General features: G+C 41.3%; 2 protein-coding genes and 1 long non-coding RNA gene across 3 annotated transcripts; all 3 read left to right on the plus strand.

The window, feature by feature from the left end:
* Positions 1-2,724: 2,724 nt before the first annotated feature.
* LOC121873895 lies at positions 2,725-8,863 on the plus strand. Its single transcript, XR_006090322.1, has 3 exons — positions 2,725-2,771; positions 8,321-8,408; positions 8,745-8,863. It is a non-coding gene; the product is annotated as an uncharacterized LOC121873895 (long non-coding RNA).
* Positions 8,864-8,966: 103 nt separating this feature from the next.
* Positions 8,967-22,012, plus strand: LOC121873948 (glutamate receptor-like; the record flags this gene model as incomplete). Its single annotated transcript, XM_042377827.1, has 7 exons — positions 8,967-9,080; positions 9,434-9,657; positions 9,799-9,927; positions 10,536-10,694; positions 11,352-11,442; positions 18,654-18,975; positions 21,891-22,012. Coding segments are annotated over 7 exons (1,161 nt in total), but the record flags the coding sequence as incomplete, so codon positions are not given.
* A 184-nt stretch (positions 22,013-22,196) lies between these two features.
* LOC121873949 lies at positions 22,197-52,299 on the plus strand. Its single transcript, XM_042377828.1, has 6 exons — positions 22,197-22,284; positions 24,133-24,353; positions 30,941-31,121; positions 48,681-48,780; positions 51,012-51,141; positions 51,982-52,299. Exons 1-6 carry the CDS (start codon positions 22,197-22,199, stop codon positions 52,066-52,068), a joined length of 807 nt encoding a protein of 268 aa, XP_042233762.1. The 3' UTR covers positions 52,069-52,299.
* Positions 52,300-72,089: the final 19,790 nt, after the last annotated feature.

Genomic DNA, 72,089 nt, shown 5'->3' on the forward strand with positions numbered 1-72,089 from the left:
AAATCTAAAACGTGATATTCCTGAGTCCACTGTAATTCCTCCCTTGCAACTGCACCAGCATTGCATCATGTATACTAAATCAATCATTTCAGTGAAGGTGCAGTCCCAAAAATAATAAGAGTTAGAATGATGACTCTCTTGTTACTAAAAGTTGTTCAGTAGACGTGTCTCCGTGTCCACAAAATTATATGGTAACACAAAAATCTGTAAAAGCTTCATCATACCGAGGCTCACCGTGTAGTGGCTTTACTTCTTTGATTAAACAAGATAAGGATCGACGAAAAGAAAGAGCTTATAAAATTGGCGACTTAACAAATCATGTCCAGTAAGGTCAAAAGCATGAGACCAATATATATATATACATATATATATATATATATATATATATATATATATATATATATATATATATATATATATATATATATATATATATATATATATATATATATATATATATATATATATATATGTGTGTGTGTGTGTATTTGATCCTTTTTTATCATGGTGTCTGTATAATGATGAGTCGACATAAGTTCAGTGTTCTTGTGATGGTAAAGTTGCTGTATCAGTAAACATAATAAAGTAATGTTTAAAAATTAACTGTATTTTGTGATAAATATATTCCACTCTAAACTGATTCTTTGTATTGTTTGTCCAGAATATATCTCTAAATCGACCATGTTCATACAAACACTAAAATGTAATAATCATTTATGGCTTTCACACGTGCACAGAATATTATATCTTCATAAAATCAGGACTAGAACCCTCGACCTTATAAGTGTTACCAGGGAACGCTACCAACCCTGCCACAAGGACACTAAAACAATCCTTGACTTTGTTATAATTCACACAAAGCCTGTTCATCGAGCTGATGGCGCCGTGAACCTCCCAATGGGGATTGCCCGTGCCACTTGTGTAGCACGGCAATATATATATATATATATATACAAGTGATCGTGGGCACTTCGTGCCCGGTGGCGAGTCCGGTGGTACAGTTTACCAAAGCGCTAAATTTCGAATGCTCGTGCTTGGCTAGCACGCAACCGCCGGAAGGCTGGCAGCGTACAGTGACATCGTTTTCCAGCGTAAATAAAATGGGTAATTAATGCCTTCCTAAAGAAACCTTCGACATGGGACCAGGTTTGTTCCACTCTACGAATGTTTTGCGATTTTTCCACCAAGTTTGATGAAAAACGATTGTGCCGTTTCGGCTGCCCAGAACAAACACACACACACAGACACATGGATATTCCTATAGTATATGAGATAATCATGGTCGTGGTTGTTATAATCATGGTCGTTGGTGTTATAATCATAGTCGTGGTTGTTATAATCATGGTCGTGGTAGCTATAATCATAGTCGTGGTTGCTATAATCGTAGTCGTGGTTGTTATAATCATGGTTGTGGTTGTTATAATCATGGCTTTATGTGAAATATAGCATAGTCTACTGTAGAACTGCTTTTAGTGTCTTTGTGGCATGGTCAGTAGCGTTCCCTGGTCCCACACAGTAGGTCTAGGGTTAGAGTCCTGGCTGGTGAGGTCGTTGATTATATGTTCAAAGTCTGCGTGTTACATGGACTAAGAATGAAGTATATATATATATATATATATATATATATATATATATATATATATATATATATATATATATATATATATATATATATGCAATTAAATCACTGTAGGTGCGCGTGATCCGGGTATATGCTGATAACCACAAGGAAAAAGAAAACACGAAGTTCCTAAGCGCTTTCGTGTAATTCATATCTTCTGGGGTGAGTATAGACTAAGGAGAAATACATAACAAGGCAAATATATATCCAGTAGAGGAAGGTGAGATCAAGTCCACAATAGTCAGGTTAATAGGTAGTGACCCTACTAATCTTCAAAAAGCACCGCAGCAGTCGGTAATCAGGTCAGAGGGTAAGATGACTCAACCTTCTCACTTGGTTACAAATCTTCTTATTTACAAAATTATCCAGTTTGTACATACCATTACTCAAATTCATGTTGACGGATTCGGTATGTTTAATGAGACTGGATTCTATAATGTTCCTACTGTCATATGAATTACAAGGTAATGCAATGCAATGCTTATTATCCCTCAAATGAACAAACAAAGCATTGGATTCCTAGCCTGTCCTGACACTATATTTATGTTGTTTAAGTCTAGTTACAAGATCTTTACCTGTCTGGTCTACGTAAAACATATTACAATCCTTGCAAGGAACCTTATAAATGCAGCCACCTGAGTTGTTGAGGGAGTTCTTGATTAACATTTGTTTAACAGTGCATGGGTTCTTAAATGCCACATTGACGTTCCAGGTTTTTAGTTGTAAAGGAATTTGAGAGAAATTTTTGTGAAATGGTAATACTAAGAGATTCTTATGGTCATGGATGGGCTTGGGATCGGTTCTATAAAAAGATTTCTTAGTAATGTTCAGGCATTTGTCTATGAAAGATCTAGGGTATTTAAGGTTCATGCCAATATCATAGATATATATTCCTCATCAATGAATTCCGGGCTGCAAATTCTCAAAGCACGTAAAAACATTGATAAAAATATTGACTGTTTGACTCCATTATGGTGGGCAGAATAATTTTGAATGTATGAACACACAATAGTAGGTTTTCTATACATACTGAAATTAAAGGTGTTACCTGATCCACAGGTGCGCGTGATCCAGGTATATGCTGATAACCACAAGGAAACAAGAAAACACGAAGTTCCCAAGCACTATCGTGTAATTCACATCTTCAGGGGTGAGTACAGACTAAGGAGAAATACTTGACAAGGCTAATATATACAGTAGAGGAGAGCGAGATCAAGTCCCTAGGAGATCGTAGGTGTCCACAATGGTCCGGTCATTAGGCAGTTACCCTACTATTTAGTAGGGTTACTGCCTAATGAAATATATATGCACTTAATGCACAAAGGCAGAACATACCATACAAAAAACTCAGAAAAAAATACAATGACCCTAAATGGATAAATAATTATTTAAAGAACAAGGTCAAAGGAAGGTTATAGGTAGGAGGATAAATCGTGGCGAAATTTACCTCCGGCATTATTATAAGGCATTGGCCGGTAGGGTTAAGACTGAGATAAGGAAAGCAAAAAGGAATAATGAGCTGAGAATAGCATGGGAGGCGAAGACAAACCCCAAGGGATTCTATCAAATGTATGAAACTAAAACACAAGAAAAGATTGGGCCAATACAGTCAGATACTGGAGAGCTAACTGATAATGACGGAGAAATGAGCAATAATCTGAATAAATATTTTTCAACAGTTTTCACCACCGAAAATTTAAATATGATACCCGAGGCACCGACTCTATTCAGAGATAGTGAAGAAAACAAATTAAGCGAGATAGTAGTGACTAGTAACGATGTTAGTAAGCAAATAGACAAACTAAAGTCTAATAAGTCACTTGGTCCAGATGAGATATTTGCCAGAGTATTAAAGGAATGTATGGAAGAGCTTAGTTTGCCCTTAGCAAAGTTGCTTAACATATCCTTAAAAACAGGTGTAGTACCAGAATCCTGGAGGCTAGCAAATGTAATACCGATTTTCAAGAAGTGGAATAGATCACTATCCTCTAACTACCGTCCAATCAGTCTAACATCTAACTTGGACCATTATTATTTATTATATACATAAACGACATAGATATCGGCATAGACAGCAGCATAAGTAAATTTGCTGATGACACTAAAATAGGACGTGTAATTAAATCTGACGAGGACTCCGCAAAACTACAGGAAGATCTAAAAAAAAATTTCGAATGGCCTGAAAAATGGCAGATGAAATTCAATGTGGACAAATGTAAAGTACTCAGTATAGGAGATGTAAACAGGGAAACCAGTTACCAGATGAACAACGATGCCATTGTGAAATCCTACTGCGAGAGAGATTTAGGAGTAATGATAAGTAGGAATTTTAAGCCAAGTTCAGTTCTGGTCACAGTATTACCGAATGGATATAGAATCCTTGGAAAAAATCCAGAGGAGAATGACAAGACTAATAAGAACATATGATAATAAGGAGTCTCCAATAGGCCGGTTGGCCTGTGCATGGCAGCTCCTGTCGAAAATTTCTACCACTCTCTATCATCCATGAATCTATCCAGCCTCCTTTTGAAACTTTCCAGCATTCCAGCTCTTACTACAAAGTTGCTAAGCTTGTTCCACCTGTACACCACCCTATTTGTGAGCCAGTTCCTTCCTATCTCCCTCCTAAGCCTAAACTTATCCAACTTAAATCCGTTGCTCCGAGTCCTATCCTGCTCGGATATTATAACAACTTTATCCATATCCCCTTTATTGATTCCTTTCACCCACTTAAATACTTCTATCATATCTCGCCGCACTCTTCGTCTTTCTAGGGAATGCAAGTTTAGTTTCTTTAAACTATCCTGACATGGAATCATTCTTCGCTGCACCGACTCCAGTGAATTGATATCCATTCTACAATAAGGGCACCAGAACTGAACCGCATAATCGAGGTGCAGCCTGACTAGCGCAATATATAGTTGCAATAAGACCTCTGCACTCTTATTACTTACACTTCTAGACATAAAACCCAAGACTATTTGCCTTATTTCGAATATTAACGCACTGTTTTCTAGGCCTTAGGTCCGGGCTTACAAGTCCCCCTAGGTCTCTTTCACAAGTCGACTTCTCAAGGTTGATGTTGTTAAGGCTGTATACATTAACATTATTTGTTCTTCCAATAATAAGTATGCTGCACTTACTGGTGTTGAATTTCATTTGCCATTTTTCAGACCACCCCTGCAGTTTATTTAGATCCTCCTGTAGTGCATTTGCATCCTACCCTGAATTAATCTGCCGTCCTATTTTGGTGTCATCCACAAACTTGCTTATGTTACTGCTGATCCTAGTATCTAGATCGTTTATGTAGATTATGAACAAGAGTGGGCCTAGTACTGACCCCTGGGGAACCCCACTGATTACACAGCCCCATTCAGATTTAACACCATCTACGTTGACCCTCTGCGTTCTATCTGTGAGTTATGATTTTATCCAATTTAAAACTTTCTCCTCGATACCATGCGCCTTATCTTTCTCAGAAGCCTCTTATGCGGTACTCTGTCAAATGCTTTGCTAAAGTCTAAGTAAATAACATCGTAATTTTCGTTATTATCTACTACCTCGAAGACTTTCCTAAAAAACGTCAGCAGATTTGTTAGACAAGATTTTCCCTTTGTAAACCCATGTTGAGAGTCGTAGATTAATTTGCTTTTCTCTAAATGTGATCTGATGCTATCTGCTATAATTGATTCAAAAAATTTCCCCACTATTGACGTCAAACTGATCGGCCGGTAATTTGACGCTGATGCTCTGTCTCCCTTTTTGAATATGGTACTACATTTGTCTGTTTCCACAAGTCTGGCGCAACTCCAGTGTCTAATGATTTTGTAAATAAATTTGCAAGGGGTCCGCTAATCTGTTTCCTACACTCTTTCAAGACTCGAGGGAAAATTTCATCCGGCCCTGGGGATTTTGTCTTCTTTAGTTTATTTATCCTCTTAAGAACATCCTCTTTTCTGATAGTGATATTCTTTAATTTCTCTTCTTCCTTTCCCCTAAATATCAGTTCCACCTCTGGAATTTCCTCGCGAATTTCTTCTGTGAAAACTGAGAAGAAGTAGCTGTTCAATGCTTTGCTTATTTCCTCACTGCCATTTATCACTTCTCCCTCCCTGACTTTAAAGGCCCAAATTTGTCCTTGACCTTTGTTCTATATACCTGGAAAAATCCCTTGGGAATCGCCTTGGCTTCTCTTGCTATTCTAATTTCATAGTCTCTCTTTGCTTTCCTTACATTTTTCTTAACATTCCTAGATAGTTCATTGTACCTATTTCTGAGCTGCTCCTCACCTCCCTTTAAATTCTTATAAATTCCTGTCTTTATTCCTATGTCATGTTTAAGTTTTTTGGTCATCCACCTTGGCTCATTCTTATTTGACTGGGGACTGGGGACTGACGTGACTGTTCCCAGGTGACCTCACCTAGGTACCTTCTTAACCCCTGATAATCCGCCAACCGAAAGTTTGGGACACTGACCATATTGTCATTGTTTTTTGTTTCCCAATTTAGGGTGAACCTGATGCACAGGTTGTTATATTTTGCTGTCCTACTCATTTCCTGCTATATGGGCAGAGCTGCTTCTTTCCCAAGACTTGGGGGCCTGTAAATCACTCCCATAATTAGTTTTTCTCTTCCTTCCGTGATCTCTACCCATACAGATTCGGTTCCTATTTCACCCTATATTGAATTATTAATACAACATTTTAATGTATCCTTGACGAAGAGTGCGACCCCTCCCTCCTTCCTACCTTCCCTTTCCTTGTGAAAAAGTTTATACCCTTCTATGTGGTACTCTGATAAAAAAATTTTGCTCGCCATATTCATCCAAGTTTCGGTGATTGCTATGACGTCTACATTCTCAGTACATACAACCGCTCTCAGCAAGTCTATTTTATTTCTAGCGCTCCTACTGTTTGTATAGTATACATTTAAACCTACCCTTCCCTGGTCCTGTTTTACCCCTTGTCCTGAGTAACCAATTTTACTTCCCAGGACCTGCTTGTTTTTTTACTCCGACTTTCCCCGACCTGTCTCTACTGGCGAAATCCCCCCCTCCCCCCCTTGGGGTGACAATTTCATGCTCCAAGGATGTAGACAACGTCTTTACCCCTGCACGAGACAAGTGTACTCCGTCACGACTGTACAGGTAGTCGTTGCCATAGAATCGTTGCCAGCTATCATTGAATGCCCAACCATTGTTTGCACAATGTTTTTCCAGTCGGAAATTTATAGCAATTGCCTTGGACAGCCATTGACGACCAACCCCTCTTCTAGGCAAGACACCACATACTATCGGGATCCCTCCCCTGTCTCTAATCTTACACACCACCTCCCTATACCTCCTGAAAAGTTCCTCACTCCTAACCTTTCCTATGTCGTTTCCTGCCACACTAAGACACACTACTGGATTGGTACCCTCCCCTGACAAAACTCTACCTATCCTCTCAGCTACATGCCCTATCCTAGCTCCAGGAATACACACCCTAGTCCTACGTTTCCTATCTCTTGCACAAAAAGTCCTATCTAAGAACCTCACCTGGCTGTCCTCAACTACCACGACCCAAGTTAATGATTTCCACTATTTTGTTGGTATTGGAAGTAATAATTTTGTTTTGTAAGTTAGAATCTTCCAATTTGGCCATTGTACATAATATACTCTCCATAAGGATTTGCAGACTAGGGTTTGAGTAGCTGTTCAACTGCAGGTGTCAGCTTCCCCACTTTAGTATTTACACACATATGCATGTAACATGGTTAGGTATATGTATAGGGTTTTTACTGCGAGATTAGTTTATTCCTTGCAGAGTTTGGAAGGTGTGACCGAGCGATGTATTAGCCCCTGCTTTTTAGGCCGAAGTATTTATATAAATGGGTTAATTACATTAGACTTATATCATCCCCTGTAACTTTCCACTAGCTATGAGGTAGAATGTTCAGAGCACGTGATAAGGTGCACCCATGGGAATTCGCTTCACTTGGTCCTTAGTTAAGCATTACGTAGCCGGCTCTTTGGCCATCTATTGCGGGCAGTAGTTTGATTTCACTCACTAGAGGAAGACGTTATTGAGAGCCATCGTGGATGGTTCCGTCCTCCCTCGAAGGAGGACGTCAAATATATTTTTGCTCTCCCATCGACGGGTTCCTACTCATTCTCACTCAACCCTTCACACCAACAGGACGTATTTTAAAAGTGCTATTTAACAAAGCCTCCGTCCCCATTTAACACTCATAGCTACAGTGATTAAGTTACGGTGATATACACTTGGAACTGTAAATAATATATTATCTTAATAAATACAGAAAAGACAGTTGGGTTTTGCATGTTCCAAGAATCAACGGTTAAAGGGCCAGTTCAGGATCGCCCTGTTGAGATGCTTGAACAAATACTAGCTGCTCTGGTGCCCAGATCATTCAGCGAATCCACAACACTGGTCCCCGAGCCTCCAGTATTCTCTGGCCTAATTGGAACGAAATATCTTTTATAGCTCAGGGTCCTGCGTTTTCCCTCCTTATTTCCCCTTGAGCTTACCACCATCCCAGCGATGGCACTATGATATGAGTTACTATATGGTGATATCACTTTATGCATGTATCCTCATGTTACACACTCATGCTTGATCAACATTACCTTCATGGATTCATTACACAAATATATTATCTATAAAGTTGCACATATCTTCTAATCTTGATATATTTACAGGAAGTGATGGTGGCCGCTGTATTACGAGTGTTGTTTCACCTGGTTGTCGCTGTCATCTTGGTTGTTGCTCAACACCCTCCAAATGCTTGTGAGAAAACAATCTTGTTATTTATCAATCAATATTTATGAGACTTTGTTCTCTGAAATATAACCCAAACACCCCATTCACTCACAATCTCATCAACGTCAAGTGATAAAATCTCTATATTCGTAAGTGTGTACAATATAGGGAGCATAACTGTGCAGAATGTTTTGCCTCTCCTGTGGCACTGCTTAATGACACTAGCACTAAGACATTGTTAAAACACTAATTTAACTTAAACTGTAATGTATCAATGGTGAAAATTTATCTCAATGTTGGTGCGAGTACATGAAATTTTGCTCAATTATTTTCGCTAACAATAATATCGTTTACCTTTGGCAGACAAAAACGACATATTATCTTTAGCAACTGGGGCGATCGACTCTGTGTTGGCAACAGGGATAAGCCGCAAGTGTTCTATTTTCCTTTTGACAGACGGCAGGACCTCAACAAACACCATCTTCAAGGCGAGTTTAAGACGGCAAAAGTCACTTGCATTAAATCATTTTTATACAAATTATAATTTATGGCTCTCGCATTTTGTCTCAAAATTTTTCATAGTTCATAGATGATCTGGTGGCTCCCTGGAGTGTGGGGGTGTTCGAGGTGGCAGTGGACGACCAGGACGCTAACGTGACGCAGACGCAGCTCTCCAGGGTGGTCGACGAGGCTCGGCGGGTAGGTCACTCTCACATTACTACTGAGGTGGGTAGGTCACTCTCACATTACAGCTGAGACGGATGGGTCACTCTCAAATTATGACTGAGACAGGTAGGTCACTCTCACATTACACATGAGGCGGGTAGGTCACTCTCACATTACATCTGAGACGGATGGGTCACTCTCAAATTATGACTGAGACAGGTAGGTCACTCTCACATTACACTTGAGGCGGGTAGGTCACTCTCACATTACTACTGAGGCGGGTAGGTCACTCTCACATTACTACTGAGGCGGGTAGGTCCCTCTGAAATTACTACTAAGGCAGGCAGGTTTCTCTCACTTAACTTCTACCGTGTTGACTTCAACAGCTGCGGCAGGTGTCATGGTGCGTGACGGTTATGGTGGTGAGCGACGACTCGGTCTTCCTCGCAGCCTTCGCAGAGTGGTCCCTGAAGGGCCGCCTCCTGGAGTGGTCGACGAGGCTCCTCATCGTCACCCGCCTGCCCCTCCAGGAGCTTCACCATCTATACAAGTTACTCTCCATGACCAACTCCATGTTACTGATCGTGGAGAGCGCTTGCGAAAACCATAAGTACTAGGCAACACATAATGACTTATTTTACAAATCAATATACACAACATGATTTTTTGTGTCTAGTTTGCAATGAAGGAACTTGAAAAACTGTAATGGAAAACCAAAATATAGTTAAAATAATAATGGCTGCTATTACAGATGCAGCTTGTACCTCCGCCTGCCCTATACATCCCTGGAAGCCCGGGGTCTGAGAGTTGCATCCTGGACTCCCCACCGAGGCTTGGTCCTCACAACCCAACTCCCGCTCTTCCCTCATAAGTTCACAAGGTGAGATAAGGCAATTTTATTAATACTTATCTTCTTCACCTTCCCAGCCTTTTCCGCTTAATGTAGCGACGAATGGGCAAGAGGAAAGACACATATTTTCGTTTCATTCAATGTCAGGTACTGAACCTCTTCACGGCTCGTTGACGTTGACTTAAAATGTTATTAATGCGTTTCAAGAACTAAGGTGTTTAAACGCATGGCAAAGTTAGTATTTACATTATACCACCAACAATTAAAAATTATGAAAGACAGAACTCAAATCATAGCTCAGTGAACTGGGGCAGAACCAGGCGCGGAACACCTACCTTTAAAACGAGGGATCTGCGCTGTATCCTCCTGACTTGAAATTAAAATGGGATTACCGTAGTGAAACACGTATGATTACGATGCTCACCTTTGAGATAAAGGACTGGAAGCAAAAACAAAAAGTTACTACATTTATTTACTGGGAAGTGTTTATCTGACTATGTAATGCTGCTTTATGATTTATGGGGAAAACCTAAAACCGTAACCACCTTCCCTTGTCTTCTTTTCAAGCCTTTTTCTCGTTTGCACACGTTTTCGTCAAGCCTTCGTAAATTAATGCACTTTTATATCCTCCTTGGTAGATTTCTTCAGCGGCCAGACCTTGTGGTGGCGTCCGAGAAAAGTCCTATGAATTTCGTAACTACTATAGATGCTCACGAGGACTGCGGAAGCCAGAGGTTTATCATTACAGGACCTGTGAATACGTTGGTCGACTACCTTGCCAAGGCCCTCAACTTCTCGTGAGTTAACATTTTCATTCAGAGTAAATTTTGGAAGAGAACTTCTTTATTATTCGTCTGCCCTGATCCCTAAAACTTAAATTGACCTACAACACAAAAAAGTAATGTTTTATAAATTAATGTATAATCATCGGTGTGACGTGTCTGGCGATGGCGATCTTGGCCTGGCACTCGGGTCTGTCTCTTGCTGTTTGGATCAGCTTTCTAGCTATCCCTCCACTTCCGGGATCCTCCAGGATTCCGTCCAGGGTCTTCCGACGTTAACTCGTTCCTCCTTTAGCCACCTAGATATTTCTTGTTATGCTTAAATTTACCAATTAATGTCTTGTTCTAATTCCAATTTGTCTATTTGTTAAAAAAAAAATATTAAAGATTTTCTTTGGTTCTTTAAATCAACACTCTTCATCAAACATGCTGGTTTATTATTTTGTAGTACAATGGTGCTTAAACCTTTATTCATCTACAACCTGTGATTTTAGAATGGTCTGGCACATAGCAGCAAGGTGTTCCTAAGGCCATTCAATAATATAATTAATCCAATTTTACTTGCCACACAGCCATTGTTTGACAATCTTTACGCTAGAAAAGACCATGACGTTCAACTCTGAATGTCCTAAAATTCCTATAGTGGCTTGTCTAATGGGTCTCCTCCACCAGGTATACATATGTGCGGCCTCCTGATGGGTCTTGGGGTAAAAGGTACAAGAACGGGTCATGGTCCGGCATGGTGGGAATGGTGGTCAGGAAGGTGAGTGTAGCGAGGCACGAGTAATGGTTTTATGTACCTATTAATATATAATATAGGAGTGCAGATTATAGGAGTTTCCTTCAAGTTAGCAATACACAGTAATGTACTTAAAGCCAGTCTTACTTATCCATATTTGCCGCTGAAGAAACGCTGATGACGCTACATTTCTTAAATGTAATACTATATGTACAAAATGTTCTTGATCAAAGGAAACACGAATAACATCAAACAAAACTAAGATACATGGCTTCAGTTTTGCTCAGAGCTGTGCTGGTGGACACCCACAATGTACAGTCCCAGTCAAAAGTCCTGTGCCCGGCAGGTCAGGGTAACCCGGTTATGTGGCAACCGTTTCCTGTTTATATAGCTGTGTTGCAGGGCTGTCAAGAAGAAACTAATGGATACCAACGATATCTATTTCATAGAGCTAAAGCAAATGTTAACAATTATTTCGACCTAAATTGAATGACGAGAATCAATGTATTTTGCAAGCACAAGCGAAATGCCTCCCCCCCCCCCCCTGCACACACACACACACGCCGCGCTACACCCTTTGCTAAACACCTCGATCAGGGGAACAATCCATTTTATGGCGTGACTATGTGCACATCCTTTTTGAATTTCACCATTTATCGATAATTTGAGTTGTAATATTTCAGTGCCATGGGGACAGGTTTAAAAAAAATGCTAAAAGAGATACTAAATTTGAAATCATAGAGGGGAGGGTTCCTGAAAGGAGAGAGGTAGTGGCTCCAGACATCAGGGCGGCAGGAGGGAGGTGCCCCTCAGAGAAAATCCCTAACCAGCACAAACACAATTAAATAAAAATATTCTCCGTGACCGTGGAAAGCAATCACCTGTGATTGGGGTTAATGAGACGCACTGTATAAGATGACACTTCTATTCCTCCCAGCACTACAAACACAATCAATAATGGTACACCAACACAAGAGTACTTCTTAGCGTTGCTTAAAAACACTACAATGGGGAACAAAAGATATACATGGTATCAAAAATTAGTAAAAAATATTAAATGCATCTGGAGAGGAACACTAAATGCAACAATACTGCCTACACCAGAACAGACACCAGAATGAGGAACTCATCTGAAAACAATTCCTTCGTTATCTTACATCACTTAGTGGTACATAAGACATTAAAAAAATATTACTTGCACCAATGAACATGCCTTAAGGGCATCCGGCAAAATAATAGCAATCACTGAGAAATAGAAATCCCGATTTTAGTCATACTACAAAAGAATATGGATCATTCATAGCCTGTCTGGGATGACCCACAAAATACTATAATCCTAACTGTCCTAACTACCCAGAACCCAAAGGTTGTAACTATTAACTGCTAAGGGGCAGGCATTTACAAGAAACCAAGAAAATCATTAATGACCCAACAGGCAGGCGAGTGCTTCACACATAGGTTCCGAATGCACCCGTACTTTTAAGGTACTAACAGCCTTTCACAACTTTTGGAGAGGAACTCTTAAGTCTCACGTGTGCAATCAACCATGAGGAACGTTGATCTCACACCTGGACTTGGTTATTCTAATCACACTTTACCACCATCACCCGGAACATGCTTCACACTTATGCTCAGAACACACCCATACTTTAAGGTGTTACAGCCGTTCATCAACCTTGAAGAAGAACCCCTGCGTCCCATGTGTACAATCAACCATGAGGAGCGTTGATTATACACCTGGACTTGGTTAATTCGACCACACACAACCAATATTGGGGAGATAAATGTCTCTATGTACCCACTAGACTCCTGGTCTCAGTGTGTGACCTTTCATTCACTCAGGCTGCACTCAGTTTACTCTCAGTACTCCATGGACAGGAAGAGAGTGACCGTCAGCAGGTGAACCCTGCCCAGCTGAGGGAGGGGTTCTATTTTCCTTTTAGTCAGAGCTTTCACTAACTGACTGAAGAGATGTGGTGTTGTATGAACCAAGGTGGGGAGAATTGATGACCCAGAACGACCAAGTGCGGAAGCTGATCCCACATACTTACTCGTCAGGGACACTCGTTCACCTCGTGCGTGGCCAGCTATACGACCGCTAAACACCCGTTGACCGAACAACCGACCGCGTGGACTCTCAAAAACCCTGCAAGAGAACACTCTGTTAGCTATTGTTAACTTCTTTTCCGCCCTCTCTACCCACTGTCTGAAATCGAATAAAACTTACTTGCAACATTGATGAAACGTGCGCGGAAAGGGAAGAGGCCAGGTGTTCGTTTTCCTTGGCACAGAAGCATGGACGACATCTGCTTGGGCCAAACGCCTGAGTGCTACTGAAACCCAGACCGCCTCGCGTCTCCCCAAGGCGTTCGCCTGGCTAGTGACATCATCTTTCCCGTAACTAATAGTTTCTTTGGGACACACGTAACAGATTTAGACTGATAAATGATATACAATAACTTTAAATTTAATAATTGTTCCTTAACTTCATGAATCGTGTCTAATTCAATTCGATAAAGCAAATTTAGTTTTATATAGGCCTAGTTCAAAATGCTTCCACAGCACTTGAGGGCGTTGCTTAAGCTTATTTGACTCGCCATGAGGCGTGGGTATTTTAGCCTCACCAGCCAGGACTCGAACCCTCGACCTAATACATGGGAGAAAGAGAACCTTACCAACCATGCCACAAGAGCACTAAAAGCAGTTCTAGACTATGTGATATTTCACACAGAGCCTGTTCATCGAGCTGATAGCGCCGTGAACCTCTCATTGGGAACTGCCCGTGCTACTTATGTGGATGTCAGTAACATTTTACCGAATCCAGCTGGTTCTGAAACACGGGACTGCGATTAGGTTCACCAGAGCTACATACCATAGTGGCATGGCATAAACAGTTGATGGAAACTGATTCTGTGCTGAGAAAGAAAAAGAAGTAGGTAGTAGGTAGTAGGTAGCTATCAAACAGGGGGGTACTACCGCATGGGAAGATATTGGAAGCATAAAGTGTTGTCTAATGGTAGACCCTGCTGCCATATGGCATCACGAAAATTGTGACCAAGTCCCAGGTTGCTGATCTGTTTTTCTGCCACATTTATACATAATTAAAGGGTCTCAATTGTCTCTCTTACTATTGATAACACAACAAATATAAACATACTCACTCTTGATCTGTTCTATTCATTCTATTTTGTTCTCCTATGTCAGTTGATATTAATATTGAAGCGGGGCCTTCTCGGATGGGTCCCATTGGTCAGGAAGGTTGTGGACCCCAGTGCCGACCTGATCATCATCAAACTACTGGGTCCTCAACTGACGCCACCGCGGTTGCTGGGGGGATCGGATTTTTTCACACTTAATTTTTCCACAATTCGCGGCCTGAGATCCAATTTTCCTTCTGTTGAGCACCATCAAATAACCTCATCCCCCGACATCTAACTACTTTCCGAACTTCAACTGACCAAAGCAGCTTCACCCAAACCTTTTCAAGTCTCCAACTACAACCTTTATACCTCTTTCCGTTCAAAGGGAGGTGTATGCGCCTACAGCAACACACGTACTCCTTTAGCACGACTCACGGATCTTGAATATGCTCTTTATGATGTCATCTGGCTCAAAATATCTCTACCAACTGTGACTATATTTCTTTGTTTCCTATGTTGTTCTACCAACTATACTAACTATTTGGAACTCTTTAACTATCTCACTTCTTGTCATGAGTCGTTGCAATCCACACACCCCGACACCAAGATCCCATAACTAGAGGATTTCAATATACATCACAGAGAGTGGCTTGGCTCTGCAAGGAATGACCCAGGTGGAGCTGAGGCACTCTATTTTTCTTTACTTAATAATTTGAAACAAATAATCAAGCACCCTGCACGCGTTCCTGATCGACAAGATCAACTTGCTAACATTCTTGATCTTTGTTTTACCTCAAACCCCTCACACTATTCATACTCAATTTCTGTCCCCTTAGGGTCTTCTGATCACTATCTTATTTATATTAAATCAAACTGGGCACGACCACATCCCCCACCCCCCTCTAAACGTCAACTATGACACTATCGGAGGGCAAACTGGCAATCCTTGCGAGAATTCTTCACCGACTTTCCTTGGGAAGAATGTTCAAACTCCACTCGGGATGCCTCGGTATGTGCTAACAGAATTGCTGGGGTTATACAGAGTGGTATGAGTGCATTTATCCCATCTTCTACCAAAACTTTCACTTTGCAATCATAGTTTGATCGCTCCTGCTCTCTTGCATGCAGGGAGAGAGATAGGACATATTATAAATTTTATTTACTATGAATTATTATTATTTAATTTTTAATTTTGTATTTTATTATAAATTTTAATTAATATGAATTATTATTATTATTATTATTATTATTATTATTATTATTATTATTATTATTATTATTATTATTATTATTATTATTATTATTATATCATTGTTATTATTATTATTATTATTATTTATTATTATTATTATTATTATCATTATTATTATTATTATTATTATTATTGTTAGTATTATTATTATTATTATTATTATTATTATTATTATTATTATATTATTATTATTATTATTGATTATTGATTATTATTATTATTATTATTATTATTATTATTATTATTATTATTACATTATTATTATTATTATTATTGTTATTATTATTATTATTGATTATTTATTATTATTCTTATTATTATCATTATTATTATTATCATTTATTATTATTATTTATTATTATTATTATTATTATTATTATTATTATTATTATTATTATTATTATTATTATTATTATTATTATTATTATTATTATTGTTATTATTATTATATTATTATTATTATTATTATTATTATTTTATTATTATTATTATTATTATTATTATTATTATTATTATTATTAATTATTATTATTATTGTTATTATTATTATTATTATTATTATTATTATTATTATTATTATTATTATTATTATTATTATTATTATTATTATTATTATTATTATTATTATTATTATTATTATTATTATTATTATTATTATTATTATTATTATTGTTATTATTATTAATATTATTGTTATTATTATTATTATTATTATTATTATTATTATTATTATTATATTTTCGCCCCCCAGGCCCTGATGTGGGTCAGTGACCTGTACCCGGGTGGGCTAATCCCCGTAAACAAACAAAACAAAACCAAAAAACACAAAAAGTTCTGTAACTATTTCCTTTTCCAATTACTTGCTCCTCTTTTATTACTTCTAGGAATCGTTGTAAGGCTATTCTTCGTAGGGCCAAGCGGAAGTTTATAAAAAGAAAGACCGCTGTCCTGACTAATTCTTCCTCTAGTAAATCCTTCTGGTCTTTAACCAAAAACATCTCTAATAACTTCTGCACTCCTTCTTTTCCTCCTCTCTTCTGACCTGATAACTCTATTGCCAACTCTCTCCCTGATAAAACCAATCAATTTGGCACCTTATTCTCCTCTAATTCCACGTTAGACGATTCCAACTCTATCCCTCCTACCCCTGCTCCTCCTACTGAACCTATGCACTTTCCTATAAGCTCCATTCGGAGGGTTGAACGGTGTAAGGATTGTTTATCAGACCACAGCTTACAGCCCAGAGAACTACAACACATACACAGTAAGAAATCAAATATGAGCTTAACTGAGCTAAAGATCCTATATACCTTGGCATAGTATCTGAGAAAACAACTTGCAGTTTTACATTCTAAAATCAATAACAGGTGTTACGGGTATGGCACAATTCTTTGCTTTCTAAACTTCCCTCTTATGGTTTCTCTCCCCCACTTTGTTTTCTAATCTCTAGCTACCTTGAGAACCGATCCATGGCAGTTGTTGTCGAGGGATCGATCTCTCGCTCTTTCTCTACCAATAGTGGTGTCCCACAGGGTTCTGTTCCTTCACCTACTCTACTCCTTTTTATCAATGATATACTTCACACTACAACTAATTTTGTCCATTCCTACGCTGGTAATTAACTCTTCTTCACATTTTCCCCTTCCCTTTAACTCTCAAACTAGATCTATTTCTAGAACTGATATCATTACATCTATCAATGAGGATCTGTGCAGCATCTCCGAATTGGGAGGTAGAAACTTGGTTAAATTCATGAGTAATAAAACTCTTTCCAAATTAGATGAGCTACCACCAGTCACATTTCAGTACGCAATCATTCTGTCAAACTCTAAAATAGATATGCTAGACCTCACCATTTCCTCTAATATGTCATGGAAGCCACACATCCTCAACATTGTTAAAGCTGCCTCCCGAAAGTTGGAAATGTTGTACAGATGGCATAGCTGTTTCACTCGTGAGCAGTTGCTTCAAGTATATAAGGGATTCATTCGTCCTAACCTGGAGTACTGCTCCTATCTCTGGATTGGCTCTTTTTCTGCCCAACTGTTAGATAGGGTGAAATCAAAGACATCTCGTTTTATTAACTCTCCTCCTTTAGTTGACAATCTTTCTTTCCTTTCTCTTAGCTGCAATGTTGTTTCACTCTCTCTCTTTTACATGTACTTTAACGGGCAATGTTCGATGGGTCTGGCATCCTGTGTACCACCGGCAAGGCCGTGGGCTCGTAACACACGTCTTGCCCGCGGTGCCCACCGTTTCTCTGTGGATATCGGTCACACTACAATAACCCGTTATAGTACATTCTTCCTTCCTCAGACAGCCAAACTGTGGAATGCTCTGTGTTTCATACTCATACAATCTGTCTCACTTTAAAAAGCTGGGTTCCTGTCATCTTCGTGGTGTAGATGAATATAACCTTTTCATTTTCTATTTTTATTTTATTTTCTATTCTTATTTTTTCGCCCCTGAGGCCCCATTGTGGGTCAGACCTGTGCCCGGGTGGGCTAATCCCCGTAAAAAAAAAAAAAAACATGAAGTGGATCGTGGATCCTAGCCGTATTCCCTCCAGAATTTCCTAAGCACACTAACTAGAAACTTGAATTCATCCAACCAAAAACAAAACTGCACTTTCTGTTGCATTGTGAAGCATAATTTGTTTAAATCATAAATGTCAGCACGCATGGCATTTCAGGTTAGGATCTTCTGAAGCAAAAAACTCTCAAATCGACAAGTCTCCCAAATCTGAACACTGTGAAGTTGTTCATCATTAACAAATAAAGTATGTACGTATTTACACAGTAAACAAAAGACTGAAAAAAGTGTATTTTTTTTATATAAAAAAGGAAGCAGATATCGGCGCTGGCCCTTTCAGTGTGAGCGGGACCCGGGCTCATGTGATTGACTACACTACACCTATGTTAGTGGAGTACAGTAGGATGTTTGGTGGTCGAGGACTGCCCTTGGTGGACCCGTGGGGCTTCCTGCTACCGTTGGCACCTCTGGTATGGGCAGGCATCCTGACAGCGCTACTGGTGTTACCTCTTATGGTATTCCTGCTTCACTACTGGTTCTCCAAGATGATTAATGGTCAAGATGGGTGGTCAAAGATTACCTTCACATTCCTTCGCATATTGTTCCAGCAAGTTAAGTTAAAGTTAAAACTGAGTAAATTATGATGTTTGTGTGTGTGTGTTATTTTTTTTTTTGCCACTTACAGCGGCTAGTTTATCGTGCACCTCATACTCATCCTGTGAGCGGTAGAGCGAAAGGATTACAGAGTAGAATTTACAAAGGGTCCGTATAACTAACCCCCGTGGTCAGGATATAATGGCATTGAATGCTTCAGAGTATTTCAAATAAATTCTTTGTTTAGTTATATACATAGAGGGTAACTTATTCGCATCTGCGTGAGTACAGGAGTGTGAGGCAGTATTTCTGGCCATACACTTTATTATTCACATTTGCGTGAAAGGTATTCAAGCACATTGTGTGTTTGGTTCCTTACGTAGGAACTGATATAGCTACCAAGTGCAAAAAAATGGATACAATCTTAATATGTCGGCTATCTTGCCATTAAAGATAAAGTGTTGTGTCATTTCACACACAGTGTGCTTGGACCTGACCCTATAAGGTTCTATCTTCACACAGTCGACGACGTAGTGTTCGAGTGTGTGGCCTTATGTCTGATCACACACTTTACATTTAGTCATGTTCACATCTGCTTTAGGGATATACTGCCAGAGGTACTTATACACTAACATTAGCTAGCAGTTATAACATCTTGTAATCTAGTGATCTTGTTACTTGCTGCATATACTTGTTTCACTTGATACATCTCATCATGGTAAACAATGGATCAACTAGTGCCTGTTTGCAATTCTCTGCTTGCGTCTAATTCATCAATAAGTTCCTTCCTAATTACAATTTAAAAGCTTTTTTGTGGGGATAAACCCAGATTGTATTCAACAGTGTTTTCATTAGACGCGAGTTTGGCAAGGGTATCAATTATGTTTTGTTCTTTGAGGCTTATGTGAGAAGGGATCCACAACAGTTTGATCCGAACACCCCGATCAACTAGGTACGCAGACAAGCTCGTGACAACTCAAGTTGATGGTGTCAAGGGCAAGTAGTGAGGATAGAGAACAAGTGAAGATAAGACTGTCAGTGACAGTGATTTTAATAACTTTAATAGCTGTGAGTATAGCAATTAATTCAGTTTGTAGAGTGGATACCCAGTTGTTAATTCTAACTCCTTTTTCAATTGTATTACCGTAAGGTTGAGTCACAACGATAGCATTTCCAGCCCTCCCACAGGCGGTGTTAAGAGATCCATCAGTGTACTGTAGATGGTCTGTGTGATAGTATCATCAGTCTGTAGGGTTTGTATGTATTCAAGAGCTCTCTCACTTTGGCAGTATGTTGGAGATAAATCATTTTTATAATTAATCTTTTAGGCGGATATGTCGGTATTGTGATTTCGAAGGGAACTGTCTGCCAGGGTGGAAGGAAGTGCTGTTGTGTCTCAACTTTGTACAGATGGTCTAGTCCAAACATCTTCATATGTGTAGTTGTAGTTTGGATCCATTTAGATTCACCAGTCCCATGATTCATACATTCTTTAAATTTTAAGGAAACAATGTTATCAGGATCACCATGCAAAAGCCTTTGGGCTATCATGAGGTTGACTTCACTTATTCTATCTTTGTCAATGGGTGTACCTAGTGCTTATGAGACAGCCTGGGATAATTCTGAGGGCTTTATTTTTCATTTTTTAGAGCTTGTCAATGCCTTTCCCGTCACGAAGGCTCAGAGCTGGTGCGTGGTAATCTACCAGAGATCTTATATAGCCTAGGTACATTGTTTTAAAAAATTATAATATTAGCACCATAATGTGGGCTGTACCCCACTACACTTAAAGAGGTTTCAGTCTGTCATTGCATTGGCAGGTAAGGTACAAGAACTGAGACACCAAGATATTTAAGAGAAGAGACATAGTCAACAGTGTTGTTACCTATCTTGAACTTGGCGGGGCTGCGTTCGTGGTTACCAGCTTGTTTGTTGAACACATTAGTTATCTCCATGGAGATAACAAGACCGAGGTTCTCACAGGCTGCGTGTACATAGTTCAGAATGGTTTGCATTTCACGATCAATTTTAGTATGTATAAGAACATATCATCAGCATAGCTGATTGTGCTATTGCTGGGGTTGTTTGTTATTCAATTTAATAATGCATCCATAAGAACATTGAACAAAGTTGGACTAAGTACTTCACCTTGTTGGGGGGGGGGGGGTCCCAAGTTGCATATCCTTAACTTCACTTTTCTAACCCTGAAACAGTGCAGCAGCCCTTCTGTTGGTAAGGTAAACACTTATCCAGTATAACAGCTGACCTCCCTTGTCCATTTTGGCTAGTTCGTACAATATAAGTTGCCTATTGGCAATATCAAATGCAGCTTTTAGGTCAAGAAATGTGGTGTATCTGTGCCTTTCATCCCCATGCACAGTTAGGAATGTGGTGATGCAATTATGTACACCTTTCCCATGGGTGAAGACATTTATGTTAGAAGACGTGTTCTCTAAATTCTATATTAGAGTCTGCCAAGAACCTTCCCCCTCAAAGGATTTACACAGGCAGCAGGTTAGTGATATGGGACGAAAAGCATCAGGCTGTCCTGGTTTCGGTATTGGAACAACAATACTATTGGCCCATGATCTGGGTAGTTGGTCCTCGGCATGACTCATATTGTACAATGCCAATAATGGATTGCCCTGCACACTGTATTGTAGGTGACTCCCTCCTCACCAGGGGCAGTAGACCTACCTCTGGCGAGGGTGGCGTCAAGCTCCCACTCAGTATATGGGACATCACACTCATCGTCCTGTTTGCCCAGCATAAAGTTAATGAAAATAGTTCTCTCTACAGACTTCGCATCAAGGAGTCCTTGACTCCTAGTTGATAACATGTCATAGCTACAGACATGAGCCCACTTTGTTATTAGCTCATTCGATTTTTGCAGAGGGTTTGGGTGGGTGACGTGTCTACTGTTTTTACATCTAATTGTGTTTATATCTTTCCAGTTTTTGCTGAGGGATGTGTGTTGGTTCAGGCTGTTGACATAAGTTTCCCATTCATCTTGTCTGAATTCATTTACACGTTCCCTAGTGGAAGCAAGGGAGGCTTATGCAAGTGTAACAATTGAGGTGTTCTAATTTATTTGTAACCCTTGCCCACCCTCCTGACTCTAGCCCTAAGGATTTTTTCTTCAGTTTGAGGTCATCGAAGCACTACTGTTGCCTGTTCCCATGATGCTGACCATGTTTTCTAATTTTTTTGGTGGAGCCATTGTTGGTGAAGTGTGTATAAGTCCTATCTATCAGATCATCATGGAGTCTTTGGCAGTTGTAAGGCTTATAATCTTTGTACCAGTCATGGATAAAGTCTATGAACTGGCTTTCATGTTCGTGCTTGACTGTTAGTCTACGTCTGTTGAGTTTACCGCCAGTGCGGGTGTCATTGACTACATGTAAACTAGCCTGGATTGGGTTGTGATCAGACATATGATCAGTGATAACATCAGAGCTATGAGTTGTGGTGTATTATAGACTAATGCCAATACACTTGTATAGAGCCCCGCCATAGATGTGTGTTGGTTCATTATTACATTATTACCTATAATTTGAGCATCTGAATATGCACTGAAAAGTGAGATAGTTTCCTACCATTGGTGTAAGTGGTGGGGTCACCTAATTTCCTGTGTCTGGTATTCAGGTCACCAATTACGAGAGTGGGTTCACTGTGTACAAAGTCTGGGAGATCTGTGTATTGAAGCTGATCTGAGTGAACATAGGCGCTTAGCTCGTTGAGTGTGAAGTTACCCAGGTGGAGAGTGATCCCATGGTACTGAAAATTGGTAGTCTTTTTGGATACACGAGCTACATTCGGTAGTGACTTCTTAACTTACATCAAACATGTGTGAGTAGAACTAAGATCATAATACACATAATTGGGCAGACTGGTTGGGGGCTTACCATTAGGTGTGAGACACTCCTGCAGACACACAATATCGATGTCCTCAGTCACAACTTTGTGTGGAGGTCAGTGTAGAGTTTTCTATGAGATGAGATGTTCCAACTCATCACTTACACATATCTACATCTTCGTCTGGTGCAGGTGTGTGTGTTTGTGTGTGTGTGTGTGTGTGTGTGTGTTGTGTGTGTGTGTGTGTGTGTGTGTGTGTGTGTGTGTGTGTGTGCGTGTGTGTGAAATAGTAATCAATAACAATAATGATAATTAACGGTTTATTGAAAGAGCATGGCAACCGAAAGTCTGAAAATATACAGTTGCATAATTGGGGAATGGGTCTCTTGATTGACAAATAATATACGAGTAACATACTGATGCAGATATGATATATAATAACTAGGTGGGGAGAAGGTTATACTACAGGGTATTTCAACATAGTAACAGTGCAAAAAGGAAAGATTGGCTGGGAGTGTACACACTGGTTGGTTCTGAGTTGTTGATAATTTTTACAATGGTTAGGACTGGGCTGTTCTTATAGTGATCAGTACGTGCTCGCATGGGCTGGATGCGGTTGTGGTGCCGAACAGCAATTCGTGGACGAGGGATCTCGGGTGGTAATAGGAGCCGGTGTCGAGGATGGTGAGCTTCTCATCAAATTTACAGATAAGGTCGTGGTGATGGTCAGAGAGAGCCAAGAGGGTCAGTATGTTGAGCATTCTTGATATGTGGAGTAAGAAGGGGAGAGACTAATCTTGCATGCCCTCTTTTTCACTTTTTCTATGTGTTTCCGTTGTGTGGCATTTAGGGAGGTAAACCAGGCAGGGGAGGCATAGGTGAGCTTGGGAAGTATGAGTGTTGAGTAAGCACTGAGGAGCTCGGACGCGAGAACTCCGAGAGACTTAAGTCGGCAGAGGAGGTGGAGACGGAAACTGGAGGATTGGACAACTTCACTGACGTGTGTTTTCCAATTTAGTTTGTTATCTATAGTGACGCCGAGGAGCTTAGTAGAGTCTATAACCTGGAGTGTGTTCGGGGCTTAAATTAATGGAAGTATGTGTGTGTGTGTGTGTGTGTGTGTGTGTGTGTGTGTGTGTGTGTGTGTACGTGTGTGTAATGGTTTGGCTTATAAAATAATTCCTTCATTGTTAATGCAGGTCCTTTTCTCGGCAAGGACTGATTGACTATATAGTGCTGAAACAAACCTCAAACACTCAGACAGAGACTAATAACTATAAGAACAGTGCTGTTTACAGAGGCTATATATAAAAACAACTGGTGTGTTGTTGTTTCCCACAGACCTCGCTGAGTCGTCGGATTCGTGGTGGTGGGAACGGGTGGTGTTGGCTGTCTGGATGTTGATGACGCTGGTGTTAACAAGGAGCTACGCCGGCAACCTCATGTCCCTCTTGGCCGTGAGACACATCCCAGAGCCTTATCAGTCTATCGATGACTTTCTAAGGGACCCAACAGCCACCATGATATGGCAAGCGGGTTCCAGCTTTAAACAATATATTTATGTAAGTAATCATGATATTTACTATTTTTATGAAGGATAATTACAAGGAAAACAGACACTATAGTTAAAGAAGTGGACATGGAAAACTTGAGTAGGTAGATGAAACATAAAGAATAATGAATTAATTGCTAAATTATTTGAAGACATGTTTATTGCATGATCTAATGATAAAAGTATATCAGGTAAAAGCTAAAAGAGTGACCCAATAGACAAATACAGTAAAGATACCACGAAGCGTTTGGTCCACAAACAGGTAGTGTGGTCAGCGCTGTATTATATCGCCTTCAATTTCACATCTGTAAAGTTAAGTAGCAAGGTAGGATGAAGGTGTCCGGGCACAAGTGCCCCATCCACTTACCTAATATAACCCTTAACGTTAATAATACTTATACTTATACGTTTATCCTCTTCGCCACTCGTCGGCTCATTAGCCGCTTGGGCGATCGGTCACGTCTCTGATATGCACACTTGGCAAATACTAGTGAGGTACTGTCTCCTGAATGTATCTGTATTTGCGCCAGTATTGGTCAAGTCTGATCTTGAAAGAGCTCACACTCGATGCCGTCACAACACTCTGTTTTTTTTTGTTGCAAGAGGTTACAATTCTTATTCCGAAAAAAGTTTGCCCACAGAATTTTCCAGACTTGTGGCTTCTTCAACCTTGAGCTGTGACCCCTTGTGGGGCGGGCGTCTGCCATCCAGCTCCAGGTAAGGACACTCAGAGATGTTTATCAACTTCAATTATGTCACCCCTTGGCCGTCGGGGACCAGACGGGGAAGCAGCTCACCCCTGAAGAGCGTTACGAGGGACGGACCTTCCAGTCACTGGGGACCGGTTACTCCTCCAGGCATTTACAGAGCAGGATCTTAGGGTGCTCAGCAAGGTCGTTGCACAACTCTCTCAGCACTCTGGGATGCACTATATCAGGGCCTGGACTTTTATAAACCTTTAGCTTTGACAATTTATTTCTTATACCCTCTTCTGAGAACACAATATGGGTCAGCACTGTGTCAAACCGTCTTTCCTTAAACGCAAGAAGATTGTTTGCATCCTCTTTTGTGAGCACAGAGGAAAGAATTTGTTTAATGCCTCCACGTTGTCCTGATCTGAATCTGCCTAACTACCATCATCAAGCAGATACGCCTACACTCGTTTTTAATCTAGATTTTGCATAACGGTAGAACTTTTGGATTGGACTTTGCCTCGAATGCAATCCGCCTCTGGAACTCCCTTTCAGCCCTTTTGCACTCTGACTTTGGTGCATAATTCATGTGTCTGAGTCTCCTTGTATATTTGGACCCATTGGGTTTGGTCTTGGGAGTATATTTATAAATTATATATTCCACCTTACTGGCTGTTATTCAGTGTAGTGTCTGCGTTCTTATATCTCAGTGAATACCCCTCATCTCTCTCATCCGGTTGGAATATTCTTTGTAATAATTGAAACTCGACCTATTTTTGTCAGGAACCAAGTAACACTTAAATCTGAAGGACAGCGTTTCGTAGGGACTGGTGTTGACGGTGGCTAGATGTTCCAATTTGGCCACAATACCTTCCTCGTTAGTTATGATGAGGTCCAGTGGTTTGGGTGTTTGTTCCCCTCTGTAGTGTATCGGATTTTGAACGTGTCGGAATAGAAAATTGCCTCTCCGAATTTCTACAAAAAGAGTAGTGGGATTATTAAGGTTATTTGACGTGATTTCCTTTTTCCAGTCGATGTTTCATTAGTTAAAGTTCTCTATGACATAGAGGTGGCTAGGGTTCAACGCCGTTAGGTTATCAATTAAGGCTCTCAAGTTCCTTTAGCTAAGTAAGCTACAATTTGGGGATCTGTTGATACACCCAACTTCGATTCTTCAAGAACATCCTTTCCCTGCACCCTCACTTAGCTGGCTCTGTGGCCTTGCCTAGCGTGAATAACCATACCCCTCTTGCAACTTCCCTAAGAAAACTTCGTAAATAATTCATATCCATCTATATTGGTCTCACAGTCCTCTGGGTGTTCCGAGCTCGGATAATTGGTTATCCACGTGGGAATACTTTAATATGACTTTCTGGTGAAGAATTTTATGAATATGTAATCTTCATTACTGTCACACTTGGAAATAGAGTAAAGGCAGGTCACTGCACTTCGGCTTCACTATTGATTCTGTTGCCAGTAGATATTGCGTATTATATGTTTGTATTATCTCGGACTGTTCATAGTAAAAAATAAGCACTTAGCACCTTTTTCTATTTATTATAAAAATATATCAGATTACTGGGTTTATGTACTGATTAACTTACACAGGGCTGCGAGATGATGTATAGTAGGGTCAGGATTAGAGCAGTCAATCACATGTCTAGGTTGTGTGCTGGATATTCTTAGTCTGGCTATCTAGAAGGTGAGTTAAATGCTTACCCTATAGGTTCGACTGGGGCGTGAAGGCAATCTGAATGTCACTTACCAACGTGACAGGAAATGCTGATTCAAAGCTATGAATTCATGATTAGAACTTAACATGATCTAACGATATATGGGTCTGTGCCCCTGTTTTTAGTGAATCTGGGTAGTGTGTTGTATATAAACACACTATGTAAAAAGCCCGAATTTATATAAGTACTATTTGTCTATAATGTTGACACTGGCTATTACACAGGTCGATTCTCCAGTTCTTATACAACAGTTCTGTTACACGAACACTTACTATATCTGGTTGCTGTATCTTGAGTGAGATTTCAAACTACGTTCTCTTATCAAAGGAAAGTGTTATTGTTAGTGTAGATGATTTCTAAGCAGGAAATAATCCTCGTTAACGTATATGATCTTGGTAGTGCCTCCGGCCTCGCTTCACTCTCAGCAGCTGCCTCGTTTACTAAACTCACCGTATTTTGTGGTATGGCCAGAGATGACAGCGTTTACATAATGTTCGCCTCCTTCTGGATGAAAGGCAGGGTGGATGGCGGGTGTACCGCTGTCCCCTGGTTCTGTAATGGTACACTTGACTCCACTACTTCCCCCTTGCATATAACATGCACAACCCACCCCCCTTTTTTCATCGATTCCTCCTTATTCTGTTTCAAGTGCACCAGGAGTTCTTTATGTTCCCTCTACATTACCGTGCGATCTGGATTTATGAATATGCCACCAAATACTTCATTTCTTGCTAAGTTTTTAGCCTGCCGAATAACTTACCATTTTGTATACTCATTCTCTAGTGTGCATGCTTCCCTGTTGGGCGCTGTAAACGCTTCTGCGCTTCACCTTACACAAGGATGTAGGGGGGTGCCCAATAAAAAAAAAAAAAAAAATTCTCTAGTGTGATACTGATGGGGCAGGACTTATTCTCCTACATTTGCCCTACCCTCCTCACATTATGAGGGGGAGTGGGTCCGTGACAAAATCCCCACCGGACAAAATTCCCTAGGACAAAATCCCTGCGGACAAAAACCCCACCGGAAATAAACCCTACTCTACCGGACAAAAACCCCACTGGACAAAACCCACAACGGACAAAATCCCATCAAAGTAAAAAATAGAACAAAATTTATTTAAAGTTTTTAATAGCGAACATTATAAAATGTAATTTATATGATAAAGATAAATTATAACTATATAAGTATAAACATTTATCTCATGTTAAAAAAATAAGACAATCTAATTAGAGTTTTTATTAATTTCTTAGAAATCCACTTGAAAATATATCTTACTCAGACGATGTATGGACCAAATGAAGTGTAGGTTATACTGGACTATTGTCATATAACAAGCGTATATTATGCCCAATGCCTCTGAGCATTTCCTCCAATGTCTTGCGGTCATCTCTAAAATCAATACAGAGATTTGAGTCGTTTTTGAAGGTCTCTGGTTTCCCGTCTCACACGTTTGTAAGGTGGTTGCCCTCTCGCGTCAAGTGTAAGATGCATGGACACAATGGCTGCGTCTTTCCTGATGCGCTCAATAGCAGTCCAAATTGTAGGGTGAGAGTAGCCCACCAGCTGTTGGAATCCACGATTCCAACTCTCACAGAGGTTGTTGGTGCGGTATTCGTTTTCAATTGTAGCTAGATTTACATTCCATTTCTCTGGTGGTAATAATAGGGGAATCCTCCGCACTCGCATTGTCACAGGACCTGGATATTGTCTGGTCTGGCCAATGCGGCGGTATGTGACGGTGTCGTGGTTCGCATCAAAATAATCAACAAGGTCTTGAATCCCTCAGAAGTATTGTCTTTATGTAGTCCATTCCATCAGAAACACGATCAACAGGAAGAAAGGCAAGTCCATCTAGCATGCCACAGAAATGCTTGATATCGCCATCTTCTTTGTACCGGTTACTCAGCCCAAGGCTCTGGATCTTTCGCCAGGTACTTTGTGTTAAGTGGTAGAAACAGGCCTTGGCATTAACATGTGGACCCAACTTGTTGCTCATGACATTCAGGGGATTTTGTCCGTTGTGGGTTTTGTCCGGTAAGTTGGGGTTTATATCAGGTGGGGTTTTTGTGCTGTGGGGTTTTGTCCGCAGGGTTTTTGTCCACGGCGTTTTTGTCCTAGGGGATTTTGTCCAGCGGGGATTTTGTCCGTATCCCAGGGGGAGCTGACAGGTTCAGAGCATCTGCACAAATAGTCTGAAACTTCTTCTTATCGTGTGTTTTCCCACTTTTATATTCGCCGACTTACTCTTAAGGACTCTAAACACTATTATATTGTTCTTGCGCTCGAATTGTTCCAGGTGTTCCTCCTCTCCCATATAAATAGGCCTACTAGTTGTCATCTTCTGCACGGTCCCCTAGTTGTTACAGGACCTGTTCGGATCCTGCATTACGCTTCGTCACCTTCTGTGACCCTTCTAGAGCCTGAGCATAGCTCTTCTTAACTAACCCCATTACCTGCTCTAGTTTGGCAACCAACAAAGATCCAGCTCCATCTATTTTCGACTCTTAAAGTTATTTTTCCCTTATGATCAGCAATAACTTCGTTTTCTTTGGTTATTCATTCAGGGCAATACCAGCCGAATTGTTATCTCAGTGAGTGTGCTCGTGTCCTAATGGCAGGATAATTATTTAAAAGTCCTACTGGTGATGACCTCGCTGGCACCCTCGTTCGTCCAATGTTGCTATCCGAGAAAGTTATCATTTTTTTGTATTTTTTTTTCAGTTTTCCTCTTCGGGTTGATGATATTGCTATGTGTTATCACTGAGTATTCTGTATCTCCCTCTGAATAGTGGATCATAAGCACAATCCAGTCCTTTAGAAATTACAGAAAATTTCTTTCTTTGTGGCACCAATATTGTGTCTTTATAACTTCCAGGCACTCATGTCTGCTGCTTCCTCCATTTTTTCACTTTAATTATTTTCAAGTTTCCACAGCGGTCACTGTTATCACTATGAGCTATCCTAGCTGAAGGCACAGTACTACATTCGCATTAGGAACCTTGAGTATAGAGACAGGTTAAAGCATCTTAATTTGCACTCCCTTGAGAGACGTAGAGCGAGGGGCGACCTGATAGAGGTGTATAATTGGAAGGCAGGGCTAAACAAAGGGGACATTACAAAGGTACTCAAATTATCCAACCAGGAGCGAACTCGTAACAATGGTTTTAAATTAGACAAATTTAGATTTAGGCGTGAAATAGGTAAACACTGGTTTGGAAACAGAGTAGTGGATGAATGGAACAAGTTACCAAATATCATCATTAACTCGAATACGCTGAATTGCTTCAAACATAGGTTGGCTGCTCATATGAGCAATAGGGGTTGGGTGTAAACGGGACTGCCCAGTATGGGCCAATAGGCCCGCTGCAGTTTCTTCCATTCTTATGTTCTTATGTTCTCCTATGGACGGTCAATCACATCTTGGCATCTGTTAATGATTTTATGGTTGTATCCACACAGCCAAAATTCTGTCAGGTAAAAATAATAGTTAAATCTTTAACTGCGAATAACAGTAAAAATCCTACATTGATTTACACATTCACATCACCAAGACGATCTTGATGAACTGTCCAATTTCTGACGCTCAGCGATGAAGGCCCAGATGTCATTACGCTTTGTTAAAGGGACGCAACACGACACGGCCTGCACGACCCTCACCACGACTAAAACTATAATTAAAAAAATTCCAGACGAAAACTTATTTTCTATGTGATATTCACAGGTTTCAAGTCTGATACGAATGACGTTTTCACACAGCAAAATAAAAAATATATGAAATATGAAAACTCCTCAGAATATGATTCAAATTCATTAGCTCCCGCCAAAAGCCCCTGAAAATTCGCCCAAGTAGTTGATAACGCCACATGAGGGAAGTTGAGGTGACATAAGAAATATAACTACCAGACGCTTATAATCATAAAAATAGGTTACGTTTTATAATTTCAATCTTCATTTTTTGAGGGGTAATTCGTTTAAAGTTGCCCGAATGAATATTAATCTTTAACACTAATAATTATTCGCGACTTTAGCAAGTAGGACTGTGAAACAAGATATTAATTTTCATATATATCTATCGAAATTTTATATATGTGTATAAAACAAGAACAGTAAACTATACTCATTAAATTTCTGTTCCATTCATTTTTGTCATTTACTGTTTTTTTTTTTTTTAGTCAGCTGAGACGGGAACATACCTTGAGCTTACCGACTTGGAGAAGCAAGGACGCATTATCTACTCACCACTGCCGGAACATCCCCGTCTTGTCGACACCTTGGTGAGGCGTGGAGATCACGTCCTCAATGCTCTGCAAATGTCCATACGAGTATACATGGCTGAAGAGTTCTCGCGTGCCGGTACCTACAATATATTAGATTATAATCACATATATTGCTCTGTGTGTGTGTGTGTGTGTGTGTGTGTGTGTGTGTGTGTGTACTGTCTGCATTAATAATAATAATAATAATAATTAATAATAATGATAATAATAATGATAATAATAATAATAATAATAATAATAATAATAATAATAATAATAATAATAATAATAATAATAATAATAATAATAATAATAATAATAATAATAATAATAAGAATAATAATAATTAATGGTTTATTGAGAGAACATGGAAGCCAGAAGGCAACACGGTGAGAAGGTCATACTACAGGGCATTTCAACATAGTATCAGTGCAAAAACATAAAATTGGCTGGGAGTGAACACACTGGTTGATTACAAGTTATTGATAATTTTTACAATGATTGGGACTGGGCTATTCTTAGAGCGATCAGTACGTGCTCGTATGGTCTGGATGCGGTTGTCGTGTCGAACAGCAATTCGCGGACGAGGAATCTTGGGTGAAAGCAAGAGCTGGTGTCGAGCATGGCACAGAAATTTCTCACCAAATTTGCAGATGAGGTCGTGGTAATGATCAGATAGAGGCGAGAGGGTCAGTGTGCTGAGCGCTTCTTGATATGTGGAGTAAGAGGGGAGAGAAAATCTTGCATGCCCTTTTCTGCATTTCTTCTAGTTGTTTCCGTTGTGTGGCATTTAGAGAAGAAGACCAGGCAAGGGAAGGCATAGGTGAGCTTGGGAAGTATGAATATTGAGTAAGTACTGAGGAGCTTGGGCGCAGGAACTCCGAGGGACTTGAGTTGGCGGAGAAGAATTTGACAATTTTACTGACGTGTGTTTTCCAATTTAGTTTGTTGTCTATAGTGACGTCTGGGAGCTTGGTGAAGTCCACAATTTGAAGTGTTTTGGGGCCCAAAGTAATGGAGGTAGGTGAGACAGGTCAGAGGAGAGGTTGATGTGCATAACCATGGTCTTGGTATGGTTGATGGTGAAGTTGGGAGCCGAATTGTTCTCATTGATGCAAGTGGTGGAGTCGTCGACAAATTCCAGCCAGCAAAGGATTCTCTTAGGTCATCATTGAGAAGCAAAAGGATGCAGAGCGGTTCCATCTTGGTGCCTTGGGGGACACCGCAGGTGAGTGACTGGAAAGTGGAGACAACCCCTAGGAAGCGTACGGCTTGGCGTCGGTCACTAAGGAAATCTGTAAGTTATGGTATAAGACTTCTCCGGAACCCGAGGTCGATAGCTTTGTTGATGATTAAATTATGGTTGACTAGGTAAGTTACCTTGGTGAAGTCAATGAAGGCGACAGTCACAGGCGTCTTTCGTTTTTCCAGCTGACAAGTCTGCGAATGGGGGAGGCAGTTTTCATTTTGCCAAATTGCTGAGGGTTTATGGCACCTGCAATATCAGCATAACCCCAGTCAAACACGAAACTTTCGTAGATTAAGCTGGGTATTAGAGTGATGGAAATGGGTCATAGATAATATATGGATTATGGGCTCGTTGACTTGGGCGCTGGTGACAGATATAAGGTCTTCCAGTCAGTTGGGCATCTTGCTTGAGTGAGGGAAGCATTGATGATGGAGCAGAGGGGCTTAACTAGTTGTGGGAAGAACTTCTTGTAGAGTTTCACTGATAAGTTAATGGGGATGGTGGAGCGATTTAAGTTAAGTTTGTCCAGACGTTTTGTTACTTCAAATTCATCCACTAAGACAATGGGAAAAGGGGCTGGTTGTGTCAAGCAGGTGGAGCGTCTGGCATATAGTTGCAAAATGCTTGTTTGATTGTTCAGCTAAGTCATCATTAGTAAGATGGCTACGGAAGAGGAGAGGGTGTGTCTTAGGGCTCGTTTACTCGATCAGTCTCGGAGCATGTTTTCGAAGCATGGTAACGAAGCCGTGCTCGGGCAGTGATCGTGCAGACGGCAACACTGAACCACCAACCCTTCCCGGGCAGTTACGTGTGGGAGCCTAATTGTTGCGTGGTCACCTAGGTGGGTCCCTGCCACACCACACAGACGCGCAAGTTAAAAGCAATGATGGACGTAGTGCCGTCGCCTACACCTCCCACCAGTGACCCTCATGAGTCAAGGCCACCATTTGAGTGGACAAAGACAGTCTACCACATACTGACCGGTAACGACGGTGTGGCAGTTCCGAGTAAACACACAGTGGTCAGTACCCTGCTCCGACCCCATGCTTCGCCACTGATCCGAAGCGTGCTAACTGATCGTGTAAACGAGCCCTTACTGTTTAGTCCATAGAGATTTTAATCTTACCCTACCACTGGGTGATGTTGGTCTGCTTCGGGTGTCGCAGCTTGGTTGGGTAATAAGACTTCTTTACAGGGCGTATTTCAAGGATGGCTTGGCTGCAAAGAGACCTGTAGCAGTTGTGGTCATTGAGACAAAAGGCCCTGTCTCTGCTGCATAAGTCTTTTGATCCGAGGTGCGATCCACGGCAAGTCAGCTGGGTTTAATCTGACGGACTTCTCCAGGAAGAAGTGGTGGTGAGCTTCCAAGGTGGTGCTGGTGTAATTTATCCATTTGGTGTCTACATAATCCGCACTTGGTGGTTCAGTCCAGGGATGGTGAACTATCCACTGCCCACTGTGTGTGTGCGTGTGTGTGTGCGCAGGGTGGTGTAATGCGTCTAGTGTGGCAGCATTATGTTAGTGTTAAGGTGCAGGCACTACGTGCTTCCTCTCACTTTCAGCTACTGCAGCCGGCTAGCCCTTGTAGTGAACAGGGAAACAACTTTGTGTAAGTCTTCCACTGCCAGTACACAGCCTCTTCACCACCAAGACTCCTGCTGTGCCCCCTCGTGGCAACACATGGTAACTGGGTGCCTCGCCGACACAGGATATACTAGCATGGGATCTCGGAGCCGCAGTGGACCTCAGAGGGACGGCGCAAAGGCCGTGAACACGCCACGGCTCCTACCAACCACTGATCCGCTGCCTTATGGATTAACCCCGAACGAAAAATCTGCGGGTGAAGCCCCGTATCAGGTAGACACGCTCACTGAGCTCCAGTAAGAATCCCAAAGGCGAAATATACTGAAGAGGTGACCAACATGGGAACCCAACGACTACACAGGCGGATGAAGACAATGCAAGATGGACAGGCTACTTTTTTATTTATTTATTTTTTTCGCGGATTAAGCCACCCAGGCACAGGTCACTGACCCACATCGCGGCCTGGGGGGGGGGATGTAATACTACTACTACTACTACTACTACTAATAATAATAATAATAATAATAATAATAATAATAATAATAATAATAATAATAATAATAATAATAATAATAATAATAATAATAATAATAATAATAATAATAATAACAATAATAATAATAATAATAATAATAATAATAATAATAATAATAATAATAATAATAATAATAATAATAATAATAATAATAATAATAATAATAATAATAATAATAATAATAATAATAATAATAATAATAATAATAATAATAATAATAATAATAATTCTCAGTAAATAAAATTTATAATAAAAAATAAAAATAGAATAATAAAATATTAATAAAAATAATAATAATAATTCATAGTAAATAAAATTTATAATAAAAAATATAAAATTAAAAATAGAATAATAAAGTATTATAAAAAATAATAATAATAATAATAATAATAATAATATTAATAATAATAATAATAATAATAATAATAATAATAATAATAATAATAATAATAATAATAATAATAAAGAACCATAAAGAAATACAAAATGAAAAAATAAAAAGTGAGAAACATTATATGTATGTTGTGTTGTGAAGAGTAAGAGAAACAATGAGACTGCAATTGTGTGTAAATGGGGCAGAAAGTCAGTTCAGCAGCCTGGGACTTGGTCACAATTTTCATGATGTCATATGGCAGCAGGGTCTACCATTAGACAACACATTATGCTTCCAATATCTTCCCAGGCGGTAGTACCTTCCTGTTTGGTAGCTGCCTACTACCTACTACCGAAGGCGAAGCTCAACAAACTGGGCTATCGGCAGTTCATTGCAACTCTCCCTCTCCCAAGTCGTTGCAACTACCTGTACCAATGGATCAGGAAAAGAGAAAGCCAAGATGTGTGGCTGCAACCCTCTCTAGCCTCACCACATAAATCAACTCACGTGCAGGCATCATCCAGCTCACCATACTTCTCACCATCATCAAAACACCTATCCGCCCAAAAAATATTATGGCATAGACAAGATGGTCACTTATGCACTGGGATCTAGACAGCAGTGCAATCTGGTCCTATCTCTGTGACTGAGCAGCCCTTATCAGGAGCCACTCCGCTCACCCCTAAACATAGCCCGCAAGGCAACCGCAACCAGTAAGGTCATCTTTATGGGGTCATAAACATAATTACAATCACAGATCAAAGCAAAAAACAAACTATACAGCCTCTTATGGTCGTTGCATAAAATGTAAGGGTACTTCTGTAACTGGCAAAAATGAGCGTCTTGAATGAAGAACCGTCCTTATGGCAAAACAAATGTCTAGGTATAACATCGACATAGCAGCCATTACTGAGTCCCTGCTCCCAGACGAGGGTCGACTCACGGAACGTGGGTCTGGCTATTCCTTCTTCTGGAAGGGTAAGCCTGCTGAAAAGAGAAACCGCATTTACGGCTTTGATATTAACCAACTCATCCTGCATAGGCTAATTGAAATGACTGTTGGGATCAATGAGCACCTCATGGCGTTCCGAGGACGTTTGGTTCAATCGCGTGATACATTCTTCATCAGTGCATATGCCCCCAACACTGGATACAGAGGATAACATCATGGAGGCCTTTTACGCTGACCTTGACAGAGTGCTAACCTCTATCCCCCCAGAAGATAAGGTTGTGCTCCTTGGTGACTTCAATGCCAGAATTAGCAGAGGTGCTGACATATGGCAAGGAACTTTATGGAAAAACGGACGAGGCAACTGTAATCCTAACGACCTACTCCTCCTCAGCAAGTGTGCTGAAAGCAACCTCACTATCACCAACAACTTGTTTAGGCGAGCCAACAAGGTCAAGGGATCTTGGCAACCCCCACGATCCAAACACTGGCATCTCATTGGATACATCATTGTCAGAGAAAGATATCGCCGAGATATCCTCATAACCCGAGCTATGTGTAGCTCAGACCACTGTGAACTCAGATCATCGGCTCGTCAGAGCCAAATTCTCCCTTCACGTCGCCCCAAAACGGTGACGATAGTAAGCCTCCATAAGAGGTTTAAACACCAAGTGACTGGAGCTTCAAGTGGTAGAACATGCTTTCAGAGAGAAGCTCGACGATGGGCTGATAACCAACCTAACAAACAACTTAAAGCCGATTGCCGAATGGTGTATCCTCGACGCTGTCATCAGAATAAAATGGTGTAAGACTCTCGGCCATATCGAAAGAAATCACCGGGATTGGTTTGATGAAAATAACCTGAAATCGACGTTATCGTCAATGTTAAAAGTGCTGCTTTCACTGACTGACAGAACAACCCTCAGTCTCGCATTAAAGCTGATACCTTTGGCCAGAAGAAAGTGATGGCCTAGCGGAAACTTCGCAATCTAAAGGACGAATGGTGGAAAAATAAATCGTGTGAAACGCAAAAGTTTGCGGATCAAAATAAGATGGGTGAATTTTTAAATTGCACGAAAAGAATATACGGCCCAACTACTTATAGCGCTGGCCCCACCACTCATCCGATGGTAACTTCCTAATTAAAGACGAAGAAAGTATTCGTCAGCACTGGAAAGAGCACTTCCATTCCTTTCTCAACCGTAACACCGATGTAAAATAACAAAGCCACAGGGCCTGACGGAATCCAAATCTAGGTGTATAAAGCAGGAGGACGTGTGCTTACCAGCCGTCTCCACTCTCTCCTGGAGAATATATGGGGGAAGGAAGAAATCCCCCAACATCTTAAAGACTGGGGCAAATACCACGGGATTTCACTGCTGTCAATAGCTAGCAAGATTGTCGCCTGATTCCTCTTAAACAGACTGCTTTCTGAGGCGGAAAATCCTACCCAAATTTTAATGTGGCTTTTGACCATCACGTGGCATCACAGCATCGTGATTGTATATGGTCTTTGTCGACCTTATTAAGGCCTTCAACTCGGTCGAGGGACAGGCGCCTCAACACTAGACACCCCCGGGTCCGTGAACAGCAATAAGCTAACGGTCAACAGAGAAGCGCTCTGGTGGACCCTCAGTTGTTTTGGATGCCCACCAAAATTCACCTCATTGTAAGGCAACTTCACGATGGCATGAACGGCAGTGTCCTGCACAATAGCACCCAGTCTGAGTTCTTCCCCATCCAAGTGGGGAGTATAACAATGATGAGTACAATTAAACAAGACTATCAATCCAAATTTTGATGTTCGTGCAATCTATAATACAAAGATAAAGGTGGATGAGCTAGAACGAGTATCGTGGACACGAATGAGAGTGGGTGCCCATTCCCTCGCTAAGGAGGAGGGTGCTGGAACAGACGAGGCAGGGGCCGTCTGCCCATTGAAGAGATATTATATTCGTGTGATAATATTCAGTCTAAATGGCATGTTGTTGAAGAGTGCCCCCGAACAATAGATATACGCCATCAATATAGTATTTCAACTTTTGTACATTTGCTATCTGAAAGAACGGATAATGAAATTGTTTGGCGTTCAGTTCATCGAATACTTCATGTAAATAGTTAGAAGTCACAGGGACATACGATTTTATATGTCTTAGTTTATTTTACTTGTATTTATTTTTTTGCTTTAATTACTCGTGGTTTTCCTCTATTTTTTGTGTTACTGGTTGAATCGGTGAACTTTTATTAATGTTTGGTGTTTTAAAGCATTTGCATTTGGACCATTTTATGTAAAATTTTAGTGTAAACTCTGTATTCATGATTTGTGGTCAATAAAATATCTATCTATCTATCTATTTATCTATCTATCTATCTCCCTATCTATCTATCGGTCTGTACTGGCACCAACTCTCTTTTCCATTTTCTTGGCTGCCTTCCATACTTGTGTCAGTGCCAATTTTGCAGAGGGTGGGGGGTAGACATCCAGTATCTGATGAAGGGACTTTTCAACATAAGACGACTCCGGTCAGGAGCAAATGTGTCGACAGCATCCAACACTGAACTTTGGCCTTGCGGTGAACGTACGAAAGAATCATATGCTCTTTCAGTCTGCCCCTGCTCTAGCTACAGTTTCACCATCCATCCAGCTAAACGATACTACCCTCTCTAATGTTACCCATTTTCAGTATCTCGGCTCCCACCTGTTTACCCCCGCGGAAATCGATGAAGAGATTCAACATCGGATCAGATGTGCATCTCAAGCCTTTGGCAGATTCCGTACCCGTGTCTTCAGCTGTAGGGAGCTAAAATTATCTACAAAGCTGCATGTATATCGAGCAGTGGTTCTCCCCTCACTGCTGCATGACATTGAGGCATGTGACACATACAGGAGGCACCTCAAGGCACTTGAAAACTTTCACGTTCCATCCTCCGAGTTCGCTGGGAGGAAAAGGGAACAAATGCCAGTATTCTCGCTGACACCAACTGTAGGAGCATCGAGGTTACCATTACCTATGAACAACTACGTTGGGCTGGCCATGTTACCCGTATGGATGACATCACACTGTCAAAGAAGCTACGTTACAGTCACCTAACGCATGGCAAACGTAAAGCAGCTGGGCAACGGAAAATGTATAAGGATATTTGTTCTCGCCGCTGGTTTCAGCTACACAGTGCTGGCATTTGCTGCCTTCACCACCTCCACTCAACACTGAGTGCCTTCCAGCACCTCAACCGATATGTCTACGAGCGTCACCTTAATCAAATAAACATAAATCTCTCAGCCTACGACCACGCACGCCGCGACCTCCCTTGAAGACTGTAGAGGTGTTGTGACTCCCAGGTGTTTGTAAACGTCACAGCCATGGAACAAGCGTTTCGGAGTGTTACCGCCCGCGGGGAACCGCGTGAACAGCGTTAATAAATTGTTAGAAATAGTTTAGTTATGAGAGTATTGAAGATGTAGGAGAAGGAAGTGGGATGAGCTGAGGGGGTGTTTACAGCCAAGCGGTCCTGGTTTCTGCTGAGTAAACAGTTCTGCAGGTGTGGTGACTGTCTGGTTTCCTATGACTCTCAAACCAAGGCTTACAGCGATACTGCAAGCATCCTCCACCCTCTGCTGGCAGTAATGAACACACCAGCTGACAATCCTGTCTCTGAGTTTTGTGCTAAGACTATTAACGCAGTACAATTGTCTCTTGGAACACCATACTGATTTACATCGATCTGCACTTGTAAGTACAGCCTACGTGATGACGTACTGAAATATTGTGGACTAATTACGCCTACTCGTTTTATGCCTAACCTGGAGTAATAAGACAATGTGGAATGAAGCGCAGCTAAGATTTATGGAATTTTGTACTTTTTATTATGTCACTATGTTTAATTGATCTAATCTAATTAAGATAAAATTGTGGGAGACTAACAAATTATGTTCTCTGCAGGTTTTGACCATATCAATAAATATTGAGTGTGTCAAAAGGCGGGCGTCAATCATTCCTTTCGACTTGCCCGTGATCCGACCGTCTTTAACTATGGCGGTTACATATTTTTAAGATAAACCTGAAAAAAGTGCAAAATCGAAACCTTCACCTAGGAGACGATCACTCCACATAATAACGCTTGGAGGAGCACCACACGAAAAGGTGTCAATACTTTCTTGTTAGCCCGAATGCATATCGAGGCAAACAAACACCATCGCCAGAAACACACTGCCACCGTCACTACCGCACTAGATGTAGCCCTCCACATGTGCAACATCTTTGGAGGGCCTTGCCGGTCGCGTATCGGCCTCTCAAGTCACCTCAGAGCTCACCAAAGCAGGAAACATCTTTCATAACTCATATTATTGTATAATAGCTAGGTAGTTGTCATACTCGATTCCTAGTGACACCAAAGTAGTAGTAGTAGTAGTGGTGACCTGTGCTGGGTCGGTGGAACAATGCGGTGGCTCGAAGCCAAGGTCAGTGACGATAGGCCTACTTTGACAAGGGTGGTCTCGAGACTTTCGCCCCTATGGGGCCGAGAGAGCTGCCCATGCGGGCGCCTCCCCACCATAGTAACGGACACTTAATGTACAGTAGGGTCTCTACGAACCAAGTGAGTATATATAACTGATATTACACCAGTGAGACCATATAAATAGTGGTTATTTGTGCCAAGGATATATAAACAAGTGCTTCGTGTGACGAATTCGTGTCCATAGTGTATCATTCTGACGTATGGATGGTCGCCCTTGGGGGGGGAGGGGGGTAGCCTACACACCCACGCGCGCACGTATGCCCCTACTACCTGGACACAGCAGTCCAGCCTGTCACCTCTCCGCTCTTCCCTCATAAGAACCAGTATAATCTTGTGCCTGGGACTAAATCAGATGTTCGGAGGCGGACGTAACTGTCGCCCAAGGTGCTGTTCACTATGCCTGGTAACAGTCTTTGCTGCGTCTGTGCTAGCCCGAACCAAAACTGCACAAATTGTGTCTGTGCGAGAAACAACCGACCATGTGTGGATTGCAGGAAGCTAGACCAGTGTCCGAACCCAAGACGCAGGGAGCCGACACAGGTGGCCACAGTGGCTATCGCCGGGACCCAACCACCCTATGATATCCGAAATGATAGCAGTGAGTCTACTCAACCTGAAAATGTAGTACTAATAAACGCTGCTCCCTTAATAGCAGGTGTCCACGAGGAGAATGAGAGACAGCCACCTTAGTGGAATAGCATGTCAATGGAAAATGCAGACATTTGGGTCAAAGAAACCTACTCAGAAATTGTCATGTGGTCGCCCGCTAACTTATTTGAACCACCCAAGTGTGCGGCCACCAAAGAAATGATTCGGGAGATGACTCGCTTCATGACTGATTACACTCAGGACCGCTTCCTCGCCCCTTTAGCTCTTCAAATACTGGCATTAATACCACATCTATTTTGTCAGAGGACACACACAAAGACTAAGCACAAAGGAAATGTGGCAGCAATGAAGAGAAGATTGGCAATGTGGCAGACTGGGGCCCTTGATGATCTCCTATGTGAAGCAAGAACACTGCAGGAGAGACTAAAAATTACGGGTGACGGAAAGCAAAACACCGATGATGTGGCAAGAAAATTTGGAAACAAAATGCGTGTGGGAAAAATGTCTCTTGCGGTAAGATCTCTCACAGAGGAATCCTCCGGTGGGGTGATGCCAATAAACGGAGAGACAATAAAACTACTGAAAGAGAAACATCCCCTGCAAGCGAAGACGAAGGCATCAGGTTCCAGGGTGACTATGCCCCACCAAATGCTGTCCTGTTCGAGAAAATAACAGGAGAGATGGTGTGGAAAAGGGCACTGAAGACTCGAGGAGGAGCCGGCCCTTCAGGTCTGGATGCAAACGGTTGGAGAGTCATCCTCAGCACAAACAAGTTTGGCCCTGTAGCCAGCGATCTCTGCACTGCCATTGCCGCCCTTGCAAGAAAGCTTGCATCCTCTTGCTGCCATCACCTCCAGGCCCTGACGGCCTGCCGCCTTATTCCTCTGGAAAAGAAACCAGGATGTAGACCTATAGGGGTGGGGGAAGTGCTGAGGCGGATCATCGGAAAATGCATAATGGAGGTGGTAAAGGATGATGTCAGGGCAGCAGCAGGGAACCTACAAGTGTGTGCTGGCCACCAGGCTGGCGGGGAGGCAGCCATTCACGCCATGAGAGTGATATTTGAGCAGCGTGATTGTGAGGCCGTCCTCCTGGTGGATGCTTCAAATGCATTCAACATACTTAACCGCAAGGCTGCACTGCACAACATCAAGATCAAGTGTCCAAGGTTTGCGATGTATGTTGAAAATTCGTATAGGAATCCATCAGACCTCTACATAGTAAACAACAAGGCTCTAAGAGGTGATACCATCTTACAGTCAACCGAGGGAACATCACAGGGGGACCCTGCTGCAATGGCAATGTATGCAATTGGCCTATCAGTGCTCCAACAAGAAATAAAATTTGAAACAACTGGGGTCAAACAAGTGGCATATGCTGATGACCTTACAGGAGCAGGACAAGTGGAGGGCATCAAAAAGTGGTAACATCGCGAGGTCCACAAATAGGGTACCACCCAAACGCCAGCAAGTCCTCGCTCATCGTGAAGCCAGAACATTATGAAAGGGCATTGGAGGTTTTTGGCGGTAGTGAGGTCAAAATATCTAAGGACGGCCAAAGACATCTAGGCGCAGTAATTGGCACTACGGACTTCAAGACCGAGTACGTAGCGGGAAAGGTGAATGAGTGGATTAGTGAAATCCAAGCTCTGTCTGAGATTGCTAACACAGAGCCACATGCGGCCTTTGCTGCATTCACCCATGCAGTCAAGCATCGTTGGAACTACCTGATGCGTACTATCCCTGATATCGGACCCCTCCTCCACCCTCTGGAAGAAGTTATTAGTGTCAATTTCATTCCTAAATTAGTGAAACACCCTGACTTAACCCCAGCAGAAAGAGCACTTCTTGCACTTCCACCAAGACTGGGAGGGATGGGACTAACCAATCCAGAGGAGATTGCTGCCACCGAACATCAAAATTCACTTAAGCTCACGACAGCCCTCACAGACCACATAATAGCCCAGAATGCAACAGGGGAGGTGGATACCAGTGAAGTAAATAAGATTCGTAGGTCCATTACGACAGATCGACAGTACTGCCAAAATGATAAGTTGCAGCAACTGTTGCTGCAGGTATCAGAAAATTTGAAAAAAAAAGTAGGTTTTGCGCAGGAGGTGGGCGCCTCGAACTGGTTAACTACGTTACCGATAAGGGCAAATGGTTTCAGTCTTAATAAACAAGAATTTACAGATGCCATTGCTCTAAGGTACGGTCGGCCAGTAGAAGGTTTGCCCTCCCAATGCGTGTGTGGCTCTTCCTATGATGGTGATCACGCCATGGTGTGCAAGAAAGGGGGCTTCATATGCATGAGGCATGACGAGGTAAGGGACCTCACCGCAAATATGTTGAAGGAAATCTGCCGGGATGTCATGGTAGAACCGACCCTCCTTCGATTGGATGGTGAGATCTTCCAACACAGGACTTCAAACACATCTATGAAGCCCATGTGGACGTCAGTACTCGAGGATTCTGGACGCGGGGACAGCAAGCTTTCTTCGACATCAGGATTTTTTATCCCATGGCCGCATGTCACCGTAACCTAGCTTTCGATGCTGCACATAGGAGGAACGAGAACGACAAGAGAAGGGCATATGGGGAGAGAATTCAAAACGTTGATCAAGGCAGCTTCACTCCTCTAGTGTTCACAACCTCTGGTGGGATGGAACCAAGTGCAAGATGTTTCTACGCCAGACTCGCGGAGGTGATCTCCGAACAGAAGCAGCAGCCCAGAAGTTACGTTACAGCCTGGATTAGATGTCGACTGTCTTTCTCTCTCCTTCGGTCGGCTTTGCTCTGCCTCAGGGGAACGAGAGCTTCTGCCCCTCTAGCGTATTGCCAGATACCCAAAGAATGTTCTATACTACTGAGGGTATATACAAACACTTGTTGTCTTTAAAAGTAGGTTCTATTCTCGTACGGGAGATATAATACAGTAGGACGCAGAAGCCCGTGGTCACGCCACCAGGACTCGGTCTTCACTATCTACATCTATCTATGTATTACTACGCGCTGGCCTGTACAAATGCCAGCATTCACAAGCTGAATACATAAAGTATAAATGTGATAATATATATACATAATATGGTGCACAATAAATAGAATATTACATAGAATTAATACATGTTCTGTAATACTTTACTATACATAATTAATAAGAGTAATATAACAATATACAGCTGAAGGTACTACTTTGTGTCCATATATATCATACACCTCCCTCCCCCCTATACGCTCATAGTTTCATCTTGAGCGGACCTTTTGTTTCTGAGTCGCTCGGACCTGCGGAGTACTGGGGCAGAAACACAAGGTGGGGATGGATTTACTTTAGAGACATCAACATTAGGGGACTCAACTGGGGAGGGGTCAACACTAGGCAGCTCCACAGGTCGGAGGAAACGACGGTTTCTCCACCATACTCTACCATTAGGAAGACGCACTTGGTAGTCCCTGGACCGGCCAATACCCATAACAACCCCAACCTTGTCCCAGCGGTGAGATCTGCTGGCCGATACTCAACCTGGGAAGGGGGCGGGCATGACAGTCGTATGAAGCAGCGACATCGGCGGCTCGTTCTGCTGCGCGGCGGTCACATTCCTCAGTCTTGGCCTGCCACTCTTGAGAAAAAGACTTTGGGTGGGCAGGAACACAAGACCTGAGATGATGTCCGTATAGAACCTGGGCTGGGGAGCGTCCGGTGAAGTTCGGGGTGTTGCGTAACTCCAACAAACCTCGATCGAAGTCCTCGCAGTCGATATTTCCTGAGGGTGACACCTTAAGGATCAGGTGTTTCACAGTCTTGACTGCGGCTTCAGCGTGTCCATTCGCCTGGGGGTAGTGGGGCGAGGTCACGACATGACGGACTCCCCAACGGTCCATGAAGTCCCGGAACTCGTGGCTGGTGAACTGGGGTCCTCCATCAGTCCTGAGGCGGAGGGGAACACCAACTTCTCTGAAGTAATGCCTGAAGCTCCGGATGGTAGCAGTAGCCGTTGTATCACTACCACAGGGGACGACAACAGGCCATCCAGACAGTCGGTCGGCAATGACGAGGAAGGACTTCCCTGCAACTGCAAAGAAATCGGCCGACACAGACTCGAAGGGTCTTGAAGGGTTATCGTCGCACATTAAAGGTTCCTGTTGCTGGCTAGGTTGCAGAATCTGGCACGGTTCACAGGCACGGACGGTACTTGCAATGTCCGCGTTGATTCCGGGCCAAAATACAGTCTGCTTCGCCCGTCGCTTGGTGGCCTCCACTCCTCGATGGCTGTCGTGAAGGCGGGCCAAGGTACGGCGGCGTAGGGCAGCAGGAATAACTACTCGTGGACCATACAAGACGAGGTCTCCATCACAATAGAGGTCCTCGCGTATTTTCCAGTACGGGAGTAGCAATTCATGAAGGTCGTATCGGTTAGATGGAAATCCCTGAGACACACAGTCGACGAACCGGATGTAGGAAGGCTCGGCCCGGGCTGCGGTGCGGAGATCTTCAAGAGTTTTGTCTGCATCCGGTGCTGTAGACTCTTCTGATGTGAAGACGGCCTTTAAAATAGGTTTAGGGAATTCCTTGGAAATAATGGCCAACTCTTGACAATGGCCATATGATAAGAGCGGAGTCGGGATACTATTATGAACATCAATCCGGGCTGAGCAAGACTGCTTACCAAAGGTAAGGGTAGCCCAGAAAGATCCCAAAGCTGGAGCCATCTTGGAACCATCAGCTGTCAGTTTCGTTGTCTGAGGAGGGGGCTGTAGGTTGCTCCGGGGTATTCCCAAACTTGCTAAATGTTGTGGACCAATTACTGAGACGTCAGCACCGGTGTCAGGTAACATCTGAAGACTGGATGACGAGTTACCGTAAGAAATGACGACATTGATGTGCTGGGGCGTCGTGTCTGTGGAACTACATACACGACGGCAGGAACGACTGGACACAGCGTCTTGATGCTTGCCAGAAGGAGGGGGCGCGCCAGCACTACCTGAGGATGACTTCTTGGATCCTAGGTGGCGTCCTTTATGTGTCTTCTTACGACAACATTTGTCATAATGGCCCACACGACCACAAAGTCTACACTGAACTTTGCTAGCAGGGCACTTGACTGTATAAGCCCAGTGACCCTGGCGGTCGCAACTTCTGCACACGCTTTGAGCAGCTGGGCACTGGGAGGCATTATGCTGTCTCGCACAGCTGTTACACAAAGCTGCTGCTGAAGGTGTAGCTGGAGGGTGAGGGGTGGGGTTACTTTGCTGCTTCTTACCCTTTCTGTAGGAAGACACTGCCCTCACCTGGTCAGGCTGTGAGCGTAAAGCTGAAGTCGCACACCTGGCGGCCTCGTACGCTCGACATTTCGTAACAACATCTTGAAGGGAGGAAGTGGGGTCGAGGGAAATGAGACGCTGAACTAGCTCTTCATCTCGGACACCCGTTAAAATGATTGTCTTAAGTTGTGTCTCTTCACAGACTTGAGAATGTCCGGGACAAACATCAACTTCCTCTGAACACCTTTTGAGCCTTACAAAAAACGCGTCAAAAGATTCTCCCTCAAGCTGTTTACATTGGAGGAGTTGTCTTCTCCTGAGTGCTTCGTTGCGCTGTCCCTTGACGTGTTCCTGCAACGTGTCGAGCACGGCTTCTACCGTCAGAGTTGTCGTAGGAGGCACTTGAAGTGTGTGCTCGAGAGTACGTTGCGTCTCTAAGGACAAGCACATACGAAGCTTTATCATTTGTTTCGGCTGTGATAAACTGGACAAGTCAACCATTGTTGCGTAGTCTTGCCAACGTCGACGCCATTCCCGAAACATCTGATAAGAAGCGTCAGACATCAGAGAGGGAGGCGTCTGTACAGCAGCCTTTTGAGGTGTTGTTCCGACTCTGGGAAATGAGGTACCAGTACCTCTAGTCGCATCAACGTTAGTTGTAGCAGACGAATCTTGTACGGTAGATCGTTGTGGGGAGGCTAACAGAGAAATCAAGACTTCAAATCTGGCTTGATCCTCCTTTCTTCTAAGGTCATCCTCACATCTACGTATCTCTTCGAGTTCTCTGCGTGTTTGTTCCTCTTTGTGGCGTCGTCTTTCAGACTCTTTATACCTAATTTCTTCCTCTTCTCTCCTTGCAATATCGTCCCGGCGTCGAGAAGTTTCCATCCACTTTATCAGTTAAGGAGATCTGTGGACGCATGCATCGCAGGAGAGCTGGCTCGCGACGAGCGAGGAGATTCTGTGGGTGACTGGGCGGTGTCACTGTGGGGAGCGTGGGGCGTAAGCGTGGGTGGGGAGAGGTCTCCCACACTAAAACTCATAACCCCATCGTCCAGGGTATCGTTTTGATCCCTGTGAGTCATGCCGACTGCTTCTGTACTCTATCTGTGCAAAAGACCGGGTCAGCCCCTCGTAATCTATGCACAGAATTACAGAAGTCTCAAGTAAGTCACCAGAAATATAAGGTGAATGCGTGTGTGTGTGTGTGTGTCTTGCGGGTTGCCGGGAGAGACTTGGCGCGCTGCCAGACGTAGGAGCGGGTGGGCCGCGTCGCGCTAGCTCCTCAGTCACCCTCAGACCAGAGACGGGACAGCACGTACTGTCGGGCCGCTCCCTTAGTCATCTGACCGCAACTTGCACAGACAATTATGATTAAAATACACAGCACTTCACAAAACACTTCACAGCACAGCACTGTACACAGCATAGCACTTCACAACACTGTAATTCTAGAGGCTTGTAGTAGTCTTGCTGTCTGAAGCTGAAGTCACTGAAGACAAGACGCCATTAACAGAGTCCGGGGGAAGGCTTGGTCCACTGTATCTCACTGAGAAATAATCACTGCGCCATCTAGCGTATTGCCAGATACCCAAAGAATGTTCTATACTACTGAGGGTATATACAAACACTTGTTGTCTTTAAAAGTAGGTTCTAGTCTCGTACGGGAGATATAATACAGTAGGACGCAGAAGCCCGTGGTCACGCCACCAGGACTCGGTCTTCACTATCTACATCTATCTATGTATTACTACGCGCTGGCCTGTACAAATGCCAGCATTCACAAGCTGAATACATAAAGTATAAATGTGATAATATATATACATAATATGGTGCACAATAAATAGAATATTACATAGAATTAATACATGTTCTGTAATACTTTACTATACATAATTAATAAGAGTAATATAACAATATACAGCTGAAGGTACTACTTTGTGTCCATATATATCATACAGCCCCAATCCCGACAACTGCTGCAGATATTGACTATGAGGCCACAGTCACTGAATGCTGCATAGATCTGCGGCTTAACTAATTCAACACAGATAGGATAGCTACCTATGTATTAGGATATTTAATATTAAGGTAATAAAATGGTGGCGAAGGTGTGGCTATTGGGGGAGGCTGGAGGCCTTCAATAAAAAAAAATAAAGTAGTAGTAGTAGTAGTAGTAGTAGTAGTAGTGTGTGTGTGTGTGTGTGTTCAAGTGCGTGCTGCACGTATATCGATCAGTGGTCCTTCCCACCCTGTTATATGGCAGCGAGACATGGGTCAGATTCAGAAGGGACCTCAAGGCACTTGAAAATTTTCACCAACGGAGTCTACGTTCCATCCTCAGAATTCGCTGGGGAGACAAGAGAACAAATGCCAGTGTTCTCGCTGACACCAACTGTAGGAGCATCGAGGCTACCATTATCCATGAACAGCTCATAAGCTGGATGATCGTCATACTCGATTCCGAGTGACAGCAGAGTAGTAGTAGCATATGTATTATAATTGTATGTACTCAGTTTCGTAATTTAAGATTTTTATTATATTATCCATGTTATTTCAATCCCTTTAATTATTCCTACAGGTCGCTGCCCTTATTACGCCTCAAGAGAAGCGATGCGTCCTAGAAGCATGGCTATGATTGGTCAAAAGGGCAGTCCTCTTGTTTCTGCTTTAAGTAAGAGGTATAAGGAAAGGTACAAAAGTTCTGTAATTCAGGTGTAAAACACTTCAATGGAGTTCTAATTTTATGCTAACATCAAGTTAACTACCTGAGTAGTTGCTTCAGTCATTTTTTTTTAATAGAATACAACTTTTTATATCTGAGGTAATATTTAATGACATCTGAGAAAATAAAAATTTTGGGCAACCAACAATACAACTGTAGCCCGAGAGGAGAGTTTCTTTATGGTGGACCAGTGTATCAAACTTTATGAAATAAGGACTGTGGTTCGTTTATCATGGAGAAGTGCAATAACCATCACCAATGAACATGCGTGGATTTCTAAGTTCCGCAAAAGAGGTTCCATGAAATCTCATTTCTCGAGATCGACACCAGATGACCTCAAGTCACGTGTTTCTTTAACTGTATGAAATTATGAAATCGATAAAGTCAACTTTCTTTTATAAATGGGACCACAGATTATAGATGGAGTCCCTACGATACAAACATCCAAATTCTCCAACCTCCCAAGAAATTCAGAAGTCATCCTTTTGCTGACCGAATATGTACTGCCTAAAAGGATGATCGCTGGTAACTATTATACAGGTACAACCAAATGCAGAAATTGGGCTACGTCATCCAAGTGAAATGATCCCCTAACGCACAGAAGTGTATTTACGCCTGTGTTCCCGAGTAACACAACCATCCTCCTTACAACCCATATCCGGCCCCAGGTGGCTTTTTGTCTATTTCAAAACCTAAAGTCTTACCTCTGATGGCGCCTCCTTCAGGTTGATAAGCTATAGGAGGCTATTAAGGTGAGGTATGAGAAGTTATCCATTCGACTGGCAGAGTGAGCTTGAAGGAGAAGTGAAGTACGGTAAGTGTATTGAAGCCAGGATATTATATTGAAAAATAAAACCTGAGTTGTGGTTCTTCCTTTTTATGCTCTTCCCAATTTATAAAAATATTAGACCGCTCATCATAATTATATAACCGTAATATATTTTATGTGTTGTATAGGAATAAATATATTATTTTTTACAAACTCTGAGCACTATTGTCATGAGAAAAGACAGAAATATATATTACGATATTTTTTTTACTTTTTCATATATATATATATATATATATATATATATATATATATATATATATATATATATATATATATATATATATATATATATATATATATATATATATATATATATATATATATATATATATATATATATATATACACATATATATATATATATATATATATATATATATATATATATATATATATATATATATATATATATATATATATATATATATATATATATATATATATATATATATATATATATATATATATATATATATATATATATATATATATATATATATTATGCAAGGGAATGTGTGTATGTTTTACTTAGGCCAGACAGGTAAAGATCTTGCCTTCAAGATTAAACAACACAAATACAGTGTTAGGACAGGCCAGGAATCCAATGCTCTGTTTGTTCATTTGAGGGATAACAAGCATTGCATTGACTGGGATAATGCCTCCTCAATATTACCATGTAATTCAATTGATAGTAGGAACATCATAGAATCTAGTCTTATTAAACATACCGAAGCATTCAACATGAATTTGAGTAACGGCATGTACAAGCTGGACAATTTTGTAATTAAGAAGATTTGTGACCAGGTGAGAAGGCCAGGTCACCTGACCATCTGACCTGACCACCAACCGTTGTGTGCTATTTAAAGATTAGTAGGGTCATTACCTAATACCTGACCATTGTGGACCTGGTCTCACCCTTCTCTGTATATATACACCTTGATTTGTATTTCTCTCTCTAGTCTGTACTCACCCCTGAAGATGTGAATTACACGAAAGCGCTTGGGAACTTCGTGTTTTCTTCTTTCCTTGTGGTTATCAGCATATATATATATATATATATATATATATATATATATATATATATATATATATATATATATATATATATATATATATATATATATATATATATATATATGTATATATATATATATATATACTGTATACAACTATTCTGTTTTTATGCAGGACATTATATCTATAATCCGATATACATGACAAAGTAAGCTTGATAAATATACAGTAAAATCCTGTAAATTAATTAATCTTTTTAAGATATTACTACACAGCTTTAGAAGTTATAATTAGACTTCTGATTACATATTTTATAGATACTTCCTTCCACGCTCCCACAGGATCACGGCGATGACTGAAGCTGGGTTATTCTACCAGTGGATGAAGATGGATAAACCAAAGTCTACCATCTGTGATCACGAGCCAAGAAAGATCTCTGTCATGACGTCACTTGCCCTTAGCAATCTCTGGGTAACTGTACAGCGAATTTCCCATTGAGTTTGTGTTCCTTCCTGATCTGATTTTTGTTTACATTATTTAACAGTTTATTACCCTGAAATGATATTAATGTCAGAATTTTTCAAATACCATGTCAACATCTGTGGATTCATCATCAGACAGCGAATGCAAAAAGAAAACTCAACTTCGACATTCTAGAAAACCCTCGCAAAAAAAAAGATAATTGTGTGGTAAAATTTATCATAAAAAGTATAATAAAGGTTTATAGTTTCAGAAAAAAAATCACACAATAATTCCCCAGTTTTATGCTTTGACATTAACATTGTCTATTAAATAAAAGGGAATAATAATACCGTCACAATAGGACTGCATTTTCCCCATTCATCTGGGCAACTTGCTCTATACTGCTAATGGTGCCCATTCAGATGGTCATCAGCGCCCGAATAGCTATTAAATTACATGATAGGATGTACATATTTTTAATTGATAATATAGCTAAGAATGTCACCACTAGTACAAGGAAACAACATGAATGACATAATCACACCAGTACACTTACTTCTCTCTGAACATTTTATAGGATTTACATAACAGAGTCCTTTCCATAAGCGCTTGCTTTTCATTTTCGTCTGACACGAACACTAAATGTTGCCAGATAAAAATTATTATTTTTCTGTCATTACAAGCCTAAAAATGTGGATTACTAACTTTGGGCCCATTCATTAGAAACGAATGCACTAATGGGAAGAGTGTATAGAATTCCTATAGAATCATTTAAATATCTACTGAAATGAAAGAAACAGCAAGAAAAAACTGGGCTATAATAAGTAATTTTTTCGTTTTCTATTTTAGGGAATGTTCGTCATCCTCGTCGCTGGATTCGTAGTTGGGTTATTGGTGCTATTTATTGAGTTTCTAATGGCTTTTACTTCTCAGTGATGACTTTTAGCATCAATTGGTAATCAATTGGCAAATGGTATACGTAAGGCAACAGACCTAAAGATAAACTGCTATAGGATTCATAGTATTCGCTGCATGTCGATAGCTCAGATTACCATCCTGATGACCAAGTGGCTGTTAGTAACACACACACACACACACACCCACACTAAGCTCCTCAGCGTCACCATAGACCACAAACTAAATTGGAAACCACACGTCAGTGAAGTTGTCAAATCCTCCAGTTTCCGTCTCAACCTCCTCCGCCGACTCAAGTCGCTCGGAGTTCCTGCGCCCGAGCTCCTCAGTGTTTACTCAACATTCATGCTTCCCAAGCTCACCTATGCTTCCCCTACCTGGTCTTCCTCCCTAAATGCCACACAACGTAAACACCTAGAAAAAGTGCAAAAGACGGCATGCAAGATTATTCTCTCCCCTTCCTACTCCACATATCAAGAAGCGCTCAACAAACTGACCCTTTCGGCTCTTTCTGACCATCACCACGACCTCATCTGCAAATTTGGTGACAAGCTTCTGCATCATCCTCGACACGGGATCCTACCACCACCCGAGATCCATCGTCCGTGAATTCATAAAACAAATCACAACTACGAGCACGAACTGGATCGTATAATACTGTCCCATTTGAACATTATCATTTTATTACTGTTAAGTTTAGATTTTGTAGTTTTTCCACCTAGTTATTATATATCACATTTGTATCACTTATGTTACTTGTATATCATTTGTAAATCAAGAGACCCATTCCCCAATTATGTAACTGTATATTCTCAGCCTTCCGGCTGCCATGCTCTTTCAACAAACCGTTAATTATTAATATTATAATTATTATTATTATTACACACACACACACACACACACACTGTATATTTTCAGCCTTCTGGCTGCCAAGCTCTTTCAATAAACCGTTAATTATTATTATTATTATTATTATTATTATTACATACATGCATGTTTATGCCAAAGAAATGAGTTCTGAACTTATATAGTTGCTTTCGTTATCTAAATAAAACGTGTTTTTTATACATTTCCAGGAGGTAGTAGCAGATCTTAGCGCTATATACATCTTTGATTTGCTTGAATTTACCCTGAACCTATAACACATAAATTTGCTTGGTGCTGTAACATTCTATTTTCCCTCATTTATCACGCTTGTTAATTGTTTTTAATACACTTTGTAAATTATTGTCAATAGTCGTTTTAGATTATATTTAATACATTGGCTCTGTGTGTGTGCACTTTGTTTCATGTCTAGTAAATATGCAAACTATTGCTTATTATTACGTTATCAATCCTGCAATGCTGTAAAAACAACACATAAACTGCTTTAAGGAAAGAGATATTGGAGAAAATCTTTAGTTTCAAATCATCTCTCTCTCTCTCTCTCTCTCTCTCTCTCTCTCTCTCTCTCTCTCTCTCTCTCACTTTCATCAAATGTAGTGAAAACAAGACATGCCCACCTGGTCACCCTCTACAGTCTGCATATTATGTTGCGAGAGGCATACCAAAGTGCAAATACTGCTGAAACATTAAATGGGTGGATTTGACGCAGAAGGAAATATAGTCAACTGTTTAATTTCTGGATGACAGTGTCAAATCTCGAGAAACTACTAGTATTTGTGAGGCCCATCATAAAAGGTATCTTTGCCTTGTAACATGATTTTTAGCTTGGACCATGTTCACTAGGGAGTGACAGTTTGGCAAAAGTTTTCAAAATCTAATTGCTTGGGTTGGATTATTTGTCTATCGGCCACGCTAATTCCGAATATGTTTGAGTTTTTTACATCATTGCATTAGAAGGTTTGTGGATACTTTTGGGTTTGGCATGAAAAACGCGAAAAAACTGTAAATAATAAAGGGACTGGCAATGTGGCACAACCTGTTAAAATCAAGTTATTGAATTGGATTATTCGACTACTGTGTACACTGGTTCATAATATGCTATTGTTTTACAACTCAATGCGCTACAAATTATGCCGATATTTTTGCTGCAAGTCACCACATACGTATATTTCGAAAACCAGGGCCCAATATTACCAACGGCGTGGATAGATTCCGTGGAATGAATTCAGGACATTCCCGCTCATGGAACATTACCAAACTCCGTATATGTGCCAATGGCAGGCCAATGGCAATATTTACAGAGTTTGTTGAGGCTCCCTGGACGGGAATGCCCTGAATTTATTCCACGGAATCTATTCACGCCGTTGGTAATATTCGTCCCAGGACTGATCAACGAATTCAGCCCAAGTAGCTTGACTTGGACAGTTAAGGACAAAATCTCAGTCCGTACTTTTGAATAAAATATTGTTCAATAGGTGGTGATATTGAAGTGCTGAAAGTTGTTTTTCTGTGTTGTTTTGCAGTTAGTTCAAAGGGCCGCCACCAAGATGGGTCGTCCTAAGATTAGCAACACTCAGCTGCGCCAGGGTAACGATAAGGTGTTCGGGGTTCGGATGCCTCTGCCATCTAACAAGTTGCCTCTGAACAAGGAAGTTGGAAGTGCCCTGGCTTATGAAGCAGAAAACGAGAGGTTAAGGAGAAGAACAAATGCTTTTGATTATATGGATGCCACCAACAAGGTGACTGAGAAGGTACTGGATGTGTATAGGAAGGCCACTGTCCCCACTATCTCTGAAATCAGGGTGAAAATGAGAGTCCACGACCTGTGGAGGATGCGGAGGGAGACGATGATGATGAAGGGAAATGGACAGAAACAGAAAAGGAAGAAAACGAAGAACGGGAAGCTGAAGATGAGGTTCGAGGATATAGCTGAGAAGTTGTTTGATGTGGCAGACGACAGCAAAGTGCACGAACGAGAGAAAAGCTTCCTGGCAGCCCAGAGGAAACCGGGAAGGGAGGGCTGCATTGATGGCGTTGACAAAATTGTGACTGCCAAGCTGAAAGAAGAGAGGGAGAAGGAAGCGAAGAGGGCAAAGAAAAGGGCTGAGGAAGAGAGGAAAACTGAGAAGATGAGGTCAAAGAGTAAGGAGGAGATGGAGAGGATGTCGTGTAAAGTGTCGGCAGTGGATGACAGTGCTCAGGAAGAAGATAGTGATTATAAGGATGTCAATGACAATGAGTTCAAGGCTATGGTCGACAGGAGAGCAAGATCAGAGAAAAGGAAAAGGGAGAAAGAAGCCGAGGACAGGATCGGAGAAACTGCTGACAGGTTCAAGGTATCCAATGATGCAGTGGCTCACATCGCAAACACCATCAGAGCTGCAGACAACATCATAACTGAAGGGGACAAGTCTAAAGTGGCAGCCACCAAGCTGTCAGAGTTGGTTGATCTGCAGAAGGCCAGCTCCTCCCCTCCCATCCTGTTCCAGCACAGTGACCAGGAACTGGAGCAATTTCTGGGGAACCGTACAGTGAGCCAGGTCTGCCCTGCACCACCACCGCAGTGGAAAGAGGAGTGAAGCTCACCACGGAGGCGGCAGACGTGGCCAGCTCTGCCTGGCAGCAGGACCAGGTCACCTGGAACAAGCTGGAGGCCAGGAAGAGAAACAAGCGGAGGGCTAAGAAAGAGGACTACCAGTGCTAGACTGTGGGGACACTGGGACTGAGGGGACACTGTGGGGACAGCCAATGTTAGTGTGCCATCTGTGCTAGTGTGCTGCTGATAAATTGAAGCATACATGCCAATAATAAAGAATGTCTACCATTATTCTTGTTTTTTTTTATGTCGAACCGAAAAGTATCCACAAACCTTTTAATGCACTGATGTTAAAGATTCAAACATATTCGGAACCAGCGTGGCCGATAGACAAATAATCCAACCCAAGCCACTTGATTTTGAAAACTTTTGCCAAACTGTCACTCCGTAATGTTCACTATGCAAGGTGGATGTTGGTGCATGTTCGAGACATGGCTAGTTTGTGGGCAGACCCACCCACTTGAGGCAAGTAAATTCGCAAAGGGCAACTTCGTGAAAGGAGGTCAGAGAAAACCATCTCATCAGTCTCTATAGATCAAGCTCACGAACAGCATAATACGCTGGTAATGAGTAATAGAGATGTAATAGGAATTACACAAAACCCTAAGACACTGCATCGTTAGATGGTTTGTGGGTCTGAAATTACCAGAATTGCACAAGAATTTGATGCTCAATGCATTACTAAAACACATCATACTAACATCGCGAACAGAGAGCAGCTCACCCACGAAAAGTTTACTACTAAACAAGTCAACAGTTTGACAGAAGCTATCAAGGAATTTGGAAATCCATTTCTTTAGGACAGTCAGAATCTGGTAAAGCTGGACACTAGAGATGTTATGGATTCTGATGTAGCCACCGATGTCCAAAGAGCGTACCAAATAGGAAGAGAGCAATGTGAATCATTTGTAAATTACAGATTTCCGACAAGATCCACGGCGATATGTGACCCAATCAAGAAAAACACGCTGCACCTCTTTAACAACACCCCTGCCAGATAAGTCTCAAACAAACACAAGACTTTAACAACACAAAAGAGCGACTGTTCATTGTTATCTTGGCTTTTCATTTCCTGCCAGAGAAGAGACGGTGATTTAGAATGATTCTAGTTTTTTCTTACGAGAACCACCCTATCCCACCAATACTTTCAAATAATGGCAATCTGCGTGCTGGCACCAAATTCAGTCTTCTTGAACGTTTGAAGTCTCATAGGAAAATCAGGATAAAGCTCCAAATGTTGATGTCATTGTCTTGGATAGTGCAACTGCTATCCATATGCTAAACCGCATTCCCTGTCATACATTTGGTGATTATGGTGCTAAAGTATTTTTGCCCTATGTGCAGAGACAGATTAAAAACTGTCATCCTGTTGACATAGTTTAGGATGAATATGTCACCATCAATTCGAATGTCACTTGGAACAGTCCTTCGAAGACAAGTTTATGACAACTCCGTCATACCAGGGAACTGGCAGACCTTTGGAGTCGATGACAAAAGAGAGATTTGTTTAAATTCCTTGCAAAGCAGATATAAGAGCTTCACACAAATAGGCAAGTAATGTCGACTATTAGGAACATGTCATCTGTTTGCAAAGTCATGACACAGGTGCGCTGGCTCCATTTAATTATTAAGAAGTCGATGGATCTTTTTACATTTTGCAGTTGCAGTGCGGACTGGTCAGAAGAGAGTCTTAATTCGAACAACTTACACTGATGTGGTGTTACTTGCAGTTTTTGTGGTGTATACATTGGATGTGGAAGAACTCTAGATTTTGTTTGAGACTGAAAATATCTCCGATACATACCTGCCCATGAAATTGCGAGAAGTACTTTGGACCACAAAGATCGCAAACCCTTGTCATTTTCCATGCTTATAGTGGCTGTGATACCGTCTCCTCGTTTGCAGGCATTGGTAAGAACACTGTACGGCAAGAGTGGAAGATCTTTGATGATGTGACACGTGCATTTACAGAACTGTAAGAAAAGAATGAAATCTCAGACCGCTACACTATACTGCTGTATGATCAAACAAGCCCTGTTGAATCCTTGAATGATATACGCAAGATACTGTTCACTCAAAAAGGCAGACAATTAGAGAACAGTCCATCATCAAAGGCACACGATGCACAACATACCCAAGTGCATTCATCTGGGGAAAGATTTTACAGCCACATACAGTATACGAATATGTATTATGAATCCAGCAAACTGAGGATGGAATAATCCAGAAAGCTGGAAGCCACTCTGGACAACCTTGCCTGGAGCTAATGATACCTGAAGAAAACTTATATCATGCGGATGAAAGGTGGGATGTAAAGGAAGATACAAATGCAGATCTCATGTTTACAGCGCTATGTCAGTGCTCTGGAGAAGTGATAACTGAACTTATGTTAAGTACTATGTCAGTGCTTTGGAAAGAGTGACTAATTTTTCACTAAATGACTGTATTGATATACGTATCAGCAGATTCCAAGTGTTCTTTGTATATTTTACGCTATGTTTCAGTGCTCGGCACATAAACAGCTATTGCCATGTTGCAATTTCAGATAAAATATAAGTTGTATTTTATTTTAAGAGCTTTTTAAAGATCCAGTGTAAATAATTCAAACAGTCTGACTGACATTCTTATCGAGGTTACTTTTTAATAAAGGTTTTCAGTTGCATATAAGCGTGAAGTTGTGAAGAATATATATTTTGGCGGACATTATGGAAAATGCCCGCTACTCTTAAACTAGGCTATGTTCAAAGTGACTTCATCTTCAATTAACGTTCGTAAGTCCTTGGGCAAAATGTCTGGCATCTGTGCGTTTTTCATCATCTGGGTTGTTGTGCCTGTTGCTATTGTGAAGTCTCTGATTGGTTCCTTGCATGCAGAAGGTTTGAATGTTATGATGTCATTCAGGCAGATGATTTAGCTTTGATGTGTGATGACAGTCTGTCATTCTGATGAGTTTCTTGAATATCTCATGCTGTTGCTTTATCACAGCTTTATTGTCAGTTGCAACTGTTGTACTATCTTCTTTCTTGTTTTTGTTCTCATATATTATCAGGTATTACTCGAATTACTTACTGTTTGTTGTTCTCTGTTATTACCTCGTGCTACCTTATGTCACCTGGTGTAATCATGCATTAACTAGTAACATCATGTGTTAATTGGTGTTAACATATATTTCCTGTTGAAATCACATGTTACCTGGTGCTGTCGTAAAAACATTTACACTAGTTGTCGATAGCTCAGACAACCATCCTGACGACCAAGTGGCTGTTAGTAACGGGGATAGGAAGAGGAAATGTGAAAGATTTGAAAAGAAGAAGTGAAATAATTTCCCACTAGGGGTGCTTACAATTACCAATAACAAAGGCTTCTCTTTTACACACATATACCATAGACACACACACACACACACACACACACACACACACACACACACACACACACACACACACATATTACTACTACTACTTTGTTGTCACTCGGAATCGAGTATGACGATCATCCAGCTATGATAAAATGATATGAGTTATTAAGGACGTCACCTTCACTGGTGAGCTCTTAGGTGACTAGAGAGGCTGCTACGGGACCGGAAGGGTCGTTCACACATGTTGCACATGTGGGAGGGGGGCGGAGGCAGCGTCTTATCGACGCTGGCGCTCGTCTGCCTCGGTTTGAAGTTGGGTTAACTTAAAAGCATTGACTCCTTCTCGTGTGATGCTCCTCCAACCGTTACGGTCTGGAATAATCGCCTCCCAGGTCAGGTGATCGATTTGGCACTTTTTCATGCGTGGCTTAAAACTATCCTTATACCTTTTCAGTTGCCCGCCAGAGTTGCGTTTATTATTCGCCAGGTGACTGTAAAGTAGCTGCTTTGGTAGTCTACTGTCGTCCGTGTGGTTAACATGGCCAGTCCAACGTAGTTGTTCATGGGAAAGGGAAACTCGATGATCCTACAGTTGGTGTTAGCGAGAATACTGGCATTTGTTCTCTTGTCTTCCCAGCAAACTCGGAGGATGGAACGTAGACTACGTTGGTGAAAGTTTTTAAGTGCCTTGAGGTGTCTCCTGTACGTGACCCATGTCTCGTTGCCCTATAGCAGGATAGGGAGAACCACTGCTCGATATACGTGCAACTTTGTAGATAATTTCAGCTCCCTACAGCTGAATACACGGGTACGGAGTCTGCCAAAGGTTTGAGATGCACATCTAATCCGATGTTGAATTTCTTCATCGATGTGGACAAATGTAAAGTACTCAGTATAGGAGATGTAAACAGGGAAACCAGATACCAGATGAACAACGATGCCATAGAGAAATCCGACTGCGAGAGAGATTTAGGAGTAATTATAAGTAGGAACCTTAAGCCAAGTAAACAATGTGGTTTTGCTCGTAACAAGGCTAATAAAGTACTTGGGTTCATACAAAGGAGTGGTAGTTACAAGACTAGCGAGGTCATTCTAAAACTGTATCTTGAGCTTGTGAGACCACACCTGGATTACACAGTTCAGTTCTGGTCACCATATTACAGGATGGATATAGAATCATTGGAAAGAATTCAGAGGAGAATGACAAGACTAATCCGGGGCATTAGGAACCTTGAGTATAGAGACAGGTTAAAGCGTTTTAATTTGCACTCCCTCGAGAGACGTAGAGCGAGGGGCAACCTGATAGAGGTGTATAAGTGGAAGTCAGGGCTAAACAAAGGTAACATTACAAAGGTACTCAAACTATCCAACCAGGAGCAAACTCGTAACAATGGTTTTAAATTAGACAAATTTAGATTTAGGAGTGAAATAGGCAAACACTGGTTTGGAAACTGAGTAGTGGATGAATGGAACATGTTACCAAATATCATCATTAACTCGAATACGCTGAATAGCTTCAAACATAGGTTGAATGCTTATATAAGCAATAGGGGTTGGGTGTAAACGGGACTGCCCAGTATGGGCCAATAGGCCTGCTGCAGTTTCCTCCATTCTTATGTTCTTATGTTCTTATGTCCGAGGTGGTGGACAGGTGGGAGCCGAAATACAGAAATTGGGTAACATTAGAGAGGGTAGTACCGTTAAGCTGAATGGATGTTAGAAGTGTGGCTGAACCAGCAGCAGGCGAAAAGAGAATTTGAGTCTTACGTACATTTACCTCAAGGCTGAAGTGTGCCTACGATTCTCTGTAGGTTTATCAGGATCTCCTGTAGGTCGCGTTCAGTGTGAGCAACAAGGGTGAGGTCGTCTGTATACTGAAGTTCAGTAATGGAAGCTGCCAACACTATTGTCCCTGCCTGGAGTCGTTTTATGTTGAAAAGACCCTGCATCCAGTAGTGGATGTCCACCACGCCGGCTAAATTGGAACTGCCACGAGTAAGGAAGGCAACCAATAAAATGGAAAAGTGAGTTGGTGCCAGTTTACATCCTTGTTTATCCCCATTTGGCTGGGGTAGAACTAAGACCGGGTCTTTGTAAAAGGCATCCTTGATATCATCATCTGCATCCAGTGTTGGGGGCGTATGCACTGACGAAAGGCATGACATGAATGATTCAGTGGGACTCGGATCGTCATGAGGCGTTCGTTGACCCCAACAAGCATTTCAGTTAGCCTATGTAGGATGGATTGGCGAATAGCAATGCCAACTAAGTAAATGCTTAGTATTAACAAATAAAGAAAATATTATCAGAGATATCACAGTAGGGGAAGAACTAGGTAACAGTGATCACAGAGAAATCAGGTTCACCCTAAATTGGGAAACAAAAAACAATGACAATATGGTCAGAGTCCCAAACTTTCGGTTGGCGGATTATCAGGGATTAAGAAGGTACCTAGGTGAGGTCACCTGGGAACAGACACGTCAGTCCCCAGTAGGAAGGGATGAGGTCATAGATGACACAACAATTGATCATGACTAATATATTCACTAGTATACTACATAAAGCACAAGAACAAAAGATACCATACAGAAAAAATAGGTCAAATAAGAATGAACCAAGGTGGATGACCAGAAAACTTAAACATGACATAGGAATAAAGAAAGGAATTTATAAGAAATTAAAAGGAGGGGAGGAGCAGCTCAGAAATAGGTATAATGAACTATCTAGGAATGTTAAGAAAAATGTAAGGAAAGCAAAGAGAGACTATGAAGTCAAAATAGCAAGAGAATCCAAGGCGAATCCCAAGGGATTTTTCCAGGTATATAGAACAAAAGTCAAGGACAAAGTTGGGCCTTTAAAGTCAGGGAGGGGAGAAGTGATAAATGACAGTGAAGAAATAAGCAAAGCATTGAACAACTACTTCTTATCAGTTTTCACAGAAGAAATTCGCGAGGAAATTCCTCAGGTGGAACTGATATTTAGGGGAAAGGAAGAAGAGAAATTAAAGAATATCACTATCAGAAAAGAGGATGTTCTTAAGAGGATAAATAAACTAAAGAAGACAAAATCCCCAAGGCCGGATGAAATTTTCCCTCGAGTCTTGAAAGAGTGTAGGGAACAGATTAGCGGACCCCTTGCAAATTTATTTACAAAATCATTAGACACCGGAGTTGGGCCAGACTTGTGGAAACAGGCAAATGTAGTACCCATATTCAAAAAGGGAGACAGAGCATCAGCAACAAATTACCGGCCGATCAGTTTGACGTCAGTAGTGGGGAAATTTCTTGAATCAATAATAGCAGATAGCATCCGATCGCATCTAGAGAAAAGCAAATTAATCTACGACTCTCAACATGGGTTTACAAAGGGAAAATCTTGTCTAACAAATCTGCTGACATTTTTTAGGAAAGTCTTCGAGGTAGTAGATAATGACGAAAATTACGATGTTATTTACTTAGACTTTAGCAAAGCATTTGACAGAGTACCGCATCAGAGGCTTCTGAGAAAAATTAAGGTTCATGGTATCGAGGGGATAGTTTTAAATTGGATAAAATCATGGCTCACCGATAGAATGCAGAGGGTCAGCGTAGATGGTGTTAAATCTGAGTGGGGTCGTGTAACCAGTGGGGTTCCCCAGGGGTCAATACTAGGCCCACTCTTGTTCATAATCTACATAAACCTCTAGATACTGGGATCAGCAGTGACATAAGCAAGTTTGCGGATGACACCAAAATAGGGCGGCAGATTAATTCAGGGCAGGATGCAAATGCATTACAGGAGGATCTAAATAAACTGCAGAGGTGGTCTGAAAAATGGCAAATGAAATTCAACACCAGCAAGTGCAGCGTACTTAATATTGGAAGAACAAATACTGACAATGTATACAGCCTTAACACCATCAACCTAGAGAAGTCGACTTGTGAAAGAGACCTAGGGGTACATGTAAGCCCGGACCTACGGCCTAGAAAACAGTGCGTTAATTTTCGAAATAAGGCAAACAGAGTATTGGGTTTTATATCTAGAAGTGTAAGTAATAAGAGTGCAGAGGTCTTATTGCAATTATGCGTTTCAGTTCTGGTGCCCTTATTATAGAATGGATATCAATTCACTAGAGTCGGTGCAGCGAAGAATGACGAAAATGATTCCGGGACTTAGAAACCTTCCATATCAGGATAGGTTAAAGAAACTTAATTTGCATTCCTTAGAAAGACGAAGAGTGCGGGGAGATATGATAGAAGTATTTGAGTGGGTGAAAGGAATCAATAAAGGGGATATAGATAAAGTTCTTATAATATCCGAGCAGGATAGGACTCGGAGCAACGGATTTAAGTTGGATAAGTTTAGGTTTAGGAGGGAGATAGGAAGAAATTGTTTCACAAATAGGTTGGTGGACAAGTGGAACAAGCTTAGCAACTTTGTAGTAAGTGCTGGAACTCTGGAAAGTTTCAAAAGAAGGCTATATAGATTCATGGATGATAGAGAGTGATAGTAACTCTCGACAGGAGCTGCCATGCACAGGCCAACCGGCCTATTGCAGACTCCTTATTTTCTTATGTTCTTATGTTCTTAAATGCAGTTCTCCTCCGCTATACCTGCCAGACGAAGGTATAGTAGGACCCCCTATCTGTGAGTCGACCCTCGTTTGGGAGTCGGGACTCACTAATGGTTGTTATGTCAATGTTTTACTTGGACAGCTCTTTTGCCACAAGGACGGTTCTTCTCTCAGGATGCTCATTTGTGACAGTATCCAGAAAGGTCCTGACTTTTCATGCATCGATTATAAAAGGCTGTATAGTTGTTTTTGCTTTGATCTGTTGTTATGCTTATGTTTTCGACCGCATTATATTCGGTTGCCCAGTCAGGCTGGTTGTTTTCGACAGGTCTATGTTTAGGGCACCTTTTCTAGCCCCCTTCCCATGTGGGGTGAGCAGAGTGGCTCAGTCTTACAGCCAGGAGCAGATTGCATTTCTGTCTAGATCCCAGTGGATAAACGACCATCTTATCAATGCCGCCCATGAGCAGGGTTGTGACTAGGGATTCCGGGCAACCATCTCTGCCTGTTACTGTCGCCAATTGTCTGTCTATATATAACTTTTAGTGGTATAGGGGTTTTGATGATGATGAAACGTATGTTGAGCTGGATGATGGCTGTGTGTGAGTCGATTGATGTGGTGAGGCAGGAGCACAGGTTGCTACAATACATCTTGGCTCTCCCTTTTCTTGATCGAGTGGTGCAGAAAACTGCCTGTCCATCTTGCATTGCCTTCATCCACTGGTCTAGTCGTTGGGTCCCCATGTTGGTCACCTCTTCCACATATTTTGCATTTCGGATCTTACTAGAGCTCTGTAAACATATCTGCCTGATGCAGGTCTCCACCTTAAATTTTTCATTCGTGGTTTACTCCCGTAGCCTTATACCTGCTAAGGTTAATCGGCAAGGCACCTAGGCGTGTTCACATGACGGATCGCCTATGTGCCTTCTCTCTGGGTTCCGAGGCACCATATATTGTCACAAGAAAGGACAGCAAGAGTCTTGATGGGGAAGAGGCTGTGTACTGGCAGGGCAAATCTTATGCAATGTTGCTTCCCTGTTCATCATGAGGGCTAGCTACTGGTGGAATCAGAAACTGAGAGGAAACAAGCAACGAATGCACCATAACGCTATCATAATGCTGCCACTCTACACACATTACACCACTCTGTACACACACACACACACACACACACACACAGGAAACAATATCTAAGCAGTCTTTTGAATTGTATCTACAATATTATGTAAATGAGTCTCTCAATTTTATATTTTGAATTTTCACTAGTTACGGCAGTTACCATTGTCTTTGCAGATGCACTGTGCTGTACAAGACATACCAGTCTTTCTTCATTTACAACATTAACTCCAACACTCTGATGTTCAGCCACATGAAATTAACACAAGAAAGGACTGAGGTACCAGGGACAGAGAGACATCAGTATAGATACTAATTTCCTCGTCATGTTTCCAATATAGGGATTCAGAAGAGGGTAGACTAGGGTAGTTAACATAAGCTTGTCTCCATATTGCTCCCTGATAGTGTGAACACATCACATGGAATTTTAAGGCATAGCTTGTTAGTGGCAGGGATTCAGGGGTGTTAGACTTCATGAACAACAGCCACCGAGCCTTGTCAATGCATCCAGCCTTATAAAGTCGGCAACCAAACTCTTCTGCATCCTTTAATGTTTCCTGGGTCAAGCCACCTTTTCCCGGTTGTGAAGTAGCGTTTAGTGTTGCTCAAAAAATCTTCACGCAGTTTTCTTTGGGTGACCAGCAAAGTATGATGTAACATCACTTCCAGTTAAAGCATGGAAAGCAAAAATTTTCTCCATCACAGATGAGTCAAAGGACATTTGCTCAAAAAGTGCATTTATTAGAATAAATATTATCTTCTTGGCTGTGCCAGCTCTTTGCCAGAGTAGTGTACATGACATAAGATGATAGTTAGAAAGAAGTAGCGGAAATATATCAATGTCTCTAGCATGTAATATTATAATCTTAGACTGATTCTGAATAAAGTATAGAATTAATTTTGTGTCAGCCTCTTCATGTTTTGCTTGAAGAACAGATGTGTCGATGTTTGGACTGGTTGATTTCACTTCTGTCTCGTCAATGAACCCACCAGATATGACAAGTGTTGGTGCATTACGACCATCGTTTATTATCACTTCAGAGAGAAACCGTACCAAATCATCCTCATTTTTTCACAAACCAATGGAAATACTCCAGTCTGAAGGCAAAGGTACATCACCATTCTCACTTACTCTATTACGCCTATTTCTTGTTGATGACTTTATTGAGACTTCATAATACCTATCAAATTCAATATCTAGCCAACTGAAAGAATCCTCTCGAAAAACAGTGCTTCTATTATACTTCGTATCATACAAGTCTCGACATGTTGCTGCTTACTTTGATTTTCCAATATCAACCACCATAACCTGGCCATCAACGATAAGGTTCGCATCATCACCAACCTCACCTCAATCCAATTTTGTCAGACACTGTCCTTCTGATGTTAGATTTAACTTTACTGTCCCACTCGTCTGATGAGCAATAATTAATCAGCCGTGGAAAAATAGATCGGTCCATCTTCAAGATCTTCTCTTTCCCAGACCTTGTTGACTTTTTTCTGTCTCAAACAGCGAGGAAAATGTCAATACTTTGTTTCTGTGCAAGTTCCTCGAAAATTTATCGTTTGTGCACCTTTTGTTAAAATTCTGTCCTTCAAAATGTGTTGAATTGCTCATGTCCTTTCTCTCTAACATGTAACAGACTCTCTCCAATTTCCTGTGTGGCCAAGTTTTTTTTTCGCAATATTTAGCAAGAATGGTTCTCCCTAATTAGAAAATAATTTAAATGACATCATTGTAGCCATCAGTTTGTCTTCGTTGTGTTTGTCATCTCTCTGCCTAGAACTCATAGACTCTTTGTGCTGAGACGCATCTTCAGGTTCTGTGTCTAGATTGTACAGAAATTTTGTTTCGTGTGACATGTGTGATCTCAGGTTATATGAGAGGGTTCATCTACTCAAAGCAGTAGAAGTTTTAGTTTTGCCAATTAGCTTGTTGAAAAATAAATCTACCGGTATTTACAATGTTCAATAAAAACTCCTTGACCCCGAAAATCTAGGAAAGGACACCAAAATTATTGTTCTTGCTGGTCTACATGCCAAGATATATAGTAAATCTTATACCGCAGTGGCGATCACGAAGGTCATTATGTTTTCCGCGATTTAAAGGGTTAAGAGTGGTCTGAAGATGCGACAGACACCAAACTTGGATCCAGCACACTCAAATTGGGGAAAGAGAGATGGTCTGTCTACTTGTCTTCAAAAATGCCTAATCACAACCTGTTTTATGTAATGTTATCATACGTTAACTTGTATTATAAGGTGTTAATGAATCATCTGGTGACAGTATGTCTTTGATTGTGTTATTTCCTGTCATTATGTGTTATCTCGTGTTATGTTTTATTTAGCGCAATAATGTGTTATCTAGTAATTTTATTTTCTATCTGGTTTCACTTTATGATATCAATATTATCTGGTGAATTTCAAAGCTTTCTGGGGTTATGCACCTCTCTCTCTCTCTCTCTCTCTCTCTCTCTCTCTCTCTCTCTCTCTCTCTCTCTCTCTCTCTCTCTCTCTCTCTCTCTCTCTCTCTCTCTCTCTCTCTCTCTCATTTACTGAGTACAGTAGTTAACATTTACCCCTTTGCAGCATTTATAATTAACAGACAAGAGCATAAAGTAACACAAAAAATTATTTGGCAAAAGACAAGAGACGAGCGTGGAATTTGTTTTGTGCATCAGGCTGTGGTTGACGTAAAGTTTTTTATACTATTGATGTCCACCACCTGAAATTCCGTATATACATTATTAGAGAGCCCGAGGTTTAAACATGTAATGATTTTCTTACAGGTGAGGAAGGGATAACGTCTGACGATAGATCCTGTCATTATGTAAGGTCACCTGGCACACCACTGGCGGCAACGCACTCCGTCAGAAAAACAAAACAAAAAAACATTTGCTGACATCCTCTAGATTTTCCTTATGACATGTGTTGACTAATTCAATATATTCCACTTAAATAACTTTTCATATCTTCATTGCCGAGGCCTATAGAGGTTTATGTACATATGAAAACACTGCACAATAAAATGTTAACATCTCGCATTATATAACACCATTAGACATGCATCAAGACTGGGCAGCAGCCGAGCAATAAGTAGAAAAGAACAAAAACAGGTGAAGATACCATGCAACAGACGATGGCACTGCATAATACAGTATAACACGATACTTAACACAAGAAACACCATATAATACAGGATAGCACGACAAAACACAGAACATCACCATGCAACACAGAATATCATGATATAACACTACATTATACAGGATAGCACCATATCTGTACCATAGGATAGCTCCATATAACACAGGATAGTACTACTTAATACAAAATAGCACCATATAACCAGGATAGCATCATATAACATAGGATAGTATCATATAACACAGGATAGCACTACATAATGCAGGATAGACCCAAATAACACAGGATTGCACCATATAACACAGGAGAGCACTACATTATAATGAATAGTACCATATAACATAGAATAGCATCATATAACACAGGATAACACTACATAGTACAGGACTACATCATCGGGAGTAGGCAGCTACCAAACAGGGAGGTACTACCGCTTGGAAAGATATTGGAAGCATAATGTGTTATCTAATGGTAGACCCTGCTGCCATATGGCATCATCAAAATTGTGACCAAGTCCCAGGTTCCTCATCTGACTGACTTTCTGCCACATTTACACACAATTGCAGAGTCTCAATTGTTTCTCTTACAACACAACATACATATATTGTTTCTCTTGATCTTCTTTTTGTGTGTGTTTATTATCATTATTATTAATATTATTATTAAAATATTTTCGCCCCCCAAGGCCCCAATGTGGGTCATTGACCTATGCCCAAGTGGGCTTAATCCCCGTAAAGAAAGAAAAAACAGGATTGCCTAAATGCCTTTCCCTTAGGTTTCACTACGGTAATCTATATATATATATATATATATATATATATATATATATATATATATATATATATATATATATATATATATATATATATATATATATATATATATATATATACACTAATTTTTTTGATTATATATATATATATATATATATATATATATATATATATATATATATATATATATATATATATATATATATATATACATCGAAAGAAAAATAATACATGATTATTTGATATAAAAGTTCCACCCTAATTTTTTCCTCCTCTCTCATTATTGGTAATTCTGCCTGGGATGCACCAGATGATGAAAGGCTCCGTCAGTCGCCGGTCACATTCTTAACTTACTGCTCTCACCTAATTTGTACCACCGTCACTTAACAGAGGTGCACGTTGCCCCTTCCGATAATAACTTTATTCCAAATTCTTCCCGTAATTACATGTCAACATGTTCCTGGAATGTGGAAGCTCTTTGTTGCTCACAAACAAAACCCATCTATTTCACTTATCGACGGAAAGGTCAAAAGTGGGCTGGCTCTTACTAAGTGCTCAACTTGTAACATTTAACACTGCTCATGCGTCACGATAAGGTGTTCGGTTATCTAATGATTTGATATTTACCAAAAATGGGAACAACATCCAAATTTAAAGAACGTAACTAAAGTTTCCCATACATTGAAATATTTTTATAAGCTAATGGCGAGGGAACACTTCATCGCGTTTTTAACAATGTAACGAGCTACGTTTGGCAGAGAGAGAATACCGAAACGGCTGCTATTGGCTGAATGTCCAGCAGCAGTCATTATTTTTTCAGCTATGCCAGCAAGCCTGCGCATTAAGGAACGCTTGCATTGATGTTTTTCGCGCGCGCGCGCGTGTGTGTGTGTGTAATTATTTGTTTCCGTGTACTCTATGTGTTTTCGGTTATGTATGTGTGTATATTTGTTAGCGTATGTGCGTACGTACATTATATGAATGTGTTTGTAGATATGTGTGAGTATTTACAGTATTTGGTTTTGTTTGTTTATATTGTCTTTGTTTGCGCGCAGGGATGTGTGTCCGAGGGTATTTGTTTATATTCCACATCAATGAATTTCGGACTGCATATTCGTGGAGCACGTAAAAACATTGATGAGAAAACTGACTGCTTGACTATATTATGGTGGGCAGGATAATAATGAATATAAGAACACCATAATAGAGTCAAACAGTCAGTATTCTCATCAATGTTTTTATGTGCTCCACGAATATGCAGTCCGAAATTCATTGATGAGGAATATGAACATACAGTATCTATAATACTGGCTTGAACTTAAAATACCCTAGTTCTTTTATAGGCAAATTCCTTAACAATACTAAGAAATCTGTTTATAGAACTGATCCTAAACCTCCCCATGACAATAAGAATTTCTTATTGTTACCTTTTAACAAAAAATTTCTCAGATTCCTCTACAATAGAAAACTTGTAACCTAAATGTAACATTTAGTAATTCATGCACTGTAAAACAAATGTTAATTAAGAACTCCCCCAGCAATGCAGGTGGGTGAATTTACAAGGTTCCTTCCTAGGAATGTAATATTTTCTACCTAGGTCAGACGGGCAAAGATCTTATAACTAGACTTATAAAGCATAACTATAGTGCTAGGACATGCCAGGAATCCAGTGATTTGTTCATTCATGTGACCGGTAATAATCATTGCATTGATTGAGCTACTGCCTCCTCAGCCTTAATTTGTAATTCAATTGTCAGTAAGAACATTATAGAATCCAGTCTCATTAATCATACCGAATCTGTCAATATGAATTTGAATAATGGCATGTACAAATTGGACAATTTTGTCATTAATAAGATTTGTAACCAGATGAAGGGTTGGGTCACTACCTAATGACCTGAATGACCTGACCTTGTCAATAATTACTCCTTAGTCTGTACTCACCCTGAAGATGTGAATTACACAAAAGGGTTTGGGAACTTCGTGCCACCTTCAAGCACGCCTCCCGTTTTAGGGAATGACTATCACTATTTTGATATTTATTTAGGTTTTTAATTCTAGACACCACAGTCCTCCACAGCTTCCCAGTAATTATTTTAACAATTCGTGATGAGCGAACTTCAACCCAGCAAATCTCAACTGTCCCAGAGCTATCTCTCAGAGCACCCTGGTGACAGTATAACTCATCATCGGCCACCAAATTCTCCTTTTTACCTGGTCCTTGTGCTAGGGGACTAGTGTCAAAAATAATACCCGTTTCACTTTCAAGTGCTCTCACGTCTGCAGCTCCGGACACTACAACGATCGACTCATTCCGACCTTCTTGTCGCCAGGCAACTCTCTTACAAATGCACCAGCACAGACGAATGAGGACCTGGCCATACAACCTTCATCAACACCCAGCTGTTTCGACACCACAACCACAATCCACCGCACATCCCTGACATATGCACCTCTCATAATTATGTTCTCTGTCCTACTTGTGACTCCTCCATAACTCATCTATTCCTAGTCTCCCCCATGCTCTCTAGCTTCACCCTCGACAGCCTGTCTGCCTCTCGTCATCATGCTTACCTGCTGAGGAGGCTCCTCATCTTCACTCTGGCTCATCCACTACCGGGGGTTTCCTGAGTGCCTCAGGTGTATAGCAGCCTTCAAATTGCTTCGGTGTTCTACCTCGGCTAAATGCGGTACAGGGTTGGCATGGAGTTGAAGACCTCGACAATGTGCCACTTCGTGTCGAACCAGTGATTCTGCATCTTGCATCTCCCCGTTCTTCCATTGTTCCTCAACAAGACCTCCTGGGCCATTTCCCAGTCACTCTCCTGAGCTCTCTCCTCTCTCTTCCCTCTATTGGTCTCCCTGTGCCCCCCGCACATTGATCTCCACTGCTTCTTGCAATTTCTGCTGCCTGTCCCTGATCACCATCACTCACTCATCTGCCGGCTCCTATTCTACTTCTGGTCTTGGGTCGAACCGCAGAACAACAAGAATGGGGAAAACCTCGCCGTAGTGTGCGGAGTCGCATTGTACTGTGCCACCACTGCCGGTAGGTACACGGGCCACTTATTCTTCTCCTCCTCCTCTAGGGTGGCTAATAGTCCATGCAGGGTTCCATTGAACCGTTTCCCCATGCCATTTCCGCGTGGATGATATGCAGACGTTCTGATTTTCTTCACACCAAATGTGGAACAAGTTTGTCTGGCACGTGCCCTGCCAAAATATCTGCCCTGGTCACTCAGCAACCGATCATATATATCTACTGGATGGAAGATTTTGTGGAGGCTTTCTGGTCCCTTCTTGGGATTACCAAAGTGTATCTGCTGTACACGTGAGTCATTATCAGTACATTCTCTATTCCTTGGCGTTTGTGAAGCAGGGCAAAATCTGCTGCCAGCGTCTCTAGTTGCTTAGCAGCTTCAATTGTCCCGAGATCCCTAGATGCAGCTGAGGCTTGGAAACTTCGTCTTTTGCCACTCCACACCTTTCGCAGTTGGCTAGATAGTCCCACACAGTTGCACCCACACAAGCGAAAGGGTACGATCCCACCCTTGGTGTCCGAACTCAACATGACATGCTCTAATCAATACCTCCTGGAACTTTGGCGGTAATGC

The sequence above is a fragment of the Homarus americanus genome, unplaced genomic scaffold (genome assembly GCF_018991925.1).
Source record: "Homarus americanus isolate GMGI-L3 unplaced genomic scaffold, GMGI_Hamer_2.0 scaffold25827, whole genome shotgun sequence".
Lineage (NCBI taxonomy): Eukaryota > Metazoa > Arthropoda > Malacostraca > Decapoda > Nephropidae > Homarus > Homarus americanus.

Bases quoted from the DNA above. Each gene is read 5' to 3' on its own strand.
- LOC121873949 (XM_042377828.1), top strand. From the start codon at position 22,197: ATGGAGTCTTTGGCAGTTGTAAGGCTTATAATCTTTGTACCAGTCATG. The intron at 48,781-51,011 runs GTATAAGGAAAG...ACGCTCCCACAG, and splicing joins GTTTCTGCTTTAAGTAAGAG to GATCACGGCGATGACTGAAG. The intron at 51,142-51,981 runs GTAACTGTACAG...TTTCTATTTTAG, and splicing joins TTGCCCTTAGCAATCTCTGG to GGAATGTTCGTCATCCTCGT.